The sequence below is a fragment of the Pinus tabuliformis genome, chromosome 7 (assembly GCF_031772625.1).
Source record: "Pinus tabuliformis cultivar Carrire ecotype Pingquan chromosome 7, CPIR1, whole genome shotgun sequence".
NCBI classification, from domain to species: domain Eukaryota; kingdom Viridiplantae; phylum Streptophyta; class Pinopsida; order Pinales; family Pinaceae; genus Pinus; species Pinus tabuliformis.
In genome coordinates, this window is record NC_142293.1 from 1,466,314,451 (window position 1) to 1,466,386,539 (window position 72,089).

Genomic DNA, 72,089 nt, shown 5'->3' on the forward strand with positions numbered 1-72,089 from the left:
TTCTTTTTCATAAAAGTAGTTTGATTTCATGCATTTCACATCATTAGAAGTAATGGCATCAGCTGTAGACATTTGCACTCTCACTATTGCACCATAGAGGTTAAACTAGTCAGATTAGGGTTTACTAGGGTTTCCATGCTTTGGTTGGCTTTCAGTTCATTTTTGCAAAGTAGATCAGTTTCCCTCGAGATAGCCTTCGTCCATCATTTAGAAAGCTTCTTCTAAGAGCATATAGAAGTTGGCTTGAGCCCTAGCGGACTTGTGCCAGCTGACCAAGTGACAGTTGCGACAAGAGCTAGTACTTGTGCATACAGCACCGTCGCTTCCAAGTTTGTACGAACTACCGGGTTGATAAAATTAGAGATAGGAAGCTCCAGGAGTTGTAGCATTATTGCTACAATACTGGAGCCCACCAGTAATGTCTTAAGAAATATACCCATCCCAAGAGAGAACTTGATGTCAAGCCTCGCTCAACCTTCTTCGTTGATGGAATTGCGCAATCTCATGTGAGAGTAGGCACTGTCTCAACAGATTGTTCGCCTCCTTCTCATTCAATAGTTCCACCATTGCCCTGTGATGTTGAGGATCATGTTCACACACCCGTTCAACCTTCACACCCTCCCAACATCACTCCACACAATTTTCTTATAGATTTGGTTGTGATTCATTCGAGTTCTCATATGCATTTTTTTTCAACCTCTGTCTTCGCACCTAGGTGTTCCTCTGTATGGTGCTGTCTTGTGTTCATCCATTCCAGACTCTTCACTTGTTGTGAATGAGGAACAACCCACTGACGGAGTTGGTGTTGTACAAGTAACATGCACTATCATTCATGAAGAGTATGAGTGGGAGCTTGAGCATCAACAATCGGCGAAGGATGACTTCCTTCCATCCGAGCCTCCTCCATTCTTTCCTAACATCATTGGTGAACCTGCCATTCATGATTTTTCATGTGTGTCTTCATCCCCGGATGCACCCATTGTTGATATTTCACTGGACACACCGTATGTTAGCCCATCATCCAACAACAGAGAAGACTAATCATTCATTGAAAATCCACTTGATCTTTCTGGAAAAATAGAGGGTGAACATCCTTCCTTCTCATCTACCCCTCTGTGTGATTCGTCAAATCATGAGGATGCCGATCAACATCCTGAATTTTCTGATCTTGGTTGTCGTGATATCTTCACCTCATCATCCAATCAAGATGTTGATTCACTCGTTGTTAATATATTTAAGCCACTGGTCTACGAATATCCATCTGTCAACAAATTCGAAACCCCACAGACCGTTGAGGAATTTCAGCCTGAGCTGATGGTTATGTCAAGCCCTTGCTATCCTGAGGTTGGTTTTGCTTCCAATCAGGAAATTGTTCAAACACTCAAGGCTCCTCATCACTCATCTATATGCATTGAAGATCCATCTCACTCATAAATCACACTTCCTCCACTTGAATTACATGATCCCATTGATCATGCATTGAAGGAGTCTTCGATTGCAAACACTTGTTCATGACGCAAGTTATATTTGTTTCTTTCATTTGCTTGCGTGTCTCAATCAAGAGTGTTCTTTTGCTTCAAAGTTGCACATAGTGTCACACAACACCACGATAAGTCGGACTGTCTGTCATGCACATGCATTCACTTATGTCCCATGGGCACTTTGAAACACGAAGTGTAGTTGTCTTCACTGTTATATCTTTCTTGTATGCTGGTTTGCAGGACTGGGTTACTGGCAGACCAAGCCTTCACCCACATGGGTCTACCAATGCGCGGTGGCTACATTGGAAGTATCACTTCACGTGATCAAGCCCATGCACCATTAGTGTAGGAGTAGGAGTAGTGTTTACTTTCAATTGTTTGCTTGCATGCTTGTTTGCTTACATGCTTTGTTTGCTTATTTATTTGCTTGCTTGTTTGTTTACTTGCTTCGATTTCATTTTTCTTCTTCTCTTGCTTTGGTTTGTTGATTTCTAGTTCGTTTGCTTGTTTCATTCATAGGTTAGTTTGCATGAAACCATGTGTGACTCATGAAACGAGCTGGGTAAATTACAAGAGGGTTTGTACAACTATCGCTACTTGGTTATCTGTCATCTTGCCTCTATATGATGAACTTGTTACACTTAGTCCATGATACGTTGAAGGAAAATATGTGTTGGGTTGTGTTATATTCTTTCCATGACTAACCTACATAGTGAACTAGGGGGTTAGAGGGGGGACGAAGCCCCCCCTTCGTTGTGTTGATTGCATAGCGGGGGGGTCACAGGGGGGTTTTAGGGGGGTGGGTAGCCCCCCTTTACGGGGTCTGAGGTAGCGCCCTGGGAATTTTTTTTTTGGACCCTATATTAGGTTGGGCGCACCTACCTATGGTTTTTTTTTTGGTCCATGGTTTTGGACGCAATGGTTTTCGGTCCATGGTTTCAGACGCGATGGTTTTCAGTCCATGGTTTTGGACGCGATGGTTTTCGGTCCATGGTATTGGATGTTTCGGCATGTATAAATATGTATTGTAACATTGAAAGGAACATAATGAAAAATCAAGCTAGTAGTCTCGGTTTTTGGATCCAGGGGAAAATCTTTGTGTATATGTGTTTTATGTGTTATGCTCTGGCATTGTTTATTTTCTGTGTTTTAGAATTCATATGCAGAGAATTTCTGTACGGGGTTAAAACCTACATTTGGTATCAGAGTTGTTTTGGTTTCAAGGGGATGCCTTTGTTGCTGAGGGGTTTTGCTTGGGTCTGTGGTAGACCCCGTTCAGTAGGAGATCTGCGGGATTGATTCTGGTGGTGAAAGAAGATGGCGAGCAGTGGAAAGATAGAGATTGAAAAATTTAATGGTCAGAGTTTTGAGTTGTGGAAACTCAAGATGGAGGATCTGTTGATGGATAAAGATAAGTGGATTGTGGTAGATCCAGGTACTAAACCAACGAGAGTGTCCGATGAAGAATGGAAGAAGTTGGATCGGAAGGCAAAGAGCACAATACGATTGTGTGTCTTAGATTTAGTATTGTTGAATGTATCAGGGGAAGCTATGGTGAAGGCTTTGTGGGACAAGTTAGGGACTTTGTACTAATACAAGTCTTTGGTGAATAAACTGTTCCTACGAAAAAAGCTGTATAACCTGAGGATGAAAGATGGAGACTCAGTGACAGAGCATCTGAATGCATTTAATATTGTGGTAAGTCAGTTATCATTTGTTGATATCAAAATTTCAGATGAAGATAAGTGCATTAGTTTGTTTTGCTCTCTACCAGTTCATGGGATACTCTGGTTATTGCAATAGGTAGCAATGCAACTGCCTTGCAGTTTGATGAAATAGTCTCATCCTTGCTGATGGAGGAGATGAGACGGAAAAATATGGAGACCCAGAATGGTGATGCCTTGTCTGTATGAGGACGGTCCCAGAACAGAAACAAAAATAAGTCATCGAGTGGGAGATCAAAATCTAAAGGGAGATCTAAATCTCCAAGAAAACCTGTAAAGGTGGTGTGCTGGAAATGCAGAAAGGAAGGGCACTACAAAAGGGATAGTAAATCTAAAGCTCCTGACAAAGGAAAGAGATCTAATGATGCTTATTCTACAGAGGTGAAAACCACCTCAGATGAAGGTGGGGATGTGTACTTGGCTTCTTCAAGTACACATGTAGATCATGAGGTGTGGTTGAATGACTCAAGTGCATCCTTTCACTTTAATCCCCATAGAGAGTGGTTCTGTGAGTATGATAAATACGATGGCGGTGATGTCTTCTTAGGGGATGATAGGAAGGCTAGAATCCTTGGTTGCGGAAAAGTAAAGTTGAAGTTGCAAGGTGGAAGGGTTAAAACACTTCCGGGTGTTCTGCATATTCCTGCATTAGCCAGAAATCTGATTTCTGTAAGCAAGTTGGATGATGTAGGTGTAAAAACAATGTTTGAGAAGGATACCTAAAATATTGTTTGAGGAGCATTGGTATTTATGCGGGGAGTTCGGACTGGAACTCTGTACAAGCTGCAAGGTAGCACTGTTGTTGATGGGTGCAACAGTTCTGTGGTTCCTGAATGTGGAGCAGAGAATCTAGTGGTCTTTAGAGAAAAGACTATGTTGTGGCATCAAAGGCTTGGACATATTGGAGAGAAGGGCCTTCGAATACTTCATGGTAAAGGTATGAGTAATATCTCTCTGGATTTTGATTTATGTGAAAATTGTGTATATGGGAAGCAAAATCAGGTGAGTTTCCCCTCTGGTGGTAATAAGGAGAAACAAATATTAGAGCTTGTGCACAATGATGTGTTTGGACCTGTGAAGGTTCCATCACTAGGTAAGTATGTGTACTATGTATCATTTATAGATGACTTCTCAAGGAATACATGGATATATTTCCTTAAGAAGAAATCTGAAGTCTTTGACAAGTTTAAAGAATTTAAGGCTCTGGTGGATAACCAGATAGAGAAGAAGATAAAGGTGCTGAGGAAAGATAACGGTGGAGAGTTTTGCAGTAAGGAATTTGAAGAATTTTGTATGAAGTGTGGTGTAGCACAACAGAAGACTACGCCATATACACCTGAGAAAAATGGAGTTGCAGAAAGAATGAACAAGACGTTGATGGAAAGGGCAAGAAGCATGCTCAGTGGTGCCGGGTTAGGACAAGAATTCCGGGCAGAGGCGGTGGAGACATCATGTTACCTGGTCAACAGATCACCTTCATCAGCGTTGGAGGATAAGACTCCACAAGAGGTATGGACTGGTAAGAAACCCTCTCTTTCACATCAGAGGGTATTTGGATGTGATGCATATGTACATGTTCCAAAGGAGAAACGAATCAAATTGGATAGTAAATCTGAAAAGTGCATCTTTATTGGGTATAAGGATGGTTTAAAGGGTTATAAGCTTTGGAACCCAGTAACAAGGAAGGTTGTGTACAACCGACATGTGGTGTTCAAATAGGTGAAAGATGTTATTAAACATGAAGTCCAACCAAAGGAACTTGAGAAGATGGAGTTTGAGCTAAAGGAGGAAGAATCAGAATCTATATGAGAGGAGGAATCAAAAGATGAAGAGCCACAAACTTTGGGTGTGAGAAGATCAGTTCGAGAAAGAAGGCAGCTAGAAAGGTATAGTCCATCTGTTTTCTGTTCAAATTTTGCTTTATCTATTACTGGTGATGATCCTAGAACTATGAAGGAAGCAGTGGATTCAGAGGATGGAAAACTCTGGAAAGAGGCCATGGTTGATGAAATGACATCTTTGCAAAAAAATGAGGCTTGGGATCTAGTGGAGTTGCTAGCTGGAAGGAAACCCATTGGCAGCAAATGGGTGTTCAAGAAGAAGACAAATGTAGAAGGAAAGGTGGAGATATACAAAGTTCAGTTGATAAAAAAAAGGTTATTCCCAGGTGCCGCAAATTGATTTTGGTGATATTTTTTCTCCTGTTGCCAATGTAGCTTCTATTAGATTGCTTTTATCTATTGCTACTGCTTTTGATTTTGAGGTAGAACAGTTGGATATGAAGACAAAATTTCTTCACGGGGATATGGAAGAGGATATCTACATGAAGCAACTTGAAGGCTTTGGAGTGAAGGGTAAGAAAGAACTGGTATGCAAGTTAAAGAAGTCCCTGTATGGATTAAAACAGTCACCAAGGACGTGGTATCCGAAATTTGATACATTTGTATGGGGACTTGGTTTCACCAGAAGCAAAGCAGATCACTGTGCGTATTTTAAATTAATTGGTGACCGTGTTATTTATCTGGTCTTGTATGTGGATGATATGTTGCTGGTTGGAAATGACAAAGAAATTATCCAGGATTTGAAGACCTAATTGTCCTCCAAATTCGACATGAAATATCTTGGTGCTGCAAACTATATTTTGGGCATGGAAATTAAAAGAGATCGGGCAAAGAGGAAGCTCTGGTTAAACCAGAGGAAGTATGTTGAGACAATATTGCAAGAGTTTAATATGCATGATAGTAAACTGGTGAAGGTTCCTATTCCTGTAGGTGTAAAGTTATCAGTTGAACAGTGTCCCAAGACACAAGAACAGGAAGAGGATATGTCCCGTGTTCCATATGCAAGTGCAGTCGATAGACTGATGTATGCGATGGTCTATACTAGACCAGACATTGCACATGCAGTGGGAGTATTGAGCAGGTTTATGTCAAAAGTAGGGAAGGAGCACTGGACAACAGTGAAGCAGGTTTTCAGGTATTTGCACAAAACTAGTGATTATGGTTTGTGCTACCAAGGAAGACTAGGATTGGAGAGAGTGTTGGATATTCATGGCTTTGTTGATGCAGATTGGGCTGGAGATCTGGATCAGAGAAGATCTAAAAGTGGGTATGTGTTTAACCTTTTTGTAGGTGCAATCAATTGGATGAGTAAGAAACAATCTATAGTGGCACTATCAACTACATAGGTAGAATACATGGCAGCTACTCATGTAAGAAAGGAAGTTGTTTGGTTGTAGAGATTGTGTTCAAGTATGGGGTTAGTACAGGGAGCTATAAGGGTAGATTGTGGCAGCCAATGTGCAATTTTCTTGGCAAAGAACCCTGCTTATCATTCAAAGACAAAGCACATTGATGTTCAGTATCACTTTGTGAGGGATATGATAGAAGACAAAAAGGTGTTGTTGGTAAAGATGGACACTCTGAAGAATACTGTAGATGCATTGACAAAATCTGTGAGCTCTGAGAAGTTCTCTTGGTGTAGAGAAACAATGGGCATTTCAGGGCTGGATAAATGACTAAGCTCTCCTGTGGCCCCTTGTGGAAAGAAAACAACAAGTGGGAGAATGTTGGGTTGTGTTATATTCTTTCCATGACTAGCCTATGTAGTGAACTGGGGGGTTAGAGGGGGGGCGGAGCCCCCCTTCGTTGCGCCGATTGCATAATGGGGGGTTTGAGGGGGGCAGGTAGCCCCCGTTTATAGGGTCCGGGGTAGCGCCCTGGGAAAAATTTTTTTGGACCCTATATTAGGTTGGGCACACCTACCTATGTTTTTTTTTCGGTCCATGGTTTTGGACCCAATGGTTTTTGGTCCATGGTTTTGGACACGATGGTTTTTAGTCCATGGTATTGGATGCTTCAACATGTATAAATATGTATTGTAACATTGAAAGGAACATAATGAAAAATCAAGTTGGTAGTCCCGGTTTTGGGATCCAGGGGAAAACATCTGTGTATATTTGTTTTATGTGTTATGCTTTCACATTGTTTATTTTCTATGTTTTAGAATTCGTATGCAGAGAATTTCTGTATGGGGTTAAAACCTACAATACGTACTCTTCGAAGTGAACCTTTGTGTAAGCACAACACTTGCATGCTAACTAGTTTCACCTTCTCTAGTCGATTGGTTTTGGGTTAGCCCTTGTCGGCTCAGTCAAGTAGAGTAAGGTGAGGGGGGAAACCTTAACAAGCACGTCTCAGATACAATAAACTACTTCTCTACTGGAACAACCTCTTCTTCTCTCAATAAGTTGGGATCCCTCTTCCGCCTCTGAAATGAATAAGTGCTATGCACAATGTAAATGAATAACGAAAAAAATGAAAAGTAAAAAAAAAGTCAAAATGAAAAATGAATAATGCAAAAGAAGAGAAAGGCTTCTTGCGTAGGGAGGTGATGCAAGTAACTTCGTCGAGGTACTAACCAGGCTCGCCGGCAGCGGAGCCATGCTTGTGTTCCTATGTGACTCCATTGGGGTACTGTCCAGCCTTGTTGGCAGTGGAGCAACACGAGAGATGAAAGTAAGACTATGATGACTATACTGCTTGTGCACCTATATACCCCTCAACCCCAATCGAAACAACTCTGTTGCCTTGGCTTGGAATGTGTATTAATCTACCAAGAGTCTGGCAGATGTTACATCTTACATCAAGTTAGTGTGAAGACAAGATGAGCTAAGAATTGAACAATAATTCTGAAGGTGTTAGACTTGCTTTTCACGAACAAGGTCCATTTAGAGAGCTAGAGTTCTACCAGTGTGTCGTCAAGTGTTATAGTGGATACAACCACCCTCCAAAATTTTGCCTTAGCTTGTTTTGGAGCCTCTCTACCAACCTTCACAATAAATTACCTTTCTTCGTCAAGTCCTCAAGCTTTAGTGTCTTTCTTGCTCAAAGGCAACCTGTCGATCACAGTTAATCCACTTCCCTCACAGGCTGCTCATCCGGACTTGGTCCAGCTGCAGGCTGAGCAAATTCCCAGTGAAATTTGTGCATTTCTGGAGGGCAACTAGCCTTCCCTGAGGGAATTGTGCAATTCCCTCTGACAGCCTGCTGGGCTCCAGGATTGTGCAATCCTACTAGCCAACCCTGCCAACAAGATTTACATAGTTTTTCCCATTAATAGGCAGTTCAGCCCAGGATTTGCACAAATTTGGGCAGCAGTCAGCTGTTGGGCCCAGAAATTGCACAATCCCCTTGGACAGTCATCCCATCTTATAGTCAAGACTGCACATTTTTCTCCAGCAGTTAAGCAGTCTCTTACATGTGTAGCTGAGTTGAGTGGTTCCCTTCGGGACTGAGCAAAACAGACTTGCATGCATGGGTTGTTTCTCCTAAGGCAACATGCAAAGGCATCCCTTGTTTTAGGTATCTGTGTTTAACAGTTGGAGGTTACATGCAAGGAACAATTTAGAAACCTCCCTCCAAGTGTCGCTTCCCCTAGATTTGTGGCATGCACATCACAACCTCAATGTTATCAAAGCTCATCAATCGGATGCTACAGAGCTCATTCCTCACGTAAACCTTGTAGCTCCGACATCCCACATCACATATAGGAGCAGAAAACACATTCATCTCAGCTGTTTTGGGGTAAGCTCGCTTCCCATCCCTTGTGCCACATTTCTGTCGCTTTTTGTGCATTCTCTTGTGTGAGTGTTGTTTGCTTGATTTATTTGAACACTTGTTGTCGTTTACATGTATTCTAGCTTGTCCTAGCTCTGTTTCAATTTTCATTTCTATCTCATTGTTGTTGCATGGATGAAACTATTTTGCATATACGTTCGCCCAACTAGTGAACTGCCTCACCCACATGCATGTTGATCTATTTGCTAAATATTTCATTCATGTTTTGCATGCATTGTTTATCACTTCTACTATCACTTAGTGTCGCAATGCATTTCATCGACTTACTTTCTTTTAGTTTCCCGTCGGCGAGTCAGGCCAACCTTGGCCTGGTCTTTGCCTTCACTAAGGCTGCATTCTGTAATTTGGAGAAGGAAGGCTCACCTTCCTCTCCAGATTTGCGCATTCTGGCCCAGCACTGGCCTCCTAGACTGAATTGCGCATTTCTAGAGGTCAGTGGTTGCTTGGCCCAAAAATTTGCGCAAATCTGTCCTTGGGCTAGCAGTCTTTCCCAACTGGAATCACAAATTTGCATGATCCTAGTAGCTAACTGCCTAACTGGATTGTTCATTTTGCAGTTCCAGGAGTCAGTTAGTCTCCCAGCATCTCGGACTTTGCCTTGTGCAGTCTTGGCAGTCGGTCTTCTGACCTCCTGACCGAAATTGTACAACCTTCAGGATCATTCACCCAGGTATGTCGCAAGTCAGTTCTCATGTTCATTTTGGTTTTCGACTGATAGATTACTTGCTATGAGTGTTTCCATGTCTCCAGGTATCACAGGTGTTCATCTGCCTCTCAGCAGTACAGGTACAATGGCTTCCAAGAGAGTAGAGACAAAGACACCGTTTAGAGCACGCTTGGGGATGGAGTCGATCAAGTGTCCACGGGCTTACCTACTCATGAAGATATCAAGTTTTTCGTGGAAAAAGACATCAAGCAGCAGGATCATAGTGAGCAGCATCATGAACAATAGCTGAAGGCATCATACTAAATGCAGTGAACACAACGAACACAACAAATGAAGTGAATGCAAGAGGAAGGTTTTTAACAACATAGACGCGGAGCAAAGTTACAAGATCAAGTAGATCCACTAATAATTAAAGCAACTTTGGAGACTCAGGCTATGAAGTGACAACGCGACATGAAGATCGCGCGAAGGTAGAAGATGGAAAAAAGAAGGAGTTGCATGTATTGAAGCAGCAACTCAGGAAGAACATGAAGCTACATAGACAGTCCAATGAGTTGCAGCAGGAACAAGAACAACAATGGGCGCAACATACACTCACGAATGAAACTGTGCTAATACAAGTTAAGTATCCATCCCAACAGCTGACATAGAGCGAACATGATGAGCAATGTTGCTGATCGCATGCAAAGGATCCAGCAACATGCATGTTGTTGAGCGCACGCATGCAATCCAACCCATTCAACGCACTCACCAAGGTGAAGACAAGAAGCAAGTCCAATTGGCGCTGAACATGCACTTCGGCAAGTTGATGCGCATGACCACCAACACACACTTGAAGACAAACACGGACACTATGCATCAGTGTGTTGCTGGTTCAACTGTACCCAAGAAGACCATGCGCATGTTAGCAGACAAGTTGGGTGAAGGGGGCGAACCAATGCACTGGTTGCAACAGAGGTAAGAGTTCACTTCAACAAGATGTCACCATGAGGTGCATGCACACCATCATAGATGACCAAGCTTGGAATCAGCTCACCAGCTTCACCATCAGAAGCATGTCAAAGAGTTGGTCTCACCACAACGGACCGAGTGTTAGTGATGTCTTGAAAGGCTTGCTCAAGCCATGTTGTCTCATATGAGTACATGTGCATTGTAATGTTGAGTCATGTCAAGTGAAAGTCGAGTGTCAACAGTTGGATGTAACAATCATAGAGTAGGTGAAGAGTCATGAGGGTAGTTGAACTATCACAAAGGGGAATGTCAAGGGTCACCCCACCCTTTGCTATAAATAGTCCCTCATAAATCATTGTATAGGCTTTTGGTCAGCCAAGCTTCTACTAAGACTATCTTGAAGAAGGCTTGGACAATATTGTAACACGCCTTGGCTTCTCCAGTGCATGGAGCTAGTACATCTCTTTGGAGGAGCAAGCGGATGTGGCTGTAACGTTCCACTAACAGGCATAGCAACTTTACATGGTGTATTGTATGATTGTGACTTACACTTATTTATATAATAAAAGCCAACACATTTTCATGCACATGTTGTTATTGTAGTTGGACTTCTTCGGTTGCCTTAATTATATATGTTGTTTAACTTACGTACTTGTATATGAATTGATTTGTATGCAATTATATGAATATTGTTGTTAATGTGTTTCATATGTTATTAATGTTGTCACTGTCTGTGTCGACTACTCTGGTGGACATCAGACAAACCTGTCTCTGAACCTTGTTATATCAACTATCACACTGGTCTCGAACTAATCCATGAGTTTTGTTTGTGTTATCTTACCTTGTATGTTGTGACTGTTGCATGTCTTTTATGTTGTGTGTTCCTAGCCAAGTTGGGACTGATCCCTTTAAACCTAGAACTCATCTTCACCTTCCTCTCCCCTAAAGTGTTGGAACCTCTTTTACTCATTCCTTGACTCACTGCATTAGTCACACCCTTGCTATTGATAGAGTTATCTTACTTGCCTCTATGCAACATCGCGATCAAGGCATTACCTTACAACCCATTGCTGGACTCCTACACCAAACGGTCTGAGGTCTAATTAGGACTTCTTACCTGGGAGATCCCCTTGAAATGTTGGCAGGTCTAGCATCATCAACACTATGTTAAGACTCCAGAGGAGGAATCTATTTATAGTCTAGTAAGAAAAGGAAACCCTTTATCTATCCTAAGCCTATATAGAGTCAAGGATGCAAAGGAATCGAGATACCAAGATCCCTAATGATATGTGCTAGAGGCAGGACAGACCTTTTGTAAAAATTCGATTCCCATGACACTCTCCATCCCTAGATTCCTTACCAAACCCCGTTAATACTAACAAAACACAATATAGGAAGAAGCCATCATAGGTTGCAAAGGCGTTGGGCCAAAGTCCCAAATGCCAATAGATACATTGAACCCCTTTTTGTAGCATTACCTCATAACAAAACCAGAATAGAAATTTAACTTTCCTGCAGATTAAGATGATTTCCGTTCACATGCTCTCATGCATGGTAGAGGTGTGCCACCCCACCTCTGCGTTAATTATCATTGGAGTCAGTGGGGTGTCAACGCCCTCCATGATACTCTCTTGTCATCGCTCATTATTGAGAATAACAAAATAAATTTAATATGAATTATAAATAAAATAAATTTTTTAAATATCAAACATATAATACAAAAAAACCAATTACAAATAAAAAATTTATTATAATTAAAATTTTTAATGGTATATAATTCAATAGGACTAAAATTCATAAACGATTTTCATAATCAACAAACACTTGCTATAAAATAAAACATTTCAATATATGTCTTTTAATATGAGAAAGGTATGTAATTTCATCCATATTAATTATGAATCTATTGTGCAATTAGAAAATTAAAATCCCTAAAATATAAAATTATAGAATTTAATAACAACAACAACAACCACAACAACAACTTTGTTTTCTCAACCAAACCTACAATCCTTAACCAATTCCATAACCAATTCCATGTTCTTCCTTCTATCACATGTAATTGAATTACAAAGTGTTAGAATAAAATTTCATTCCATTTGCTCTTTCAATACCCCACCAAACCAATTTTACATATACCTATATGGAAGAGTATCCAGTGAGACTAAGGGTGCTGCACCGGAAGATAAAAGTAAGAGATATGATATTAAAAATCGTTTGCAACAACTACACATTCTTTTTCTTTAAACTAAAGAGAAATTGGAGAATCTATCATTGAATGCTGACATTCAAGAGCCTTAATACAACATTATGAAAACCAGCCGATTTATAGAGAGAGAAATTGGAGAATTCTGGCATCTAAGAACCGATGGGAACCGGCCAAATTTATAAACAACTTGATACAAAATTAACAGATCCGGCAAAATTTTGAAACGACGTAAATAACTGAAGCCTAAATGCCTCTGCTTCATTAACAAATAAATTATCTAAATTCAAGGCCAAGAAACATTGTTGGATTCGAAGGCTGACGCAAAAATTCTGCAGAATGTGAAGCGCCTTATTAATCTTCGCTTTGGATTGCAGATTGTTATTTTCATATCCCAATCGAACATCACCGTCCATCCGCTGCTATTTGCTCCCACACTGTAAATGTTGGGGACTTCTGGCCTACAGATCGGATTCGGTTCACACCATTCCGGAGCACCTGGCCCTTCCTTTAATTTCCACATTCGAGTCCAGAGACAAGAATTACTATAAACTATTAACACCACTCGTCCATCACTTCCACTTAGATCCAACCGTCTTGGCAGTGAATCACATTGGCAAAACTGAGGCAATCCAATTTCTGCCCAACGTCTCTCTGCAATACTGAATGCTATCATGCTACCGATGCCATGCCTAGAAGTAATCCAATAAACCTTTCCTTTAGAATAGATACCCTTTCCACTAGGGCAAATGCGCAGCGGGACTTTCATGGCAACCATAGTCCATGCGTTGGATTCTGAGTCATAAATCTGCATCACCATATTATTGTCAGCTGCTTGTCCCCATCTATTATTGTTTTCACCTAGCAGAACAGTGCATCGCCTCCTAGTTGCATCAAAATCCATCGCAATGAAGCTCCACCAGATGAGAGGGCTAGGATTAGGCAGATGTCTAGAGGACCCAGTAGCAATATTGCCTATGGAAAGACCCAATCTATCTCCCCTTCTATGAGAACAGTAGATATTCCTGCAGGCATCCACAATGACGACATCAGAAGGCAAAGGAGCTTTGTAAATGTTCATGTCTGAACTATCACCTCCTAGGTATTCTATAACCCAAGTTTCCGCAATACGTTCACTGGTCCAGTCAATTTGAACCAAAAATCCTGGGAAGGAGTGCACTGAAAAATTTGAATAAATTCTTTGCAGGGCATCGGAAGATAGCAATTCTTTCCATTGCCTCGAAAGAGTTCTCATTTTGGCAAGAAGACGCATGGGCAACATGTAAAAAATCTTGAGCAGCAAATCCTGTGGGAGGGCTTGCCAAATTTTCGCTTCCATGAGGATGTCTGTCCCTAACTCCCACTGTTCAGGAAGGGATAGCCAAATCTCTGGCTCCATTCCCACGTCCGTGGTCTTTTCACTCTCTCATCGCAGAGATATATCGAATCCTTTCTTTATTTTAATCTACATATGTTAAATTTTGATTTCAAAATTGTTGATAAACGGTAACAAGATTTGTGTCTTAACGGGCTAGCACTTCGTAATGTGATGGATCACTCTGGTGTCTAGTGAGATGGTGGGGTAACCAGAGTGAGCAAGGGTAAACTACTGATTTAATTATCTTGATAGGTGTCTCTATGATTTAATTATCTTGATAGGTGTCTCTATGAAATATTAGCACGTGGGTGAGTTTTGTTTTTTGTTTTTTCTTTAAAATTTAAATACTTATTTATAACTATAAAATTAAAGATAATTTTAAACTACTGATTTAATTATCTTGATAGGTGTCTCTATGAAATATTAGAAGGTGGTTGAGTTTTGTTTTTTGTTTTTTTTCATAGAAAATTTTAGGGGCGAATGTTCGCTCTTTGGCGAAATTAAGGGGTTTTAAATTTTTAGTGGGCGAATATTTTGTATCATAGTACATTTTTACAAATCACCTCAAATAGCCCACCTTATTTTAAGGGAGAGGGTAAAAAAGGTAAATTTAGCCCTTGAAATTAGGAGTTACAACCTTCCATTCGCCCATTTTCTAGAATAGGTTTTATTTAAGTGAATCCATTCGCCCATTTTCAAGAATAGGTTTTATTTAAGTGAATCCTATGGGCCAAATACCATATTTATAAAAGGGGTATGGTAAATTAATAAAAATATAAATAAATGAGAAGTATGGTAAATAAATAAAACATTTTTTATATTTAATCCATAAGTCACCTTATATACATGCAAGGGTGTAAACAAATAAAAATATAAGTAAAGTGGAGGTATGGTAAGTAAATAAAACGTCTTTTTATACTTACTCAAAAAATATGGTAAATAAATAAAAATATAAATAAATTAGACGTATAGTAAATAAATAAAACCTCTTTTTATATTTAGTCCATAGGTCAAGAAAAAGGTTTTATTTAAGTGAATCCCATGGGCCAAATACCATATTTGTAAAAGAGGTATGGTAAATTAATAAAAATATAAATAAACGAGAGGTTTGGTAAACAAATAAAACATTTTTTTATATTTACTCGATAAGTCACCTTATATTTACTAACACTAAAAGAATGCGTTATATTTAGGTGACACCTATGGGAAAAATACTATGGGACAAATACCATGGACTAGATTGTTCTTAATACCATGCAAAAAAACATTATTAACCCTCATATTAGTATTAATAAAAATAAAAATGGCACATGTTATTGACCCATGGTATTCACCAAAATGGCACATGATATTGACCCATGGTATTCACCTGGAATGTAGCCTATTTAAATGGGGAATTAAACCAGCATAGATCCAAAATAGGGGGAATTAAACCAGCATAGATCCGTTTTACTCTGGATCTACTAACCCCCGAGAGGTATCAAGTATCGTGATATGCAAACTAGCATAGAGTGAAAAAATATTTGATCCCTCTAGCGCTTGGTGGATCAAGAGTAAAATTGGATGGAATGTAGCCTATTTAAATGGGGGAATTAAACCAGCATAGATCCAAAATAGGGGGAATTAAACCAGCATAGATCCGTTTTACTCTGGATCTACTAATCCTCGAGAGGTATCAAGGATCGTGATATGCAAACTAACATAGAGTGAAAAAATATTTGATCCGTCTAGGGCTTGGTGGATCAAGAGTAAAATTGGATGTTGTAATTTAATGTATGTTAAACATTTTAGCTTGGTTAAAATAAAAAATAACATAAAAATCAACTATTAATTTTATTAATTTTTATAAATTGGATGTTATAATTTAATGTATGTTAAACATTTTAGGTTGGTTAAAATAAAAAATAACATAAAAATCAACTATTAATTTTATTAATTTTTATAAATTACTAATAGTAATTTTTAAGCTCCAAGTTTATGTTAACCCATGGTAATACCAAGATCTTACAAGATTTTATAATTAAGTAAAATATTCGCCATGGCTGGTGAGAGATTCGCCAAAAAATTATATATACGTATTATATTATTGATCAAATCACCTTCCATTTTTCCTATATACCATGGAGATTCACCCATTTATTATACTTATAAATTTAGAGGGTTCTTAAAATTTTCCCTAGTTTTTTCTTTAAAATTTAAATACTTATTTATAACTATAAAATTAAAGATAATACTATTTGTTAATATGATTATGAAATAATATATGATAGTGATAATTTGTTAATGTAGTTATGTTAGTTTCAGTTATACCACTAAATTTAAAATTATAGTCTTTTTTCTAATTTTTAAGTTTTATGTATTGTTTATAGAATCTTTTATCTTATAAATAAAAAAAATTTATAAACTAATTTGGTATTTAGATTAAAAACTATGTATTGATTTAACCTTTTGACTTTTCTATTCCATAAAATCTTAGTTTCGTTATGTCTTTTCATCTTTTGGTTTATAACCATGGTATTATTTTTATTAATTAATACACATAAACAATTTTATTTGTTTATTTATGCGTATGAATTGAGATACTACATTACCCTTATTTATATACTTATTTGTTATTTATTTATACGGATGAATTGAGATACTACACTACCCCACCCTTATTTATATACTTATATACTTAAGTCTATATTATTTTCAATGCATCTATGTATAGAATTAAAGTTTTTCAAAATTTCTCATGTATATTTGTAAATTTTATTTTTAAAAATATTCAAAATTAACATAATAATCTTATAACTTATAAATAATTCAATATTTATACTAATCTTAACAAATCCATGTACAAGCTAGTAAAGAGTTATAAGTAAAAAAATCCTCTATAGACGAATAAATAATTAATAGATATAATCATTTTTAAAAACTCCTTTTTAGAAATCCGTTAATTGAATTTATAAAAAAAAAGGAAAAACTAATTTTAAAAACTTTTAGACTTTATCATTTCATTAATCACTTTATCTCCAAAATGGACGAGACATCCTTAAATTTATAGTTTAGACGTTTAGATCACTGAGAACTACATATATTTAACAATACACTTGCATTCTACGTCTCTTGCAAATTTAAAGGTTTCTTAATCTTTCTCTTACAAAGATGATAAAGAAATTACATATTGATACTCTTTAATAAACACTAACAACATTACTTTTCTTTAAGTAATACCATCAACAACATGCTAAAATGCTAACACCATTAAGTCACTCTTTATTTTCACGTGACTTTAAAATGTTGGACTATCAACACCTGTTAAATTTTTATCAGGAAATCTGTATTTTATTAATCAAATGTGATATTACATATATACAGGAAGTGTTGTCTCATGATAGGAAAATTACCTTGGACACACAATCAGCTGGTTGAGAGAATATCTCAACCACACACCAAACTAGGGGAACCACTCCTATAGAATAAGAATAGACTATTTACATAGAAAGTCACAACTGAGACAAGTGGAATTACATTTTCCAATAATCCCTCTTAATACTACTTGTCTCGATATCAATCTACAAGATCTACATCTGGTCCAGTCTTGTAATTACAACTTGTACCTTGTTCATGCAATTGTCGATGTCCATATAAAGGTACAACCATCTACTAGAATGCATGGTTTCCAAACTGCTGCAATCGCTAGTCTACTAGGAAGTCCTTCACATACATGGCCCATCCAACCTCTCGATGAACTCCCCTTAGCTATAAAATTTCACCTCATGGAGTCTAAAAGCAATACGACCCACCCAAGTGTATCCATCCCGCATGACACACTCTTCCAGGGCGTTAAAACTCTCTTACAGAGGGAACACATAACAAAGGGTATGCATGCCTCTTTGGGTCTTACAACAACTACATAAAACATTTCAAGACCACAACTAACCATTACCAAAGAGTATATGACATGTAGATTTGTTCTAATTACAATATGTGACTCATACTAGACCATGAATATGTTCCACAAACTCACACTAATTCGCACAAACTTGATTTCCCATCATCTTCCAATGCAGCTCCTCTAATGCCATCTTCACTGTCATGTCTTCATTATATTTGGTTGTTAAGCATTCTTGCAAATAAATTTGTCTATTGTTGGAATGGCCAATTCCAACATAGATTCAAACTTGTGACAATAGTTGGCCAGTCTAATTGTCACAAAACATCCAATTTTTAACCATATTTACAATATTTATGCCTTTACATCATCCACACCCAACATACACAAGAGATTAATGTAAATCAAAATAGTTTCACAAATCCAATAGCAAGTTTGTTCCTCCAAAGATAAAATGCACGAAGTTCCATAACACAACTCAACAATGTGTAGGTTGTTCTTTTCCTAGATGTTGAGATCTACGATCGTTGCCAGCCATCAAAATTGATCGCCAAACCTCGCTGCCTCGTAAAAATGCTTGGTCAAGCTCAACAAATCCTTGCTTATTTTTTTGCGGCCGATATCTTCATGAGAAGAATTCATAAATGCATAACCATTACCAAAGTGAATTAGATTTGGGCCTCCCAAAAGAGCGTAGAGGGAAAAACCACTAATCATAGGATCCGAACTAGAAACAATCAAACTTAAATGTTGACAAAAAACAACGATTTTCCACGACGTTCAACTCGATTGATGTTCACTACTCTGTAGCTGAACGTGCCTCAACAAATCAATTTTTCATCTAGGTCACCGTAGCAAGCTTTGCCCGCATGGAACGACTCTACTGCACACCGATTTCAATTGGAAAAAAATCTCCCACAACACTCTCACACGGGGTTGAATCTAAACCCATGGCAAGGAAAATCCAAGGATGCCCAATGAACAAAAAATCGCGGAATGCGTGATTTTCCGAAAGCCATTCACTGCACTGGTCGTCCCAGACAAAGATCTTGGGGCCGAAGTTGAATGACACGCTCAGATCTCGCTCCATCTCCGGTTCTTCCACTTCTTTCTCCATTGCCGGAGACTGAGTTGCCTTTGACTGCTTCAATAGTAGTGGCGACTGAGAATTCAAAAATGAGCTCAATATCCAAATGAGCCCCATCTATTGCATCGACTTCCACCATAGAACCAAGCCAAAGAAACTCGTTCTTGACGACAAGCTCAACCAACCACAGTTCGTCAATTTCTTCAATCGGTCATTGGATGATATTTTCCTTCGTCTTGTCATCAAACCAAACAACTTTGGGAACCATCTGCAAGGAAGCCCATCCTTTTCTTAGATCGTCTTGTTCACCCACATAATTCTTCTCTGCTTCAACGGATCATAGAAAGACTTGGAAGCATAATATAGACTGAGCCCAACGCCTAGAGCAGATCATTAGGGATAAACCTTTGTTTCTCAAGGTCGTAGGTTCCAATTGCACAAGATGGCTACCCTTCACCTTCTTTGCTAGCCATTCCTCATTCACAATACTATGATTGCAACAATCCACACTCTGCTCACACGCAAGAGACACACTCATAGCCTTTCCATGCTCCATGCTCACTACATCAGGCAGGATGCTCTACAACCAGCATAACCAACACCAAGTGACCCTTTGCAACATAAATGGATCTGAATTCTCTTTCAAGACAACTCATGCCTCCTTAGATCTGGAAGCAATTACAGGATTCATGCCTCTTCAAAGCCACAGATGACTGTTCTTAGTTCAAATGCCTACGCAGATCAGTAAGCTCACATCAACAAGCCATAACAGCCATGCTCCAACCACGATCCGATCTCTTACACTGCACCAGGTCAAATGCCCATGCAGATCATTAAGCTCACATCAACGAGCCATAATAGCCACGATCTGATCTCTTACACCGCACCAGGTCAAATGCCCATGCAGATCAGTAAGCTCACATCAATGAGCCATAATAGCCACGATTTGATCTCTTACACTGCACGAGTTCAAATGCCCACGTAGATTAGTAAGCTCACATCAACAAGCCATAACAACCACGCTCCATCCACGATTCAATCTCTTACATTGCACCGCACTCTTACTGCAATAATTAATTTAGAAATGGAGATCAGATCGATTCTCCTCCATCATCTATGTTGTTGCCTTCAGGATTTTCGCTCACCTTAATGCACATACAAAACCTCCATGACACGGATTCACCACACCGCCACTTCGCCACCATGAGAGTTGGTTACTAAGCCACCTCCGTGCTCTGATACCATGTTAAATTTCCATCAAGAAATCTGTATTTTATTAATCAAATATGATATTACATATATGCAGGAAGTGTTGTCTCAAGATAAGGAAACTATCTTGGACACACTTTCAATATTTCCATGATCAATCCATATTTCAAAAAAATATCATGATTGTCATTAACATAGTATTCATCCACCATATGGTGGGATATCCAACCATGCATGTGTTGATTTTTGAGTAGCTTGGAAGGTATTCCAAGCCCTGGGGAAAAGCATCACAAGAGTCACTTATAGGATCGAAACCCAAGCATGGGGTTTTTCATCCATCATGATTTGGGCCAAAACCATGGACACATGTCAGAATGTGATGGATGAGGATGATATCTCTTGTTGAGGTGAATCTGATGAAATGAAAATCATTTGATTCCGAGTTATAGAAATGTAGTTATGAATTTTGAAGATAAGAAATGGGTTTTCATGAGAAGAGTCTAGGTTGGCTTGATGTTAATGAGGCATGTGACAAATTTTAAAGCCCTAATTGGACATTTTGAGGAAGCCCTTATTATGGATATAAATAGCAGGTGAGGAGAGGGTTATTACACATATCCAAAGTGAGCAACACAACAAAAGAGGAGCTCGATGAACAAAGACTAATTTTGTCTTGGTCATAGGAAAGAAACCAACAAGGAAGAGGAAGGCTTTTAGGGATGTTTATGGTGACCAAATTGCAGAAAATGAGAAACGAGGTATACTGATCAAGGTCAGAGGTGTTTAAGTGATGATTTATGGGTGGACTGTCCCCAAAGAAGACTATCGAAAACTTGTGGGGGAGATATGGAACATGATGCAATGAATTGAAGAAGGGTCAAGGACTGTTTGAGGCCTAGAACAACCCAGAATTGCAGGAAACTAGCACAACCTCTCAAGGAGGGACAACTACAGCTCTCAGGAGCGAATATGGGAAACATTTATGGGCTAGAAATGAATAGGGTTTTTCCCTAACTAGGTCAATGTTGACAGTAGAGAAACATACCTTAAACAATGAGCTAAAGGTATGTGCTTTGGTACATTCTTCTAAGTGTTGTATTCATGTTATTGGATCAGTATTGGATAAGTTTTTCTAGAAGCCTGTGGGTGCCATTTGGAGGACTTTTTGTGATGGTTGAAATTCCATCCTAAGAGAAGATATTGTAGTGAATTTATTGGGAATCACTGGTTTTTTGAAGGGAAATGCGTTGATATCCCAAAGTATCCCTAAAGCAGCATATAAGAAAGACATTGATTTCTTCATGTTTGGGTCAATATTGGAGCTTATTTGTAGCTCTTTGATGGAGGAAAGAGGCTAATAGAAGGCATATTGGAGCTCACTTATTGGCCAACCTAGAAGGGAAGATCAGATCAATTCGTGTTCCTTATAGCAGAAGAAAATTGCAGCACTGATAGGTGGCAACCCTTCTGGAGACTCTATGTGTTTTCCTTTGATGGACTAAGGGGCAGCTAAAGAGAAGAACGAGAAGGAAGGACTGGCATGACAAGATACGACATAGAGTGTGCAACATGATTGTCATTTTATCTTGTATTCCATATAATGAAGATTGGGTTATACAGTATTGTACAATGTTTTCTTTTTAAATTGTCTATACTTGTGCATATATGATTTATTTCTTTATAATTTTTCGTTGTGTAAAGTAGTTATGTTGAGATTCTTGGTTTGGTGGCATCAGAGGTTCTATGATTATAACCTAGACCCAAGATCATGGAAATTCGACATGGTATCAAAGGGTGTTTGATCTAATTTAGAAGACAGTGAATCATCAGAGTGCACAACAAAGTACAACTTGAGAGGGAGTCGGACGCATTGTAGGTGACAATGTCGAAGTTATAGGATGGTCTTTACTATGAGGACAAGTTGGAGGCATTGTCCAACTATAGTTTATGGAAGGAAAGGATCAAGTTGGTCTTGCAGGTCAACATGATTTGGGAGTTCACCGAGAAAGCCATCAAAGAATCCAACTGACCCAAAGGAGTTGGAACATGGAAAATTCTAGGGGCTAATATTCGCAAGCGGGCTAATTTTCCATATTTTTTCTAAAAAAAAGATTCGCCAATTTCCATTTTTTATAAAAATGATTCACCTAAATTTTGCAATATAAAATTATTTTACATTAAATGTTGATAGCATTATATAGAGTATATATGAAATCATTATAAATTTGAATAATTTTACAACTACATCATTAAAATTTTTATAGTTTGCATATTATGGACTAGTGAGATTCATTAATGTTTTTAAACTGCAAATTAATTTTCAATCCTTAAAATTTTCCCCAAGCTGGAAGTGTACAAGGATTTGGATATGATGGCAAGAATGATCATCCTTGATGGTGTGAAGGATCCCATAATACCTCATTTGTCCAGGAAGAACACTACACATGATATGTGGATGGATCTTTATATTTTTTTCCAGAATAAGAACAAGAACTGGGTACTAGTTGTTAGGATATTCCGACACATAGGATATAGTTAAGTTCAACTTGGTCTAGTATAGAGTTAGGTTAGAGTTAGGTAAAGTGTGTTTCTTTACCGTTGTACATTTTGTAACTTACAATCCGACGGTCACAATATGTAGTGATCCGACGATTCACTCTCACCTCGGTATTACCGACACTTGATCCGTGGCTTGACACCCGATTGGTCCATGAGTTCTATTTAAAGCGCATGGAGGGTCATTGTTCGGGTAATCCGTGCATGAGAGAAGCTTATGTAAATTTTCATTCTTTGATTAATAAATTGCCTGTAGTACCCACGTTGGGACAGACCGTGGACTGTTTCCCTCCTTGCACTCTGAGGGTTTTAACCACGTCAAAAATACTGGTGTATTGATTTGAGATCTGGTTGTGAGCGGTGTCCTTTTGGTATTCTTTCTGTGGAACTTACCCTGTAAATTCCTACATGGTATCGGAGCTATTTGAGGGCCGCGTCCATTGGTGATCCAAATCTGAAGCCGGTAGAACTGCATGCGGCTGTCGTTTCCTAGATCTGCTGTTTCTGACTGCTTTCGGGCCGAGAGTACTGCTCTGTTGCGTTCGGAGCATCTGTTCCAGTGAGGAACCCCTTTCGTTTCACGCGAAAAGGTTTCCGGTAGCCCTAGCTGCGTCATTTTTCAGATCGGGAGGTATACAGTGTTTTTTTTTGCAGTTTACTGTTATTTTCTCTCTGCTTATTTCGGTCTCAGTTTATTTAGCCTTTTTTTTTACCGGATCTATACCTTTCATTTCTGTGTATGCTCTTTGCCCTGCGACTCTGTGCGATCTGGGCAAATCAGAAACAGAAAGGAAGGATTTTTCTCATGCGTATGCTCTTTTCCCTGCACCTTAGTGTGATCTCGGAAAATCAGAAACATTGAGAAAAATATTTAGTTTTTCGGCTAAAGCTAACTTTGAGATTTTTTTTAAAATTTCTAGTTTTTTGGCTAAAGCTAACTTCGAGCCGTAAGGTTCGTTTTTCTTTGCATATTCGTGTTGGGTTTTGTGTTTTGTGTTTTGTAGGGAAAAAGAGCTTTCTCAAGGCAAGCACGCAAACCAAGGCCCCCCCCCCTCTCTCTCTCTCTCTCTCTCTCTCTCTCTCTCAAATTTTTTGTATAGATCAATTGGTTCAAAGCTATTTTAAGAGAGTAGAGGTCTTGGGTTCAAGTCTCCATTTTGTGGGGGCGATTTTTTCATTCCCGCACATTCGCGCACTTTGCCGGCAACGTCAACAATTTTTTTTCAAAAAGCCATAACTTCTTCATCCGGAAGCCTTTTTCAGAGCCGTTTTTTTTAAAACCGCCTATTTTTTCGAGATCTATCCATTGGAACACTTACTTTCAGCATCTTCAGCTTCAGTTTTTTTTAAAATGGAAAGTCCATGCCAAGTCATTCTTGACAGCACTAACTACTTCCAATGGGTAGCCTACATGGGAGATTTACTTAGAAGTAAAGGTCTCTACAGACCAAGAGAAGAAACCAAAAGATGAAGACAAGGCGGCAAAATGGGAAAATAGACAAGATCAAGCACGTGGTTTGATAGGGATGTCTGTTTCTCCTGATCTTAGATTCCACATTGCAGAACTTGAGACTCCTCATGAAGCATTAGAAAAACTTGCTAAAGTTTTTGGGATTAAAAATGAAATTAGAGCCCATCAACTTGAAAATGAGCTGCTTACTTTGGATCCTAATAATTTTTCTTGCATTGAAGATTTCTTGTCCAAATTCAAGACCCTTAGATATCTCTTGGAAGGTGTTAAAGTTAAGAAAGAAGATGGTAACCTTATTTATTCCATCCTTACTAAGTTGGGACCAGCCTACTCTGTATTTGTTTCCACTTTCCATTCTACAAGGGAAGCTTTCATTTGTCAAGGACAAGACTACAAGGCCCCTTCCTTTGACTCCTTTTGTGATTCCTTAATAAGAGAACAAGAAAAACTCTTACACCTTGGTCTTCTTAATCTTGGAAACTCTTCCACGAAAGCGTTAGCCGCCCAGCAGCAACCAAATTCAAAGAATCCTAAGAAGTCATATCCTCAAAAGAATGGTCCTAAACCATCTCAGCCTCAAAATGAAAGATCATTTCAGCAAAATGATAAGACCAATAAAAACAAATGGAAGAAGACTGATAGACATTGTAACTTTTGTAATCGAGATGGCCACTTAGAATCTAAATGCTTTAAGAAGATGGAAGCCTTGGAAGCCGCAATGAAGAAACATAACATCCATGTGGAGCCTACTTCAACTTCAACTTCCGGAATGGCACTTTCTGCATGTCATTGTCAATCATCTCAGTCTGGTTATGCATTAAATGTATCTTCTTCTTCTTCTCATTCTCATGAGTGGCTCATTGATTCTGGAGCCTCTTGTCACATGGCCAAAAACCAAGCCATGTTTTCTTCTTTAAATGATTGTAACACCAAAAATATATATATTGGTGATGATAGATCTCTTAATGTTGTAGGGACTGGAACTGTTCATCTAGACAATGGTCAGTTTAATGATGTATTATGTGTTCCAACCTTATCCTGCAACCTTCTATCTGTCTATCAGATAACTCATTCAGGTGAAGGTAAAATTGTTGAATTTTCACCTCATGATGTTGTAATCAAGGATCTAAAAGATCCTAAACAGATTCTAGCTACTGGTCTTGCTGATGATTCCAAAAGGTTGTATAAGTTTCACAACTTTGGGTCATCCAATCTTCCCTCAGTATTTGTTGCTCATAATGATGAAGTGAGCAAACTTTGGCATGAGCGATTTGGTCACTTAAACTATCGCTCCCTTCAGCATCTATGTAAAGAAAATATGGTGACAGGTCTTCCTATGGTATCTTGCAGAGATGGTGTTTGTTCCGGATGTGTACTCGGAAAACATCATCGGGACAGTTTTGACAAACGTGCCTCTTGGCACGCCTCAGCCCCTTTACAGCTTGTGCACAGTGATTTATGTGGTCCTCTTCCTGTTGCTTCATTCTCTGGCTGCAAGTACTTCTTAACTTTCATTGATGATTTCTCCAGACGCACTTGGGTATACTTCTTAAAACTCAAGAGCGAAGTATTTAACACTTTTTTGGCCTTCAAAGCCTTTGTTGAAAAACAATCTGGACATCAAATTCTTAAGCTAAGAACTGATAATGGTGGAGAATATGTTAAAAACACATTCATCAACTTTTGCACCGAAAATGGAATTCAAATGCAACATACTGTTCCATACACTCCACAACAAAATGGTGTAGCTGAAAGGAAAAATCGCACCTTAAAGGAAATGGCTAATTGTATGCTGCAATCTAAAGGACTCAGTCTTAGTTTTTGGGCCGAAGCAATTAATTGTGCAAATTATATAATCAATCGCACTCCTACTAAGGTTCTAGAGAATATCACTCCAGAAGAAGCTTGGAGTTCCATTAAACCAGATGTAAGTCACTTTCGTGTGTTTGGAAGTGAAGCATGGGCCCATATTCCAGATGAAAAGCATAAAGCTTTAGAACCTAAGAGTGAGAAATGTACTTTTGTTGGATATTCTGAAGATGTAAAAGGTTATAGACTTATTCCATTTAAGTCCAAAAATGTTATCATTAGAAGAGATGTAAAATTTGATGAAAATAAATCGGCCTGCGAGCCTAGTCCGGCGGATGTGCCACCTCTTCCTATCTCTTCTACTTTTGAAAACATTTCTTCTTCAGATGATGAAAGCGAGGATGATAATCCTCCCCCACCTTCTCAGGATCCTCAACTTCCAAGATGGGTCCGTGCTACTCGGGATGCAGCAGGTGATCTTGCCGGTGATCCTACAGATCAGCGACGTACACGTTCTCAGTTTGAAAGAGCCTCTTCTTTACTGGCTCAAGCTCCAGTAAATCATGATCCTGACACTTTTGCAGAAGCTTCAGGCCATCCACATTGGGAAGCAGCTATGAATGAAGAATATCATTCATTGATGACAAATGATACATGGGATCTTGTTCCTCTACCAAAGGGACGCAAACTTGTTAGATGTAAATGGGTTTACAGAACCAAGTATGGACCAGATGGGAAAGTTGATAAACATAAAGCTCGTCTCGTTGCTAAGGGCTTTTCACAGGTTGAAGGCATTGACTACACTGAAACCTTCTCCCCTGTTGCCAAAATGAACTCTATCCGCCTTGTTCTTTCCCTTGCTGCCTCTTTAAAATGGGAAGTCCATCAGATGGATGTTAAATCTGCCTTCTTGCATGGGGACTTGCAGGAAGAAATCTATATGGAACAACCCATTGGCTTCATACAAACAGACTCCAGCCTTGTTTGTCGACTTAAGAAATCCCTTTATGGCCTCAAGCAAGCTCCTCGGGCTTGGTATGCCAAAATGGATAGCTTTCTTTTAGAATCTGGCTTTTCTAGGTGTCATTCTGACAATACTGTCTACACCAAGAAAGTGGGCAACTCTCTTATCATCCTTGTTCTTTATGTTGATGATCTTATTCTTACTGGTAGTGATCCCAACCTTATAAACCATGTGAAGTCCAGCCTTAAAAAGAAATTTGAAATGACAGACTTAGGACACTTACACTATTTTCTCGGTCTTCAAGTCTTGCAATCCCAAGAGGGTATTTTCCTTTCCCAGTCCAAGTATGCTTGTGATATTCTTCGTCATTTTCACATGGAAGACTGTAAGCCAGCCCCTTCTCCCTTTCAGTCTGGAGTCAAACTTTCAGTCTCTTGTACTTCTCCTGAAGTTGATGCTACCTTATACCGTCAACTTGTCGGAAAACTCTTGTATTTAACCCATACTCGTCCTGATCTTTCCTTTGCTGTTGGCCTTGTTGCTCGTTTTATGCAAAACCCCCGTGAAAGTCATTGGAAAGCAGCTAAAAGAATACTTCGTTATGTTCGAGGTACAGTACAGTTTGGGATTCATTACAGTGCCAAAGCAGCTCCTCTGTTAGTTGGTTTCACTGATTCTGATTGGGCTGGTGACCCTGATGATCGGAAGTCTACTGCCGGTTATGTCTTCACTCTTGGTTCAGGACCTATTACATGGGCTTGTAAGAAACAGGCTGCCATTTCTCTTTCGTCAGCAGAAGCAGAGTATCGTGGTGCCGTGGAAGCTAGTAAGGAAGCCTTGTGGCTTCGTCAGATCCTATCAGAGTTTGGCTTTGAGCAGCAGCATCCAACCACACTTTGGTGTGATAATCAAAGTGCCATTCAGCTATGCAAAGATCCAGTCCAGCATCAGCGCAGCAAACACATTGAACTACACATGCACTTCATCAGAAAGCTCATTCATGACCATGTTCTTGAAGTGCAATATTGTCCAACAGATGATCAGGTTGCAGACATCTTCACAAAGGCTCTCACAGAGGCGAAGTTCACTAAACTTCGATATATGCTTGGAGTTCAGGAAGTTGTCACTAAGGGGGGATAGGCTCTAGTGCCTCCTTCCTTCTCCTATTGTGTCATATTTGTAAATCCTTCAATCCTATCCCAAGTTGTTCTTAAGGGGGGATGTTAGGATATTCCGACACATAGGATATAGTTAAGTTCAACTTGGTCTAGTATAGAGTTAGGTAAAGTGTGTTTCTTTACCGTTGTACATTTTGTAACTTACAATCCGACGGTCACGATATGTAGTGATCCGACGGTTCACTCTCACCTCGGTATTACCGACACTTGATCCGTGGCTTGACACCCGATTGGTCCATGAGTTCTATTTAAAGCGCATGGAGGGTCATTGTTCGGGTAATCCGTGCATGAGAGAAGCTTATGTAAATTTTCATTCTTTGATTAATAAATTGCCTGTAGTACCCACGTTGGGACAGGCCGTGGACTGTTTCCCTCCTTGCACTCTGAGGGTTTTAACCACGTCAAAAATACTGGTGTATTGATTTGAGATCTGGTTGTGATCGGTGTCCTTTTGGTATTCTTTCTGTGGAACTTACCCTGTAAATTCCTACACTAGTGTTGGAGCATAAGTTGAAGTCCACCAAGATGATACATGGTGAAGGAGTGACTTCATATCTAATGAGATTGTAACATGTCAAAGATGAGATTGCTACCATCGGTGTGACTATTTTACATTCGAATATTGTGAGGATTTTTTTGAAAGGGTTCTCCAAGGAATGGAAGCCCTTCATTAAAGGGTTTATTTATAGAGAGAAAAATGTAGACTAGAGTAGGCTGTGAGATGACTTAATTTAGGAAGAGTTACAAGACAAGGATATCAATCCAAAGAAGAGGGCTTCATATGATGACATGTAAATTGGACTACAAATGAAGGGAAGCAGAAGAAGGACTTGAGTAAATTCAAGTGTTTCAACTGTGGCGAGATGGGTCATCTTTCGTTGAAATGTCAGATGAAGAAGAAGGGAGATGACGCGAAGAAGAAAGGGAAGTAGGTCATCGGTTTTACCACATTTGTTGAGATAGATGCTCTCACTAGGAGGTTAGAAGAGTACTTTTCCGTGATCTCTCATTTATCTGAAGGTACTATCGATGAGGATTGATAGTACGTGGATTGGTGCATCGAAACATATGACACAGTCACAAGAGGGTTTTGAGACTCTAGCTGAATTGGAATCGAAGTTGCACATGGTGTTGGGTGAGAAGAATTAGAACGAGATCTAAGGATTAGGAGTTGTGCAATTCAGGATGGGGACATGATGGGTGATGTGGTTCTAGGATGTACTATTTATACCATGACTCAGATATAGCGTGATATCTGTCTCGATGATTAATAAGAAGGGGTTTAAGGTCTTGTTCGAGGATGAGAAGGAAAGAATCATACTTAGAGGATCCAACTCCATAGGTATTGTGCTTAGGGTTAGATAACATGGTCTATATGGCCTGACATGAAAGCCTACGATCATGAGAAGAAGAGGTAGGTGGAGTAGATGCAGGTTCTAGAGAAGCATTTGCAGGTGTAGGCTTCATAGGGTTAGGTACAGGTTCCAGAAAACAAGTTCCAGTTTCTAGAGGCTTAAAGGGAATCAATCTCTAGTGGGAGCTTGCAGATTCAAAGGTAGGATTTATAGGCCAAGAAGAGCGTGTGGTTAGTGGGGAGAAAGGTTGCTTCCACATCTTCCAGTAAGGAATCATGGAGTGATTGGAAAGAAATATAGGAGAAGAATAAGAAGCAGGTGCTTCTAGTCACAGTGACACTTATGAGAGAGGCGTAGTTCATGCTACAAATATTGTTGCAGTTGTGAGCGCCAAGAGTTGGGTGAGTCTTGTGAGTAGTGATGATGATGATGAGTTACTTCCTAGTCTTGGAAGTACCTCCCTCATTAAGAGGGAGTGTTGATTTTTGAGTAGCTTGTGAGGTACTCCAAGCCCTAGGGTTCAGGGTTTAGAGGGCAATGTGTCACAAGAGTCAATTATGGGCTTGGAACCTAGGTTTAGGGTTTTTCACTCATACTGACTTGGGAAAAAACTATGGACACATTTCGATATGGGATGAATGAAGATAATCGCTCTCATCGAGTAGAATCCGACGCAACAAAAGTCATCCAATTCCAAGTTGTAGAAATGGAGTTATGAATTTTTAAGACAAGAAATGGATTTTCACAAGAAGAGTCTAGGTAAGATTGATGTTAATAAGCCATGTGAAAGCTTGTTAAGCCCTAGTTGGAAATTTTGAGGAATCCCTTCTTATGGATATAAATAGAAGGTGAGGAGAGTGTCATTACACACATCCAAAGTGAGCAACACATCACAAGAGGAGCTTGTTGAACAAAGACCAATTTTGTCTTGGCTACAAGAGGGGAACTAGGAAGGAAGAGGAAGGCTTTTAAGGTTGTTTTTGGTGACCAAATTGCATAGAAGGAGGGCCAAGGTATAGGGGTGAAGGTCTGAGGTGTTTAAGGGCTGATTTATGCGCAGAGTGTCCCTAAAGAAGGTTATCACAGACCGTTGGAGGAGATATGGAGCATGCCATAGTGAATTCAAGGAGGGATAAGGATTGTTTGAGGGCTAGAGAAACATAGACTTGCAACAATCTAGCATGAACTCTCAAGGAGGGATAGTTGCAGATTTGAGGAGAAAATATAGGAAGAATTTAAGGGCTCGAAATGATTGTGGTTTTTCCTTAACGAGACCGAGGTTGACAACAAGGAAACATACCTTAAACAATGAGCTAAAGGTATGTGCTTTGGTAGATTCTTGTAGGTGTTGGATCTGTTTTGGATTATTTCATCTAGAAGCCCATGGGAGCTATTTGGAGGACTTTTTGTGATGGTTGAAAGTCCCTCCTAGGAGAAAATCTTGCAATGAGTGTATTTGGTGTCATTGGTTTGTTGGAGGGTAACATGTTGATAGACCAAAGTAGCCCTAGAGTAGTATACAAGAGGGACATTGATTGTGCGTGAATGGGTGAATATTGGAGCTTAGGTGTAGCTCTTTGATGGAGGAAAGATACTACTAGAAGGCAGATTAGAGCTTAGGTATTGGCCAACCTATAAAAGCAAATTAGATTAACCCATGTTAATTATAGCATAAGTGACTTACAATAGTGATAGGTGGCATCCCTCCTGGAGACTCTATGTGTTGCTCTGTGATGGATTAAGGGGAAACTAGAGAGCAGAACGAGAGCGAGGGACTGACGTGAGAATATACGACATAGAGTTTGCAACATGATTGTCATTATATCTTGTATTTCATAGATTATTGTATTATTTAGATTGGCTTAATATAACAAAGATTGGGTTGTAAATTATTGTACAGTATTTTGTTAAATTCTCTATACTTGTGCATATATGACTTGCTATTTTATATTTTTTTGTTGTGTAAAGTAGTTATGTTGTGATTCTTGGTTTGGTAGTCTTAGAGATTCTAGGATTATAACCTAGACCCAAGATCATGGAAATTCAACAATATCGAGTTGGTAATATTGACTCAAAGACCCATCATGAAGCCTTTGATTTTTTTTTTTAAGTCAGATTATCCTCTTCTTGATCATCACCTGTTGTTAGATCACACCCTGCCTCATGAGCAGTTCCAACTACTTCATAAATTGTCACTGAAATGGTTACTTCAACCTTCAATTATTAACCAAACAAGGCACTTTCCATATTGCCATGGTCAATCCCTATTTCAAAAAATATATCACAATTATCATTAACATAATATTCATCCACCTTGTGGTGGGATATCCAACCATGCATGTGTTCATTAACAATTTTAACTTAACCAAATTCATGAGCTGCAACTGGATTCACCGATTCACATTTCACTTAACTATCATCATCCACGTGCCTCATCAAAGTGGGTTTCAACGTCATCTTCACCATTTATTTTATAGTGGATTTCTTTAGCATTTATATGCTCTTTCTCTGTTTCATACATAGATGTTTCAACTTCTCTCTCTACAATCTTTGTTACACCTTCTTCATCGATATGCATATATGCATAATGGGTTTCACTTTTGTAGTCTTCATGACCATCATCCATCTTTGAGTGGGATTCTCCAAGCTTTGTTGTCGTTCTAGAGTCTTGTTCATTTACTCTCAGATCTACAAGTAACTTATCTATTGATTCTTCAACAGATTGTGACATAACTTGTTGTTGCATGCTTCTTTCCTTTGTACCAAATTATGCTTCCAGGATCTTCTATGCTTCCTCGGAATATGTAGTTTTTGATGCCTTAGAAAAAAAATCTCATCCAATTCTTGTTTTATAAAGTCTAATACTAGCACATTACATGGTTCATCATATGGGTTAGCTTGTTACCTAATTAACTTATATTGAAGAGATGTTTCCATTTTGACAACCCAAAAATTAATTTTTTTACGAGTAAATTTTGGCAGTGTTACCAGATCCATCCCGATCCATGCATCCTTGACATGTGTTGCTCCGTCCTGTTGTCATTTAGATTCCTCGGTTGCGGCAAGAACCTTTATGAGCTCTTTGAAATACTCTAGCTCCTCCTTTCAATTTATTTTTTGCTCCTTCAATCTCACATTGTGACCCATGACTATTGTCTTTCTTCTGTCTTATCACCGCCTCCCTTATCACATGAGGTTTCTATCCATATCGCCAGAGAAAAAAATGATTTTCAATACGTGCCTCGGTAAGGAATAATCTTAACCAGATTCATGTACTCTTATCACACAAAGGGATTTTTTTGAAGCCAAAACATTGTCATGCTTGAAAAACATAAAAAAGTTGGCAGCCAAATGGACCCTTTACGAAGCCCTATACCACGGGGACTTCATTGGGGGACCAATACAATACCACGCGGTTCATATTAAGGGATATATATTGAAGAAAAAATGACATTATATATTGAGCATATAATGTGAGCAAACATATTTTATATTGACAAATATAAAGAATGGAGCTCAAAGATAATGAAAAGATATAAAAGGGTATAAAAGATGTTAATGAAAAATATATACCTACAATATATAGTAAAAGTAAGGGTCTTTTAAATTCGAAAGGTATATTGGATTCTTATTGGTAGAGCCTTAAATAATATAATTTTAGAAGTATTTTCCAATATATAGTCAAGTTAAAGATATTATTTAATATACCGCAAATACACTAATATCTTAAAAATTCATTGAATAAAACTTAATACCCTATATTTTTTTTCAAATAATACTCTTTTATTTTATTTTTTTTGCTTTAATAAAACAATTCCCTTATATATGTCTGAGGGAAAAAAAAAAAAAAAACTTATATATTCTAGACTTTTTTTTGCAATATACACCGCCCAAAAAACAAAACCAAAACCTTTAATATCTCTCATCCTTTAGACCCTTAATAATCCTTTTAATAAACCTTTTAATTAACCCTCTCGAAAAAACCTTTTTTAAAAGCTTTTACAGTTTATGTCTAAGTATGCTTTTTTAAAGAATCTTTTAAAAAAAATGATAACGCGTTAACACATTGAGACTTTTCAACCTTCTTGGAATTTGTTTCCAACGAATAAATTAACCCACTCAACTTTTCTTGACATGTCCAGTGCCTTTAAAAAATTTGGGCAGGCAACGGTACTCTGTATGTGTACCTCCCACGTTAGTCAATAATGCAGTTTTTGCTGCAGTTGCACTGTTATCTAACAGCGATTTCTCAGATTACGGCACTCGCACACATATCAAACAATTCCAAAAAACCAACCCGCTGATCACAACTCCGGCGTCCAGAAATTATGGCGTTTGCATTTTGTTTTAATAGTGAAAATGAAACCATTGAAACGTCCAAAACCATTGAAACGCTCAAAATCCTAATACACAACCGTAACCTAAATTAAAAAAAAATTCTACACGATTTTTTCAGGAATTTCCATTACTTTCCAAAAAAAAATAATTAAACTTACCATTTAAATTTGAGAGTCTCTATCCAGCATAGCGATAGCATTACCATAAATAACAAGGAAGAGCGAAGAAACAATAACATTCCATGTAGTGAAGTACAACACATGCCTACCCTTATTTGTGAACTACTACATATTCCTATTCTTGTATAGTTTTGTATAGTTTGGTTGAGATATTTTATAGTTTGGTAGAGATATTTTATTTTTGAATTGCATTTTTTACATTAATATATGTGTAATGCCCCGGGATAAAATGTAAATATTTGATTTACTGTGTTAAAAATAAACTGAACCTGTTGTTATTATTTGTTTAGAATTTAATTATAATTTGTTTTCATGAGGAGATGTGAAGGGTGTTTCCTTATAATTTGATTGAAGCTATGTGATTCATTTCACTGGTTTCAATCCCACTTCTTCACCCCTATGAGCATCACCTGATGCAATGAGTGCTAAGTGGACTATTCAAAAATCATGAGAAATTAGTCAGTTATGACTACCTCTCATGGAAATGGTCATAGATGAATGACTTACTTAATGCAGTTGAATCCCAACAAATGATATCTAATATAATGCACTGCGAAACCCCCAATACTTAATTCAAAAGAGTGAAGGGAACTCTACTTGAATGGTTAATGAGGTACAATACTTGCTAAGGTTTTGCAAATGGGGTAGCAAGCTAAGTGGGCTTGACTATTAGGAAAACTCCATAGTTAAGCGCGCTTGAGCTAGAGGCGACCTGGGATGGGTGACCTCCTGGGAAGTCCTGGTTACGGGGTGCAAGCCCCAGAGTGATGATTGGCGCTATGTGATTCATTTCACTAGTTTCAATCCCACTTCTTCACCCCTGTGAGCATCACTTGATGTAATGAGTGCTAAGTGGACTTTCAAAAATCATGAGAAATTAGTCAGTTACAACTACCTCTCATGGAAATGGTCATAGATGAAATTAACATAAACCATCACCATGAAGGATTACAAAAGTCAAGTAATTGAGGGCCATAGTAAAATTTCCAAATAATACTTTTTTAAAGGGAGGTAAGTTGTGATGAACTACCATAATAACTTATGATAGGAAGGAGACTAGTCTCGCGAATAGTAAAGTGGGCAACTTAATTGAGATTTTTAGGTTGAATGTGACATGATAATAATATCTTGGTTACTCCAAAACACTAAGTAAACATGAAGGCACTTTGGAATAGTGTTGCTGATACTCAGAAAGACACCAAATTCAGTAAATATAAGGAGAAATATTAAATTCAATTTCAAGAATATGGAAATTTAGTAGGAAGGAATGTAGATAGATTTTGAATTTCCTGTGCCTGATGGATGTAGGGATTCAATATTGTTGTGAGTTACATACTCGTAACACAGAATCATAGAATGATTCACTAATTGGTCTATTTTATAACCGCCTCGCAGTTGGAAAGGTTAAGTTTGATTGGAAACAAGGTGACAATAAAAAGATAAGTTGGGGTAAAGAGAATGCTGGTAGCATATTGGCACAACGATACTTATACCTATTGTCGTGTGATGTGCTAAGTGTAGTGAGCCACTAGTCAGTGTTACCCCAGATAAGTACCTTAAAGAACTTCAATATAACTTTTATAGACACAAATGAAGTTTCGTCAAACAAATGATTAAAATGAACATATGCTTAAAAAGTCAATATGTCAAGATAACCACACTAATACAAAGTGTTGAGGCAACTGATGGGCATGGAAGATACAAGGGGGAAAAGACCCCATGTAATCTCCAGACATATTAATCAATAATTTTTAGAAGGGAACGGATGCAAATCCTAAGAAGAGAGTTGAGAGAAGCTTATAGGTGAGGCATGTCAGAGAAGTATATTATAAGATTTGGTGATGTAATTTTCAGGTTATCTTTTGCTAAATTTAAGCATGCCTATACTACTCTAGATTATGCCTTGAATTATCTTAGTGGTTATTTTAATAATACCATATGCCTTTATTCTCAATGAATTACTGGGAAAACAAATTGAATTATAAAACCTTAATCAAGGCTTCAGTATGAAACGATCGACGGATAATCATCATAGGCATGACTGAGTCCACTAGAACAAAAGACAGATAATATCTACCGTGAAAGTGGTAAGTTGAAGTAATTGTCCTAGAATTTCGATAATGTTGTGTTGTGGCATATTTTGATATCATGAAATTATGATGGGGCCTAAAGAGTAGATCATTGGTTGTGAGCCATCATTAGGACAAGGCAAGGAAACCTTTCTTATGACAGTATCAAGTACGATTACTGTGTGAGGGTATAATAAGATAACTAATTATTATCGAGATGGAATAGAATTATTGTCTATTAATATCCCATTGAGCTTTACATGTCAAGTGTATTAGATAATTTGTTGATTGAATCAAGTGTATAATAGGATGCGCAACGATATATAAGAAAATAACTATATTATAGTAACATGGTGAGTGTGAGACAATCAATTTGCATAAGAGCACAAGAGGGAGAAACCCCATGACTGTAAACAAAAGCAAATTTGGGTAGAACTTTCATTAACAACTTGTAATACAAGATGAAAAAAGGGCTAAAATTGAAGGAATGCCACAAAGTGGACACTTGGTCCAATTCTGAAAAGAAAATAGCAAAGCATCCCAAGATGGGCATAACTAAGTTTACTTGGAAAAATAGACAATAATAGAGCCCCCTAGAATGTGGCAGAAAAAGGGAAATTATCCTAAACTTTACTTATACACGACTATTGCATATGTAACATTTGAATTCATATGAAAGCATAGTAGTGCTACGTAGTATGATAATGCACTAGTTGAAACCAATAATAAAAAACAAGAATAGTAAATGGTTTCTGAAATATTATTATTACTATCTGAGTAGTGCAAATGGAATTGGTACTTTGTTGGTATGAAATTTATAATAAAGCCACATGATGGGATCCTTTCCAATTGACATGGCCATTGGGTAAGTAAAAATATTTATCGTTATTGTGATAAGTTTACGATGATACTGCAAACTCATATTAAGTGCAAATTGCTAAACTTTGATGGGTTGTGGTACATGTTAACGAATTTTATCGGGTACATAAATAACAATTGATAGTGTTTGTAATAAAGTTTAAAATGATATATATATATATATATATATATATATATATATATATATCTATATATATATATATATATGTTCTTAAATAATGATTAATGAAAATGAGAATGTAGCTCGAACCAAACAGAATACTCATGGTTGAACCTCTACATAATCTTGATCAAAGAGAAATTATGATACAAAAGAAAGAAATCACCTAGGTTACAGTGTGGTTGAAGTACTTCAGCTTGGACGACACCACCTTGAGAATGAGGATTTTATGTGCGAGGTGTATTCTGACCTATTTTGAGAGCCATAAAACACCAAGGACGATGTTTCGCTTGAGGGGGGAAGATTTAACACCCGTCATTAAAGTTATAAATATTTTATTTGAATGCAAATGACTTGGTCAAAGTATGGGCCATGTGAAAGGTTGCTATGGATGGTTAAAAAAATAAATGTTTATTTTATTTTATCTAAAAATAATATTAATTATGGTTAGCCATAAAATTACAGGAAAGAGAATTAAATGAGAGTTTCACTTACCCGACAGTTAGAAGATAGTTATTCCTCTCCCTAGAGATAAATAATCTCAAATGGGAAAAGGGAACCAAGAGGGTCAAAGGGAAGAAAACCTGAGGCAACCTTGAATACTCAGTACCTAGTTGGAGGAGGTCCAAGAGAGGAAATCAAACTGTGATCTTTGAAACTCATACATGACATTGTTGAGGTAGGAAGGACACTGTCAATAAAGGATTCTTGAGCTAGTTGGCTAGTGGAATACTAAACTGAAGTTTGGTACTTAGTTGAAAGTCAAAATAAATCCTGGTTAGGATCAAGAGAGGTTTTGAAAGAACCTGTAAAGGTTAATGATAAGATAATTGTTTTGGAAGTGAGTACTAGTGGCACTAATCACCGTACTCACTGGTTGGGCAGAGCACTCTCTTTCCTGGGTAATTTTATGGTTGGTTCAAACATTTAAGAAATACAAATAATTATTTTATGTGTTTTAGTTGTATGTCATTCCTTCCATATGTGTAAAATTATTTTCTGGTTGTGCTAAGCTATATTTCTCTGCAATAAAGATGAATTTTGTAGAATGGATGCAAATTGTAGTTTGTGGAAGACTCGAATGGAAAAAAAAATAAAAGTTAATTCTGTCTATTTGCATATTATTATGCACTATTGAAACTTAATTTTCTTGTTGATATGTGAAGATTAACCTACTACTAGAATAGATTAATTTTCAAGCCAGAACAAACATTAGTCCATTAGCTTGACACAATCCCAATCCTAGTTTATATATATCTCTGTGTGTGTACAACAATTTTGAGAAAACAAAACCGTTGGATCACAAAATTAATAGGTATCAATACTCTAAAAGTATCTCAATATTTCCTATGGAAAGATCTAGGTTTTGAAAATCTGGAAACAAGTATTGTTACTACAACAAGAAATATAAAATGCAGTAAAGTTGTATAATAGTTGATATATTAATTGGAAATACTTAGAGCTGAAGACTTGAGGAAAATTTAATACCAAAAATTGTGCATGCAGTGAATGCGGAATTGGAGAACACAATTAACAGAATAATTTCTTTTATAGAAACAAATAGAGGAGATAACTATGGAACCAAATTCCTCCGCAAGGAAAATAAGTCTCTATAGACGCTTAGGGTTAGTATGTCAAACCATGAGCATGTATCGAATATCTGAACTATTAATTAAAAAATTATGCATTTATCAAATATCAAAACTATTAATTAACAATTTATGCATAGACCAGTGTAAAGATGATGGAAAATATAATATGTCGAGAACCATTTACATACAACATTAACAAGGCTTTAGGCCAAAAGGTATTCAACAATAAATAAAGAAATGATAAAGACTAACTGCACATTATAGGGTAGGAACCCATCATAATTCCAAATCCAATATATTGGTATGAAGCTATAGACTTACATGTAGTGAACTATAATTGTTAATTACAAATACAAAAACTACATCGAAGCACTAGATGATTAATTTCATTACAAGACTTATATTATAAACAATAAATGAATAAAAAAAAAATCTACATCGAAGCACTAGATGATTAATTTCATTACAAGACTTATATTATAAACAGTAAATGAATAAAAAAATAAAAAAATTTGTTGTGTGACGATCCCAATTTATTCCAATAAGTTAATTTGTACTGCTACTTTAGGAACAATATCACAAGAATTAAATTGTAACTATCCCAAATGGAAGAAACATTCTATATCTGTTGCTAAAAAAAATATGAGAGAACACATTCAAATGATGTCCATTCATTGTGGAAAATGAAACAATAATTTTTTTTATAAACTATTATAAGAAGAGCGGGTAAGCAGTAATGAAAATTTTCATTCAACTGTAAATATGTACATTAAAAGAATTGCATCCAGATGTGCGGACAATATAGATTAAAATAAATCTAGAAGTCTGGAAAAAAAATATAAGAGACAAACCTTAGGGTTCGAAGACTTGACATGATGACCAAAGAGAATAAGATGGTGGTAGATCCAAATAACTCTTAACATGAGTATTGGCTGAGGACCTTACTAAGCGAGTACTAAAAAGAATATATATAAACCCTATAACCCAAAAAGCTAAAAACATACATATCTAAACCCTAGATAGAGGGAAACGATTATAAAACCATAGCTACAAAGTCTTCGACACCTGTAAATTGTAAGGGGTAAGGTTCGTTAGATAAGGAACCCCTAGTATTAAGCATTGAAATATGCGTGAATCGCTGAAGGCCGCAAGTTAGTGGACCTCACTTGTAGCAAGAGTTGAAAATAATTAATATTATTTTGTATTAATGGAGAAATGGTTACATAAGTTGTAACGTATCTCCTTAGTTTAGGATTTGTTCCTAGAGTTTAGGAGTTTGTTTGCAACTACCTGATTTCTAGTGATGTACTTAATAATGTAATCATTCATTTGATGAATAGTAGAGTGAACAGAGAGAGTCTCTTTGTTTGAGTGCAGTCTCTAGGTGCAGTACTCACCTGTGAGCTGCAACTCCTTCTTTTTAATTCAAGTCTGATTTTTATCTTGGTATCAGAGCACAGAGTAGGGATAGCCTTAATTTTTTTTTTTAGGATGCATCATTGATTACAGAACTGTAGTGGCGGTGGAGTAAATAGAAGCATTTGTAGAATCAGGTGGACTGCAGTAACACCTGAAGCATAGGTCTCAGATGACTGATCATCTCTAAGCGCAAGAAAGGGTTGGTACAGAATCTTCGCGAACAGTTGCGCCATTTTTGAGTAGAAGCAGCAGCTGACACGGTTTATTAAGGAACAGACGTGCCACTTGGCGCCGTTTTGAGGGTGATAAGAGTGCCAGCGCACCAGAAAGTGCTATTGGTGCGGAAAATCAAGCATTAATCGTGCCAATTTTGTAAGACGTGTCGATTTTGTTTATGGCACGGATCCTTAGCCGTCGAGAAGCGCCAACCTCTTTCTCTTTGAAAAATCTGCAATTTTTTGCAGATCGGTCTTGCCCGGTGGTGGCGCATTGGAGTTCTTTGATTTGCTCGGTGGCAGCAGATCGGACTTGCCCGGTGGTGGCGCATTGGAGTTCTTTGATCTGCTCGGTGGCAGCAGATCCAACTTTCCCGGTGGTGGCACATTAGAGTTTTTTGATCTGCTCGGTGGCAGTAGATCAGACTTGCCTGGTGGTGGCGCATTAGAGTTTTTTGATTTGTTCGGTGGCCGCAGATCAGATTTTCCTGGTGGTGGCGCATTGGAGTTTTTTTTATCTGTTCGGTGGCAGCAGATCGGATTTGCCCGGTGGTGGCGCATTGGAGTTCCTGATCTGTTCGGTGGCAGCAGATCGGACTTGCCCGGTGGTGGCTCATTGAAGTGTTCAGTTGGATAGACTTATTCATCAGAGGATCAGAAATTTTATTAGTCCAATATGAATAATAGTATAGAATCATATCTCCACGAGTCTGGCAAAATCGATGGATCGAATTTCTCCAACTAAAAATTCAAGATGCGGACTTTGCTTGAAAGTGCAAATGTGTGGTCGATCATTACAGGAAATGAGCTGAGATCAGGAAAAGCTACACAAGAACAAGATTGGGATAAAAGGGAGACAAAAGCAAAGGTTATATTGAAGATTTCCATCAAGGACAGTGTTATCCCACATATTAGAGACTGTAAATTGGCTGCTGATATTTGGACGACGACCAAAAACCTATACGAGACGCAGAATACAAACCGTGTCTTGTCACTCAAAGAAAAGCTATTTGCATTAAAGATGGAGGAGAATGAGTCCGTTGCTGGATTCATTACTAGAGTCAAAGACCTGAGTGACAGATTGGGAGCTATCGAAGAGAAAGTTTTCGATTCAGATCTGGTCACACTCACGTTGAACAGAATGACTGATGAATACCAAACGCTCATCACAGGGCTGTCAGCAAGAGAGAAAGTCCCTGCATTTGAAGAGCTGACAGGGATTCTGCTACAGGAAGAAAAGCGATGACAAAATTTGAAAACTCAGAGCAATGATCTTGCTCTGATGGCAAAAAGGAGACAATATAGAGGGAAGCAGCACCAGCAACCACAGCAGCAGCAGCAGAAAGGAGCCAACACATTTCAGAAGAGACCGTTTAAAGGTATGACTGATAATAATTTTAAGAAATTTTTTTACTGTGGAAAACCTGGTCATCAGATTAAAGATTGTTATAAGAGGCAGGCAAACAAAGGAAGAATCAAACAGAGAAAACAGAAGGGTTACTTTGTTGGGGAAGAAGAGGACCACAGCCACGAACTTCGACTATTTACATTCGATTGTTCTCTTTCAACTTCAAAGGGAGATGAGGATGACATATGGTATGTCGACTCTGGCGCATCCTCACATATGACGGGTAAGAAGGACTGGTTTGAATTTCTTGAAGAAACTTCATGTGGGTCGAAAATCTATTTAGGAGATGATAGTGGATATGAGATCAAAGGACATGGTGACATTCCTGTAAAGTTACCTAGCGGTGACATTAGACGCCTTAAAAATGTATTGTATGTTCCAAGAATTAAGAAAAATTTGGTCTCTGTTGTTCCCTTTGTAGGCATGGTAATCTATCCTTTATGTGCCACTGATTTCTTTGGAGGTCATTCATGAAGGAAATGACTATAGTTATGTCATCATGCCTATTCCTACTAAGTTGCTCCAAGAGAATTTTGATATTTTTGAGTTGAATAACAAGTTTTTCCTTTCCAAGATTAGATTCATGAGGGCTAGATGGGTTGGGATCTACATCCTCACCTTTGTCAAAAGCCTCATGATGATGTCAATGATTTCCCTCTCTCACCAACCCCCCTTCTCACTCCGCCTTGTTGACATGGCATTATAATCTTCTCCAAAGTGCAATAAACTCTGAACATTAGGTAACTATAGGCAAGTCGAAGGGGAAGAACCATCCACATAGACCACAATCTTAAACTACTCCATAAATACTGCATACCTCAAACATGCCAATAGAGTAGGAAAAGGTATCATATGGAGAGGGACGATTGAGAAATCTCAAAGAAGAGGAAATGAAATACAAAACTCTCCCAAAGATAAACCAGATGAAGAAGGTGGTTTAAAAAAATACCAGCATGTATCTTCCTTCTTAGGATGCACCTCCCCAACAAAAAAAATATGTCTAAGATCCAAAAGATACAGATTATACATTGTGCTCCACAACGTTGAGTAACATAAGCATCAATGCTACCAGAGGATGGCCATAAATCCTAATAAACCATCTAGATGTAGTGAGAATTGGAAATTGAGAACAAACTAAAAAAAATACCACATTACATTATGCCTATGTGTTGTAGCGGCTACAACCACCCTCCAAAATTTTTCCTTACCCTGTTTTGGAGCCTCCCTACCCACCTTCACATCAGCTTGCCTTGCTTCGTCAAGTCCTCAAGCTTCAGTGTCTTTCTTGCTCAAAGGCAGCCTATTGATCACAGTCGATCCACTTCCCTCACAGGTTGCTCATCCGGACTTGGTCCAGCTGCAGGCTCAGCAGATTCCTAGTGAAATTTACACATTTCTGGAGGGCAACCAGCCTTCCCTCCAGGCATTGCACAATTCCCTATAACAACCTGCTGGGCTCCAAGATTGCGCAATCTTGTCAGCCAACCCTCATGGCAGGATTTGCACATTTTTTCCCATCAACAAGAAGTTCAATGCAGGATTTGCGCAAATATGGGTAGTAGTCAGCTGCTAGGCCCAAAAATTGTGCAATCCCCTTGGGTAGTCAGCCTAGCTTACAGTCAGGAATGCACATTTTTCTCCAGCAGTCAAGTAGTCCCTTGCATGTGCAGCTGAGTTGACCTGTTCCCTCCAGGACTGAGAAAAATAGACTTGCATGCATGGGCTATTTCTCCCAAGGCATCATGAAAAGGAATCCCTTGTTTTAGGGATCTATGTTTAGCAGTTGGAGGTTACATGCAAGGAACAATTCAGAAACCTCCCTCCAAGTGTCGCTTCCCCTAGATTTGTGGCATGCGTGTCACAACCTCGATGTTATCAAAGCTCATCAACTGGACACTGCAGAGCTCATTCCTCACATCAATCTTGTAGCTCTGACATCCCACATCACATCTAGGAGTAGTCGGCACATTCAACTTAGCTGTTTTGGGGTAAGCTCGCTTCCCATGGCTTGTGCTGCATTTATGTCACTTTTTGTGTATTCGCTTGTGTGAGTGTTGTTTGCTTGATTTATTTGAACACTTGCTATCATTTACATGTATTATAGCTTGTCCTAGCTATGTTTCAATTTTCGTTGCTATCTCATTGCTGTCACATGCATGAAACTATTTTGCACAAACATTTGCCCAGCCGACGAACTGCCTCACCCACATGCATGTTGATCTACTTGCTGAATATTTCATTCATGTTTTGCATGCACTGTTTATCACTTCTGCTATCACTTAGTGTCGCCATGCATTTCATATACTTACCTACTTTTAGTTGCCCGACGGCGAGTCAAGCTAACCTTGGCCCGGTCTCTGCCTTCACCAAGGCTGCATTGCGCAATCTGGGGAAGGAAGGCTCACCTTCCTCTCCACATTTGCACATTATGGCCCAACACTGGCCTCCTAGACTGAATTGTGCATTTCTGGAGGTCAGTGGCTGCTTGGCTCAAAACATTGCACAAATCTGTCCCTGTGCCAGTAGTCTTTCAGAGCTGGAATCGCGCATTGTGCGATCCCAATAGCCAAATGCACAACTGGATTGCATGTTTTGTAGTTCCAATAGTCATTCAGTCTCCTAGCAGCCCAGACTATGCCTTGTGCAGTCTTGGTAGTTGGTCTCCCGACCTCCCGGCCGAAATTGCGCAACCTTCATGATCATTCACCCAGGTACGTTGCAAGTCAGTTCTCATGTTGATTTTGGTTTTCGGCTGATAGATTGCTTGCTATGAATGTTCATAGGTGTTCATCTGCCTCTCAACAATACAGGTACAATAGTTTCCAAGAGAGTAGAAACAAAGACACCGTTCAAAGTATGCTTGGGGATACAGTCGATCAAGTGTCCATGGGCTTACCTAATCATGAAGACATCAAGTTTTTCATGGACAAGGACATCAAGTAGCAGCATCACAATGAGTAGCATCATGAACAACAGTTGAAGGCAGCATACCGAATGCAGCGAGCACAACAAATGAATTGAATGCAAGAGGAAGGTTGTTAACAACATAGAGGCAGTGCAAAGTTGCAAGATCAAGCAGATCCACTCATAATGAAAGCAACTTTGGAGACTTAAGCTATGAAGTGACGATGTAACATGAAGATCGCGCGAAGGAAAAAGATGGAAAAAAGAAGGAGTTGCATGTGTTGAAACAACAACTCACGAAGAACATGAAGCTGCATAGACAGTCCAATGAGTTACAGTAGGAACAGGAACAACAGTGGGTGCAACATGCACTCACGGATGAAATTGCGCTAGTACAAGTTAAGGATCCATCCTAGCCGCTGACGTAGAGCAAACATGGTGAGCAGTGTTGTTGATTGCATGCAAAGGATCCAACAACATGCATGTCGTTGAGCGCACACATGTAATCCAACCCATTCAACACACTCACCAAGGCGAAGACAAGAATCAAGTCCAACTAGAGCTGAACATGCACTTTGGCAAGTTGATGCGCATGACCACCAACACATACTTGAAGATCAGCACAGACACTATGGATTAGTGTGTTGCCGGTTCAATCGTACCCAATAAGACCATGCGCATGTTAGCAGACGAGTTGGATGAAGGGGTCGAACCAATGCATCAGTTGCAATGGAGGCAAGAGTTCGCTTCAGCAAGATGTCACCATGAGGTGCATGCACACCATCACGGACGACCAAGCTTGGAATCAGCTCACCAGCTTCACTATCACAAGCATGTCAAAGAGTTGGTCTCACCACAAAGGACCGAGTGTTAGTGATGTCTTGCAAGGCTTGCTCAAGCCATGTTGTCTCAAATGAGTACATGTGCATTGTAATGTTGAGTCATGTCAAGTGTAAGTTGAGTGTCAATAGTTGGATGTAACAATCATAGAGTAGGTGAAGAGTCACGAGGGTAGTTGAACTGTCACAAAGGGGAATGTCAAGGGTCACCCCACCCTTTGCTATAAATAGTCCCTCATAACTCATTGTATAGGCTTTTGGTTAGCCAAGCTTCTACTAAGACTATCTTGAAGAAGGCTTGGACAGTATTGTAACGCGCCTTGGCTTCTCCACTGCATGGAGCTAGTACATCTCTTTGGAGGAGCAGGCGGATGTGGTTGTAACGTTCCACTGATGGGGCTAGCAGGTTTACATGGTGTATTGTATGATTGTGACTTACACTTATTTATATAATAAAAGCCAACACATTTTCATGCATATGTTGTTATTGTAGTTGGACTACTCCAGTTGCCTTAATGATATATGTTGTTTAACTTACATACTTGTATATGAATTGATTTATATGCAATTATATGAATCTTGTTGTTAATGTGTTGCATATGTTGTTAATGTTGTCACCGTCCATGTCGACTGCTCTGGTGGACATCAAACAAACCTTTCTCTAAACCTTGTTATATCGACTGTCACACTCGTCTTAGACTAATCGAGTGTTGTTCGTGTTATCTTATCTTGTATGTTGTGACTGCTGCATCCGTGTCGACAACTCTGCTAGAAGCTATGCATGTCCTTTGTGTTGTGTGTTCCTAGCCGAGTTGGGACTGATCCCTTTCAACCTGGAACTCACCTTCACCTTTCTCTCCCTTGAAGTGTTGGAACCTCTCTTACTCATTCCTTGACTCATTGCATCAGTCACACCCTTGCTATTGACAGAGTTATCTTACTTGCTTTTGTGTGACATTGCGGTCAAGGCATTATCTTATGACCCACTACTAGGAATCCTACACCAAACGGTCTAAGGTCTAATTGGGACTTCTTACTGGGGAGATCCCCTTGAAATGTTGGCAGGTCCAGCACCGTCAACATTATGTTAAGACTCCAGAGGAGGAATCTCTTTACAGTCCAATAAGAAAAGGAAACCCTCCAAGATTATCTATCCTAAGCCGATATAGAGTCAAGGATGCAAAGGAATCCAGATACCAAGATCCCAAATGATATGTGCTAGAGGCATTCCCATGACACTCTCCATCCCTAGATTCCTTACCAAACCCCGTTAATGCTAACAAAACATAATATAGGAAGAAGCCATCATAGGTTCAAAGGTGTTGGGCCCAATTCCCAAATGCCAATAGATACATTGAACCCCTCTTTGTAGCATTACTTCATACCAAAACCAAAATAGAAATTTAACTTTCCTGCAGATTAAGATGATTTCTGTTCACATGCTCTCATGCATGGTAGAAGTGTGCCACCCCACCTCTGCATTAATTATCATTGGAGTAAGTAAGGTTTCAACACCCTCCATTATACTCTCTTGTCCTCCCTCATCCATTTTTATTGAGAATAACAAAATAAGTTTAATATGAATTATAAATAAAATGATTTTTTTGAATATCAAATATATAATATAAAAAAAAAAACCAATTACAAATAAAATTTTTATTTTAATTAAAATTTTTAATGGTATATAATTCAATATCACTAAAATTCATAAATGTTTTCATGATCAACAAGCACTTGCTATAGAATAAAACATTATGTCATATTAAGGTATTAATTTCATCCATATAAACTATTATATTGTGTAATTAGAAAATTAAAATCCCTTAAAATATAAAATTTAGAATTTCAAAATTAAAATAAATTTAAATCAAATATTAATAATAATAATAATTATTATTATTATTATTATTATTATTATTATTATTATTTTTACCATTATATTGTTTTCTCAACCAAACCTAAAATCCTTCACCAATTTCCTGAACCAATTTTACATATGCCTATATGGAAGAGCATCCAGTGAGACTAAGGGTGCTGCTCGGGAAGATAAGAGTAAGAGATATGATATTAAAAATCATTTGCAACAGCTACACATTCTCATTCTTTAAAGTAAAGAGAAATCGGAGAATCTGTCATTGAATCCTGACATTCAAGAGCCTTAATACAACATGATGAAAACCGGCCGATTTATAGAAAGGGAAATTGGAGAATTTATAAACAACTTCATACAAAATTAACAGAGCCGGCAAAATTTTGAAACGACGTAAATAACTGAAGCCTAAATGCCTCTGCTTCATTAACAATTAAATTATCTAAATTCAAGGCCAAGAAACATTGTTGGATTCGAAGGCTGACGCAAAAATTCTGCAGAAAAATGTGAAGCGTCTGAAGGGCAATGTGAAGCGCCTTATTAATCTTCGCTTTGGATTGCAGATTGTTATTTTCATATCCCAATCGAACATCACCGTCCATCCGCTGCTATTTGCTCCCACAGTATAAATGTTAGGGACTTCTGGCCTCCAGATCGGATTCGGTTCACACCATTCCGGAGCACCTGGCCCTTCCTTCAATTTCCACATTCGAGTCCAGAGACAAGAATTACTATAAACTATTAACACCACTCGCCCATCACTTCCACCTAGATCCAACCGTCTTGGCAGTGAATCACATTGGCAAAACTGAGGCAATCCAATTTCTGCCCAACGCCTCTCTGCAATACTGAATGCTATCATGCGACCGATGCCATGCCTAGAAGTAATCCTATAAACCTTTCCTTTAGAACAGATACCCTTTCCTAGAAGTAATGCAGCGGGACTTTCATGGCAACCATAGTCCATGCCATGCCTAGAAGTAATGCAGCGGGACTTTCATGGCAACCATAGTCCATGCGTTGGATTCTGAGTCATAAATCTGCATCACCATATTATTGTCAGCTGCTTGTCCCCATCTATTATTGTTTTCACCTAGCAGAACAGTGCATCGCCTCCTAGTTGCATCAAAATCCATCGCAATGAAGCTCCACCAAGTGAGAGGGCTAGGATTAGGCAGACGTCTAGAGGACCCAGTAGCAATATTGCCTATGGAAAGACCCAATCTATCTCCCCTTCTATGAGAACAGTAGATATTCTTGCAGGCATCCACAATGACGACATCAGAAGGCAAAGGAGCTTTGTAAATGTTCATGTCTGAACTATCGCCTCCTAGGTATTCTATAACCCAAGATTCCGCAATACCTTCCCTGGTCCAGTCAAGCTGAACCAAAAATCCTGGGAAGGAGTGCACTGAAAAATTTGAATAAATTCTTTGCAGGGCATTGGAAGATAGCAATTCTTTCCACTGTCTCGAAAGTGTTCTCATTTTGGCAAGAAGACGCATGGGCAACATGTAAAAAATCTTGAGCAGCAAATCCTGTGGGAGGGCTTGCCAAATCTTCGCTTCCATGAGCATGTCTGTCCCTGACTCCCACTGTTCCGGAAGGGATCGCCAAATCTCTGGCTCCATTCCCACGTCCGTGGTCTTTTCACTCTCTCGTCGCAGAGATATATCGAATCGTTTCTTTATTTTAATCTACATATGTTAAATTTTGATCTCAAAATTGTTGATAAACGGTAACAAGATTTGTCTCTTAACGGGCTAGCACTTCGTAATGTGATGGATCACTCTGGTGTCTAGTGAGATGGTGGGGTAACCAGAGTGAGCAAGGGTAAACTACTGATTTAATTATCTTGATAGGTGTCTCTGTGGAATATTAGCACGTGGGTGGGTTTTGTTTTTTGTTTTTTCCTTAAAATTTAAATACTTATAACTATAAAATTAAAGATAATTTTAAACTACTGATTTAATTATCTTGATAGGTGTCTCTATGAAATATTACAAGGTGGTTGAGTTTTGTTTTGTTTGTTTTGTTTTTTTTTTAAATTTAAATACTTATTTATAACTATAAAATTAAAGATAATAATAGATGATTATATTGATGATGACTATTTGTTAATATGGTTACGAAATAATAAATGATAGTGATCATTTGTTAATGTAGTTATGTTACTTTCCGTTATACCACTAAGTTTAAATATTATAGTTTTTTTTCTAATTTTTAATATATTGTTTATAAAATCTTTTATCTTATAAATAATTTTTTTTTATAAACTAATTTGGTATTTAGATTAAAAACTATGTATTGATTTAACCTTTTAACTTTTCTATTCCATAAAATCTTAGTTTCGTTATGTCTTTTCATCTTTTGGTTTATAACCATGGTATTATTTTTATTAATTAATACACATAAACAATTTTATTTGTTTATTTATGCCGATCAATTGAGATACTACATTACCCTTATTTATATACTTATTTGTTATTTATTTATACGGATGAATTGAGATACTACACTACCCCACCCTTATTTATATACTTATATACTTAAGTCTATATTATTTTCAATGCATCTATGTATAGAATTAAAGTTTTTCAAAAATTCTGATGTATATTGTCAATTTTATTTTTAAAAATATTCAAAATTAACATAATAATCTTATAAATAATTCAATATTTATACTAATCTTAACAAATCCATGTACAAGCTAGTAAAGAGTTATAAGTAAGTAAAAAATCTTCTATAGAGGAATAAATAATTAATAGATATAATCATTTTTAAAAACTCCTTTTTAGAAATCCGTTAATTGAATTTATAAAAAAATGAAAAACTAATTTTAAAAACTTTTAGACTTTATCATTTCATTAATCACTTTATCTCCAAAATGGATGAGACTTCCTTAAATTTATAATTTAGACGTTTAGATTACTGAGAACTACATATATTTAACATTACACTTGCATTCTACGTCTCTTGCAAATCTAAAGGTTTCTTAATCTTTCTCTTACAAAGATGATAAAGAAATTACATATTGATACTCTTTAATAGACACTAACAACATTACTTTTCTTTAAGTAATACCATCAACAACATGCTAAAATGCTAACACCATTAAGTTACTGTTTATTTTCACGTGCTTTTAAAATGTTGGAATATCAACACCTGTTAAATTTTCATCAGGAAATCTGTATTTTATTAATCAAATATGATATTACATATATACAGGAAGTGTTGTCTCAAGATAGGAAAATTATCTTGGACACACAATCAGCTGGTTGAGAGAATATCTCAACCACACACCAAACTAGGGGAACCACTCCTATAGAATAAGAATAGACTATTTACATAGAAAGTCACAACTGAGACAAGTGGAATTACATTTTCCAATAATCCCTCTTAATACTACTTGTCTCGATATCAATCTACAAGATCTACATCTGGTCCAGTCTTGTAATTACAACTTGTACCTTGTTCATGCAATTGTCGATGTCCATATAAAGGTACAACCATCTACTAGAATGCATGGTTTCCGAACTGCTGCAATCGCTAGTCTACTAGGAAGTCCTTCACATACATTGCCCATCCAGCCTCTCGATGAACTCCCCTTAGCTATAAAATTTCACCTCATGGAGTCTAAAAGCAATACGACCCACCCAAGTGTATCCATCCCGCATGACACACTCTTCCAGGGCGTTAAAACTCTCTTATAGAGGGAACACATAACAAAGGGTATGCATGCCTCTTTGGGTCTTACAACAACTACATAAAACATTTCAAAACCACAATAACCATTACCAAAGAGTATATGTAGATTTGTTCTAATTACAATATGTGACTCATACTAGACCATGAATTTGTTCCACAAACTCACACTAATTCGCACAAACTTGATTGCCCATCATCTTCCAATGCAGCTCCTCTAATGCCATCTTCACTGTCATGTCTTCATTATATTTGGTTGTTAAGCATTCTTGCAAATAAATTTGTCTATTGTTGGAATGGCCAATTCCAACATAGATTCAAACTTGTGACAATAGTTGGCCAGTCTAATTGTCACAAAACATCCAATTTTTAACCATATTTACAATATTTATGCCTTTACATCATCCACACCCAACATACACAAGAGATTAATGTAAATCAAAATAGTTTCACAAATCCAATAGCAAGTTTGTTCCTCCAAAGATAAAATGCACAAAGTTCCATAACACAACTCAACAATGTGTAGGTTGCTCTTTTCCTAGATCTTGAGATCTACCATCGTTGCCAGCCATCAAAATTGATCGCCAAATCTCGCTGCCTCGTAAAACTGCTTGGTCAAGCTCAACAAATCCTTGCTTATTTTTTTGCGGTTGATAGCTTCATGAGAAGAATTCATAAATGCATGACCATTACCAGAGTGAATCAGATTTGGGCCTCCCAAAAGAGCGTAGAGGGAAAAACCACTAATCATAGGATCCGAACTAGAAACAATCAAACTTAAATGTTGACAACAAACAACGATTTTCCATGACGTTCAACTCGATTGATGTTCACTACTCTGTAGTTGAACGTGCCTCACCAAATCAATTTTTCATCTAGGTCACCGTAGCATGCTTTGCCCTCATGGAACGACTCTACTGCACACCTATTTCAATTGGAAAAAAATCTCCCACAACACTCTCACACGGGGTCAAAGCTAAACCCATGGCAAGGAAAATCCAAGGATGCCCAATGAACAAAAAATCGCGGAATGCATGATTTTTCGAAAGCCATTCACTGCACTGGTCGTCCCAGACAAAGATCTTGGGGCCGAAGCTGAATGACACGCTCAGATCTCGCTCCATCTCCGGTTCTTCAACTTCTTTTTCCATTGCCGGAGACTAAGTCGCCTTTGACTGCTTCAATAGTAGTGGCGACCGAGAATTCAAAAATGAGCTCAATATCCAACTGAGCCCCATCTATTGCATCGACTTCCACCATAGAACCAAGCCAAAGAAACTCGTTCTTGACGACAAGCTCAACCAACCACAGTTTGTCAATTTCTTCAATCGGTCATTGGATGATATTTTCCTTCGTCTTGTCATCAAACCAAACAACTTTGGGAACCATCTGCAAGGAAGCCCATCCATTTCTTAGATCGTCTTGTTCACCCACATAATTCTTCTCTGCTTCAACGGATCATAGAAAGACTTGGAAGCATAATATAGACTGAGCCCAACGTCTAGAGCAGATCATCAGGGATAAACCTCTGTTTCTCAAGGTCATAGGTTCCAATTGCACAAGACGGCTACCCTTCACCTTCTTTTCCAGCCATTCCTCATTCACAATACTATGATTGCAACAATCCACACTCTGCTCACATGCAAGAGACACACGCATAGCCTTTCCATGCTCCATGCTCACTGCATCAGGCAAGACGCTCTACAACCAGAATAACCAACACCAAGTGACCCTTTGCAACATAAATGGATCTGAATTCTTTTTCAAGACAACTCATGCCTCCTCAAATCTGGAAGCAATTACAGGATTCACGCCTCTTCAAAGCCACAGATGACTGTTCTTAGGTCAAATTCCTACGCAGATCAGTAAGCTCACATCAACAAGCCATAACAGCCATGCTCCAACCACAATTCGATCTCTTACACTGCACTAGGTCAAATGCCCATGCAGATCAGTAAGCCCACATCAACGAGCCATAATGGCCATGATCTGATCTCTTACACTGCACCAGGTCAAATGCCCATGCAGATCAATAAGCTCACATCAACGAGCCATAATAGCCACGATCTGATCTCTTACACTGCACCAGGTCAAATGCCCATGTAGATTAGTAAGCTCACATCAACGAGCCATAATAACCACGCTCCATCCATGATTCAATCTCTTACATGGCACCACACTCCTACTGCAATAATTAATTTAGCAATGGAGATCAGATCGATTCTCCTCCATCGTCTATGTTTTTGCCTTCAAGATTTTCGCTCACCTTAATGCACATACAAAACCTCCATGACACGGATTCACCACACCGCCACTTCGCCACCATGAGAGTCGGTTACTAATGCCACCTCCGCGCTCTGATACCATGTTAAATTTCCATCAAGAAATTTGTATTTTATTAATCAAATATGATATTACATATATGCAGAAAGTGTTGTCTCAAGATAAGGAAACTATCTTGGACACACTTTCAATATTTCCATGATCAATTCATATTTCAAAAAAATATCACAATTGTCATTAACATAATATTCATCCACCATATGGTGGGATATCCAACCATGCATGTGTTCATTAACAATTTTAAATTAACCATGCATGTGTTGATTTTTGAGTAGCTTGGAAGGTATTCCAAGCCCTAGGGAAAAGCATCACAAGAGTCACTTATGGGATCGAAACCCAAGCATGGGGTTTTTCATCCATCATGATTTGGGCCAAAACCATGGACACATGTCAGAATGTGATGGATGAGGATGATATCTCTTGTTGAGGTGAATCTGATGAAATGAAAATCATTTGATTCCGAGTTATAGAAATGTAGTTATGAATTTTGAAGATAAGAAATGGGTTTTCATGAGAAGAGTCTAGGTTGGCTTGATGTTAATGAGGCATGTGACAAATTTTAAAGCCCTAATTGGACATTTTGAGGAAGCCCTTATTATGGATATAAATAGCAAGTGAGGAGAGGGTCATTGCACATATCCAAAGTGAGCAACACAACAAAAGAGGAGCTCGATGAACAAAGACTAATTTTGTCTTGGTCATAGGAAGGAAACCAACAAGGAAGAGGAAGGCTTTTAGGGATGTTTATGGTGACCAAATTGCAGAAAATCAGAAACGAGGTATACTGATCAAGGTCAGAGGTGTTTATGTGATGATTTATGGGTGGACTGTCCCCAAAGAATGCTATCGAAAACTTGTGGGAGAGATATGGAGCATGATGCAATGAATTGAAGAAGGGTCAAGGACTGTTTGAGGCCTAGAACAACCCAGAATTGCAGGAAACTAGCACAACCTCTCAAGGAGGGACAACTACAACTCTCAGGAGTGAATATGGGAAACATTTATGGGCTAGAAATGAATAGGGTTTTTCCCTAACTAGGTCAATGTTGACAGTAGAGAAACATACCTTAAACAATGAGCTAAAGGTATGTGCTTTGGTACATTCTTGTAAGTGTTGTATTCATGTTATTGGATCAGTTTTGGATAAGTTTTTCTAGAAGCCTGTGGGTGCCATTTGGATGACTTTTTGTGATGGTTGAAATTCCATCCTAAGAGATATTGTAGTGAATTTATTGGGAATCACTGGTTTTTTGAAGGGAAATGTGTTGATAGCCCAAAGTATCCCTAGAGCAACATATAAGAAAGACATTGATTTCTTCATGTTTGGGTCAATATTGGAGCCTATTTGTAGCTCTTTGATGGAGGAAAGAGGCTAATAGAAGGCATATTGGAGCTCACTTATTGGCCAACCTAGAAGGGAAGATCGGATCAATCCGTGTTCATTATGGCAGAAGAAAATTGCAGCAGTGATAGGTGGCAACCCTTCTGGAGACTCTATGTGTTTTCCTTTGATGGACTAAGGGGCAGCTAAAGAGAAGAACGAGAAGGAAGGACCAGCATGACAAGATACAACATAGAGTGTGCAACATGATTGTCATTTTATCTTGTATTCCATATAATGAAGATTGGGTTATACAATATTGTACAATGTTTTCTTTTTAAATTGTCTATACTTGTGCATATATGATTTATTTCTTTATAATTTTTTCGTTGTGTAAAGTAGTTCTATTGAGATTCTTGCTTTGGTGGCATCAGAGGTTCTACGATTATAACCTAGACCCAAGATCATGGAAATTCAACATGGTATCAAAGGGTGTTTGATCTAATTTAGATGACAGTAAATCATCAGAGTGCACAACAAAGTACAACTTGAGAGGGAGTCAGACGCATTGTAGGTGACAATGTCGAAGTTATAGGATGGTCTTTAGTATGAGGACAAGTTGGAGGCATTGTCCAACTATAGTTTATGGAAGGAAAGGATCAAGTTGGTCTTGCAGGTCAACATGATCTGGGAGTTCGCCAAGAAAGCCATCAAAGAATCCAACTGACCCAAAGGAGTTGGAACATGGAAAATTTTAGGGGTTAATATTTGCAAGTGGGCTAATTTTCCATATTTTTTCTAAAAAAAAGATTCGCCAATTTCCTTTTTTTATAAAAATGTTTCACCAAAATTTTGCAATATAAAATTATTTTACATTAAATGTTGATAGCATTATATAGAGTATATATGAAATCATTATAAAATTTGAATAATTTTACAACTACATCATTAAATTTTTTATAGTTTGCATATTATGGACTAGTGAGATTCGTTAATGTTTTTAAACCGCAAATTAATTTTCAATCCTTAAAATTTTCCCTGTCATGCAGAAAGAGTCGATAATGCGGACAAAACCGACCTCCCTAGAAGTAAAGGATTTCTAGTGACAAACAAGACAAATAAACGCTACCTTTCTCTAAACATGCATTGAGAATACAAGTAATCAGGTGATTTTAACATACCTTTAGTCCAACGCTTTGTGGTAGTCCAGCCTCGCCGATCCGGATGAGCTCCTCCTTCTCTTCGAAACCTGCATTCACTAACAAGCCAAAAGATTAAATAGCACCTGATAAACTCATAAAACAATACATATCCATCATACAGACCAAGGAGTATATGAAACAAATCATGAATAACAATCTGTTGAGAAAAATGAGTTCATTTGTATTAAGTGGAAACAAAAGAAACCATTACAACCTGAGCCTTGGTGTTGTGCAGGTCCCTCCTAGGGTCCAGCAAGAGTTTTCCTTTACTTTGATCAGCTCACCCACTCTCAAATAAGGCTAGGAAAGGATGGGAATCTCTCCTCTCAAGCTTTACAAGGGAGTCCTAATTCCAACAACATCTACCCTTAGGAATGTTCAACTTTCAACCTCCTCTCCCTCTGGCCCAATGCCTGTATTTATAGTGCTCTAGAGGAAGTTATTCAGGTCCACCATCAATGGGATAAGCCCCTCTTTGGATGGGATAGCTCCCCTCTTGATGGGATAAGTTCCTCTTTGATAGGGATACATGAACCATCTGGAGGCGCTCCATACACGTCAAACAAGCTTCTAGAATGCTCTAGAAATGACCACAAGTAACTTTTTTGGAGTGAAACTTGCGCCTTTTGACCTTTACAGGAGTATGTACCCTCCCCTTTACAGACAGAGCGTACAAGTACGCAGGTATTGTGAACTTGGGGTGCGTACACGTAGGTAAGGCTAAGAGAAACTGCGTACCCAAAGACATATAGATTTTTAATGACTTTCTCTCTTTCTTGGAGTTTGACATGGAGAGCAGAGGTATGAGGCTTGCCAAGGAGGATAGTATGACAGTTGATGGAGCCATACTAACTGCAAATAGTCATGGTGACAAATTTTAGTGTAACAGATTGCCCCCTAAAGTGCGAAGCCTGTAGTAGATAAGGGTTTCATATCATCTAGGAAGGGTGAAGTAATTTATCATTTCAAGGATTATCTTGTGGAGAGCCCAGTCGGAACCTGCAAGTATTCAACACAAAATACATATATAAGATCATATCATCGCTGAGGTAGGTATTCCCATACTCAGATTGAAAACTTTAACTAATTGACTATCTACTGCTCTGATACAGGAATGATTTTGCAGTACATCATAATCATAGACTTTTTGTAGACACAGTATGGATGCAGCTATCTGTTTATAGTTGGTCTACTATATAATGAATACAAAACTCCTCGTAGCCTGGATGGTGGAAACTAGATCCAGGGTCTTCATTTATACTTCCCGAACAGGTACGATTCTATCCATGCGAATAAATGAGTTGATGTCGAACATGGTAGAAACCACTTGATTACGAGTCAGTGATGTAAACTGTTAACAAGTGTGAGAGAGACCACCAGTGATGTCAATGGTTCTCAAAGTACCCAGTACAATCCATGAGATGTGAATGAATGAGTTGATGTCGAACATTTCAAGGAATCCTTCGATCGAAATTCAATGATGTAAACCGTCGTCAAAGGCGAGAAACCTGCCATTGATGCATGCAGACTTCAAGGTACTGACGATTCCTAGGTCATCTTTCTAGATAATGTGTTGATGTTGATGGAAAGCGACCCGTTGCAGGCAAGCCCACAACACGAAATCATAGATCAAGTTGAAGAAATGTAACTGTAAGGACTGACTCAGGGATGGTGAAGATGGATGACGGGTGTTTTGCAGATGAATGGTTTATATGCAGAGACCTCTTGAACACATAACGACACGACAGATGGCTTGGTGACATTTGACCCAAAGTTAATACCCGACTGAAAACTTTCAATGTGGTTTGATCAACTGTGAGGCAAAGGATTTCCCAACCCAGGTGAATGCAAAGTGTCGTGTTCAAGAGTGGTAATAAGGCTTCTTCTGAGACAAAGGATAACAAATAGGCTCATTTTTCTCTCTTTTCCCCCACCATTTCTGGCAAGTACCTCTTTATTTTTTACAAGCTTGAGGAGGATAACATATGCTTGATTATAAGCTCATCCTTCGGATGAGTCCAACTTAGTTTTGATTCGAACCCTAAGAAGGAGTGGTCCGTTCCTGTTTGTAATCGAACAAGTCCTTTATTGTGAAATTTTAACGAGTCCAGTATAGGAGAAACTCAGCGTTTTTCATTTTTAGAGAGTCTGAAAAAACTTAAGAAGACTCCAGGTTGAACTTTTTCGTAAAGTTGTGTCTCCCAAGCCCGAAAAAGTATAAAATAATACTTGAGAGAACCGCTTGATCTTGCGACCAATGAGTACTTTCATAATTAGTGTCTTTGACCTGAAAAGTAAAAAGCGATCAACGACACGTCGTTTTATTTCCAGTATCGAATTTGAAACGACAAAAATCCGGCAATCTTTTCCTGTTTTTACGGTCAGAAAAAGGGCTATAAGGGGACCGTCTTTTAATTCCATTTTAACGAGTGTAAAAGAAACGCTCGGCAATATTTTCATGTTTTAGGAGTCAGAAAAGGGCTTAAAAGATGACTCTGATGTTTTTGTATGTGAAAAATGACAATTTTCCCTGAAAATCCTTTTATCCTGCACAAAAACCAACACATTACTCATACCTGTTTAATATAGATAAAAATACTTTGAAAAATACCTTTTCATGGTGGAAAATAAACAAATTTAACATTCATTTACTCAAAAAACCTATAAAAAGGGCTTTTACCATTTCTTTTTTACCATTTCAATGTTGAGGAGAGAAAAAGGGCTTTTGGCAAGAAACTTCCCGTGGTCGTTGCGGAGAATCCGACTCTCGAAATCGAACGCCGCCTCATCAGGTATTCTACAACATCCTCCCTTGCATTTCCATCCGTTTAGAATTCATTTTTAGGCTTTATATTTATTTTTTGTAGACCTTGGGGGTTTCAAGGTCCGCTTTTTGGGGTACGCAGGTGCCCCATGGGTGACCTGCGTACCCCGACATTTTCTCCATTGGGAAAATGCCAGGTGTACGCAGCTTGCCTTAAGAGAAGGTGCGTACATACGCCTTGTCCCTAAAGGGCTGGCTGCGTACATCGCGGAGTGGATTTTGAAACTCCAAATTCTCCAAAATGAACCAAAAATTTTCATTTTTATGGACTCTAACAGATGTTTTATGGTGTGTAGATTGCCCACCATGCTGGATTGGCACGAGAGGGAGCACGAAGATGTTGATTTGACCGCGATTAATCATCAACCTTCTATTGATGCTTTGAAGGCATGCGGTCTTTACAAATACTGGGCCATACCTGGCATGAGGGCCCAGGTGCGCTTTCTATAGTGGCTGGTCGAGAGGTGGAACTTTCAGGATCAGTGCTTTTACATTGGAGGGCACCAGCTCGAGATAGAGCCCTCTGATATTTACTTCCTCACTGGTTTGCCCAAGAGGGGTGAACAATTGACTCTGTCCGGGACTAGGTCGGGTGGTCAGCCCATTGCTAGCCTCCGGCTAGAGTGGTGTAACAACCAAAACCTGGATAAGGGGATAGAAATCAAAAAGATAACCCTGCTTGAACTTATGGTAATTGCCTTTACAGTTACCAGACTCTGCGGCGCTACCGCTTTGCACATTGCCACCGGGTCCCAAATGCGGATGGCGATTGACTGCTATCGGGGCACCATTTTCAACTGGTGCGATGCTGTGTTGGCCAACTTAAAGGGCCAACTGACTAGGACTAAAAACAGACAGCTGAAGACTTTTAGTTATGGGCCTTTAGTTGTGAGTTTTGCCCTAGAGAGGGTTCCGATGCTGATCCCACAGCATCTCACTGTTGAGGTTGGGCCTCCCCGAGAGCCTAAGTTGATGCGATGGGTTGCGGTGATGGCCCGTCATCCTGACGAGGGCACGGAGGTTGTCTGATTTAGATTGGAGTATTTTCACTGGTTAGAGAACCAGGTCTTCTCGATTCAGGATTTTCCGTATGCCGGAGTTGATTTTCGCGGAGATCCGGACATGGTTCTTCCAGCGGGAGAACAGTGGGACGACACAGGTACTTCATTTTCCACAAGTTTTTAAATTATTTACTTTATTTTTTTTTTTGTTTTTATATCGTCTCAAAACTCACAGTGACAATTTTCAAAATGCAGATGTAGGTCCACAGCGTCCGGCCAATCTCCGGCCTTTCGAGAGAAGAGTACCAGTTGCACCAGCACCGACCCCACAGGATGTGGCCGCAGAGACCTTAGCCGAGTTGGAACAAGACCTAGAGCGTCTTACGACAGACATACCAAAGACGACTATAGATGATATCCCTATCAGACTTCAGCGCTATGTGGTCGCAGTCCTAGGACCTTTTAGGAGGTTCTTGTGTAGGGTAGCGCATGCAGTGGTGTCGTATAGAGAGCACCACCAATGATTGGCTAGTCACTTTTTGTAGACACATGTGACATTTTGGTTTTTTGTACTTATCATTTTTGCCAATCATAAGGTGTTTTTCAACCTATGATTGAAGACGATGTATATTTTGACACACTCCTATCTATATATATCATTATTACCAGCTTATCCTGTTAAACATGTGTGATGAAATGTTTTTAAATTTACATGTATGATTATCACAAATGTCTGTCTAACATTCGAGAAGCAATTGCATCTGCTAATGTATTTAATGACCTTGGAATATGCTGATATTCAATGTAATCAAATTCACGTTCCAAGAGGCGCACTCTCAAAAATAACCTTAATAACACTGGATTTCTAATGGCATAAACTCTATTAAGCTGTAATACAACGAGTTCAGAATCTAACCTCACTATCAAACTCCGAATCCCAAACGAAATAGATTCAAATAATAACTCAATCACTGCATTGTATTCTGCAATGTTGTTTGTTGTTTGACCGAGGCTCACCCCATGCATAGAAACTAACTCGTCAGAGGGCGAATAGATAACCCAAGCTGCGGAAAATATATTCCGTGTACTATGACAAGCACCACCAGCAAATCCAATGTACGTTTGGAGAGACATCAACATCTGAAATATCAAGAGTAAAACCAAGATAAGCCAGAATAACTACGAAAAACACACTCTCTAAGCTAAGCACACTGTCTATACTAACAAACACACCAGCTAGAAAGAAAAAACTAACCTAAATAAATCTCCATACCCATCATTTAAGCATAATACCTCCTTAGGTAAAGTCCATTTCTGGGCTTACCCAAAGAGTCCCCATCAAAATCTACCAGCTCATAGGTCCCTTTTGCTAGCTTTCGCTTGACAATGTAGGGCTCATGCCACATAGGAACGAATTTTCCAGCACCTAATTTATCGTTAGCTTGATCATATAATAGCACTAGGTCTCCTTCCGAAAAATTACGAGGGGTCACGTTGCGATCATACTGAGCTTTCATCCGTTTTGCGTGAGTCTCGATTGCCAATGCAGCGTCACGTCGAGTCTCATCTAATTGAGTAAGTATAATAGACGCTTCTCCTCTTCGAAAGTAGCTGGAAGTAATTCGACAGCCATTTGAAGTGACAGGATTTCACATTCAATGGGCAGCACTGCTTCCAAACCATAAACTAGTTGGAAAGGAGTGAACCCTGTTGATGTTTTCACTGAGGTTCGGTACGCCCAAAGCGCGGAAAATAACATGTTGTGCCAATTCGATCGATGAATACCAATGATTCATCGGATCATGATAACTAAAACTTTGTTGATAGACTCAACCAGGCCATTGGCTTGTGGATAATAAGGAGTTGAGCTATCGTGACGCAAACCAAGCTGGCCTGTAAGTTCTGTCATCATAATGTTTCGAAAATGGCGCCCATGGTCAGTGATTATCGCTTGTGGGACCCCAAACCTAGCAATAATGTGATTGAATATGAAAATCGCAGCTGTCTTGCCGTCTGCCTCGAATGTAGGCATCGCCTCGGCCCACTTAGTAAAATAATCAACCGCAAGGATGATATACGCATGCCCCCCGGCCGAGTGAGGGTTACATGTAATAAAATTGATACCCCATTTAGCAAAAGGACCAACGGCAATTATAGGGTGGAGAGGAGCAGGTGGTGCGCGCATCTTGCGATCAAACACTTGACAGTTGTGGCATTTCCGGACCGCAATAATACAGTCTTTAAACAAAGACGGCCAGAAGTAGCCAGCGCGCAATATCTTTTGGGCTGTGGCATACCCAGACATATGACCGCCATACGCTCCAGAGTGACAGTCATTCAAAACCCTTTCAGCTTCCTCATGAGTTAAGCAACGACGAAAAACCAAGTCCGTCCCACGACGATAAAGAGTATCTCCAATAATTTTGTATTGTTGGGACTGGAATCGAATTTTTCGACGTTTCGTCTTTGAAAGTTTGGGCCAAAAGGATTGGGTTTGGAGATAGACAATTATATCCCCATACCACGGATCTAAAGTGCTGATGAGAAACAAAGATTCATTCGCAATGGGTTCCTCTGCCACAGTTTCTGTGTCAGCACGTGGGAAATCACACATCAATTCCGCAAAAACTAAAGATTTCTTAGACTTAGACTTTTCAAATTCCAAGTCGAACTCCTGCAGGATAACGATCCATTTAGAGTACTTGCCCCCTAGCAATTGTTTAGTCAAAATGTAGATCATAGGGTTGCAATCTGAAATGACTGTAGTTTTACGGAGAAGAATGTAGTGACGAAAACGTTGGACAGCTTGAACAGCTGCCAAGGCCAATTTCTCCACATGTGAATATTTGAGCTCAGTGGGATTTAACGTCCGACTAAGGTAATAGATCACATGTTCCGTTCCGAATTCATCTTCCTGTACTAAGACCATTCCAATGGTGGAATGAGTGGCGGCGAGGTACAAAAAGTAATCCTGGTTGTAGTTGGGAGGATGCAGCAACGGTGCATGGGTCAACGCGTGCTTTAGCGCATCAAAAGATTTCTGAGCTATCTCATCCCAAGAGAATTGAGCATTTTGTTTCAACAACCGGGTAAAACCCTTGGTAATCTCGGCGTAGTTAGGAATGAATCGGCGTAAAAAGTTTGCTTTCCCCTGCAAACTTTGGAGTTGGCGCAGACTCGAAGGAGGAGGCAATTTGATGATAGCCTCTACCTTCGAGGGATCGACGCGAATGCTGGCTTTTGAAACTACAAATCCCAACAATCATCCCACTTCTATGCAGAAGACACATTTGTGTGGGTTCAACCGTATACGATAATGCCTACACCTCATAAAAATTGCTCGTAAATGGACAAGGTGATCAGCTCGATGTAAGGAGTGAGCGGGCAAATCATCGAGATACGGTTGCACAATGTGCTTGATGTCATGAAATGCATAAGACATCGCCCTTTGAAAAGTGGCTCTGGCATTCTTAAGCCCAAAAGGTAATTTTCAATAAGCAAATGTCCCCCATGGACAAATGAAAGCCGTTTTTGGTTGATCGGCAGGTAGAATATTGATTTGGTTGTAACTGGAAAAACCGTCCATAAAGGAAAATATTTCACTGCCGGCACAATCATCAATTATTTGATCGATATAGGGTGTTGGATAGTTGTCCTTGGGACAAGCACGATTGATATCCCTATAGTCGATACATATTCTTATTGTTCCCTATTTTTTGTTAATCAGAACAATATTCGATACCCAATCTGTTAACGGGATCGGATAAATGAAACCTGCTTTCAATAGCTTCTCAACTTCTGCTTTAATCGCAGCCGCTTTTCGTGGGTGAATCTGACGCAAACGTTGCCGGACGGGTTTAGCATCCGGGTAAGTTTTGATTTCATGGACAACAATGGCGGGATCAATTCCTGGCATTTCCTCGTAAGACCAGGCAAACACGTCGCGAAATTCTTGAAATAGGGCCTTGTATGTTTGAATTTCGTCATCTGAACACGAGGCACCTATATGAATGTGTTCAAAAATTCCGGGCTTCACTGAAATGTCAATGGGAATAGTACGAGAAATGTTTCCCAAATTCAGCTCTGAATCGGGATGTTTCATTGGACTCTGAGCGTCTTTGACATATTCAGCTGTAAAGATTGATGAGAAACTGTTTTCAAAACGATCATCCTCAGGTAAAAACAAAGATCTATGATGGAGATCTTCCCATGGTAAATCGTCTACACACAGGACTTCACAAAGTTGTTCGTCAGATGACACAACTTCGGGAAACGTTATTAACTCCGAGGTTGACGCGAAAAGAGATTTCTCACGGACCACATTCATTTGGTCGAATTTGGTTGAACTTGGGTCGGTAAAAGACTGCACTGCTTCATAAGCTATTTCATATGGACTCAAAGGCATTGCATCACCAAATGAGTCTATCTCAGATTCAGAAGGAACGATCCAAGGATCGTCATAAATAATAGTGTCTGAAGTAATCATATGAATAGATGCAAACGAAGACACAGCGTTGATTGGAGGAAAAGGAAAAGTTCCCAGTAAACTGACATCTTTAACTAATCCTACGCCAACATCCTTGTAAGGGATAGTTGTTTTACCGACATGCTGGATACTCTCTGAAGAGGCTGGGTTGGATGAGAAATAAGCCAGCTGGTCTATGGTTATGATCTTGCCATTGTGTGGAAATTTTATTACTCTGAAGACCGATGAAATGACCGCTGTCATAGCGTAAGACCAACTTCGACCCAAAAGAAGGTTGTAGTCTAGAGGGGCATCAACCACCTCCACATCTAGACTAACGGTTTTTCCTTCAACCCCTATAGGCAAATCCTGTAGAATGCCAAACGGATGGAACCCACGGCCATCAAAGGCCTTAAGAATTGTCGGGGATTGGTTTAGTGAAGGAGAACCAAGCGATCTCCAACACTGTATCGACATAATACACATGGAAGCTCCCTCATCAATTACAGTCCGATGAATAGGCCTGTTTTTTACTATCACTGGGATCTGGAAAGCCATCTGATGAGGTAAACGCGGTGTACTATTTTCTAGATCAAAGATTATGAGGTTCGGGTCCTGAACATCAAAAGCTCCTATAACCGACAAAAGTAATTTTTGCTGTGCTGGGCATGATTGCAGCACTTCTAAAGCCGACATTGCTGAGGGTGAAACAACTAAATCCTCAACAATGTTGTAATTCTGGGCCGCTCTCGCATGTGGATTGAAAGCAGACCTTCGAAGTACACCCTTGACGGGTGGTTTTATTACTAAGTCAGGGTTAGGTTTCTCGATTTGCAGTGGATCGGAACCGGGAGCTGAGGTTGATGGATTTGAATGAGAAGATTATGCTTCTTTCGATCCATCAACAGGACTTTTACTACCATAATCTTGCAATCGAGTCGCAATCCTTACATGAGACATCATCAATATGGGTTCTTCAGTGGCACCCGAGGAAGAACCTATCATCTTACTCTCCTGCTTTGGAAATGGATCTTTCAAAACAGCAGGAGTTGAGGAACCTTTGACGATTTTCACATCCTCGGCCCGATGGGGGCAATCTCTTGTAAAATGATCTTCTTCACAAATAAGACAAGGATATCGAGGTTTGCGCTTTTCGTCATTGGTTTCCGACTTTTCTGTTTTCTCCTTTGGAGTCTTGTCTACTTTACCCTTCTTCTTACCTTTCTTCTTCCCACCGTTTTTTGATTTAGCCGTAGATGACTCTACAACGTGAATATCAGCGGAAATTTCAGGAGAAGACTCTCCTGTCGGGGAATCTGGTAAGGTTATAATGGGCGAAGAATTCTTTGAAGATTTCTTCTTGCTTCTAGTATTTACCGTACCAATCATGCCATCAGCAGCATGAGATCCCGAAGGAGCAACATCGATTTGATTTGACTTTGGAAGATCTGGGATCTTTTCGTGTAACGTACCTGACTGAGTGTAAACTAAGTCAAGGTACTGCGCTTGAGCAATTACTTGCTCCTCAGTAACTACTTCGGCCTTAGCTACATCTTCAGTAATCTTCGGTAATAATGATTTAACAAACCATTCAGCTAAGATTTGGTCCGGGATAAAAACTTTCACTAATCGTCGTCGACGTCTCCATTCATGTATATGATCGGAAATATAAGTGGACGTCGACTGTTTTAGTGAAGTTAGTAGCTCCGTGCCATTATCATATCTGACCGGCAACTGAAAATGAGTTAGGAACGAGGTAGCTAACTGACTAAAATTGTAAAAAGAGGCCCGTGGTAACTCAATGTACCACTTGGCCGCGAGACCAATGAGCGTACGCTGGAAAAGACGTAAGCGGATCGAATCATCCGAGATAGAATTTGAAGCACACCAGAGGTGGTAAGTCATCACATGATTTGACGGATCCTCTCCAGACTTACCTTCGAACTTGGGTATATCACTGGGCAACTTATTTGGCATTGGCGGCCAGAACGAAAGATAATTTATTGGATCGTTTGTTAGGCGCGACAAGTCTGGTAAATCCAAAGTTGCGATAAACGGTAATTGCCGATTAGGATCCCTAAAACTATGGGTCACAAGACCAGTCCTAGGAGGAGGATATCCAGGATAACTTGGAATAGGTATCGCATTCGGGATATTATATCCTCCTGGAAAACCAGGATTAACCGGACCGTACTGGGGTTGCTGAGGTTGTTGATAAGTGTACCCAGGATACAGTTGATACTGGTAAACTGGCTGTTGGACAGCAGGCCCGTATTGGTACTGTCCCTGGTACGGTTGATAAGTGAATTGTGGTTTACTAGTGACAACCGTACTTAAACCAGGTTGTCCTACAGGCATCTGAACCATAGTTTGAATCGTAGATCCAGATAATGGTAAAGATGTCTGAGGAGTAGTTGCAGAGACAGTAGAAACCAGAGCTGTCGATACTCCAGAAGCAAGTGTGGTGGAAGGAACAGATGTTGCGGTAGTTGCAGCAGTCGTTTGAGATGGAGTACTAGGTGCAATTGGCGACTGAGTAACTACCGAAGGTACAGAAGTTTGAACATTAGACTGGACTGGTTGCTGGGATGGACCAGCAACTAAGGATTTTCCAGCTTGAGATGACAACTGTACGCTTGGCGGCAATATCTGTTGAACTTGCGATGTATCCCACACTATGTTCATTCCGGGGTATTGACCCATGACAGGTTGACGATATTGAGATCCATAACCGGATTGAGGGTAGGATTGATAATTGAAAGGTACATTTCCCGTACCTTGAACATAAGATTGACCTTGAGGTGGTTGATAACCTTGACTCGAGTATTGACCTTGAGGTAAATACTGATACTGGGGTTGACCTTGAGCTATAAATTGATACTGAGGTTGACCTTGGGGTACATATTGAGGCTGGGGTTGACCTTGAGGAATGTATTGTACTATGGGTACATACTGTCCTTGAGGTTGCCCCCCAGACACAATTTGTGTACCTTGAGGTTGCCACCCAGGCGTTAATTGAGGCTGCCCCCCAGGTGGTAATTGGCCACCTTGAGGTTGAGAACCGGGAACTGAATCTGACATCATGTAAATGTCCCCTACACCCAACGGTTTGTTACCATTGTTTCCAGCTAATAACCCATGTTCAATGGGTTGAGGAGATGCTCCCGCAAAAGTACCAGAAAGTGACTGGTACCCGGAGGGAATAGAAGGACCGCCGTACAAGAAAGATTCAGGAGATTGAGTAAACACGGACGACTGACCAGAAATATTTACAGGAGTATAAATACCTCCAGGTGGAAAAGGAGTACGAGGTGGAGAAAAACTTATCCCTGAGTTGTCTAAATAATTGGTTAACGAAAGGTACCAAGTAGTACTTCTAGGAGGACTGTAAAAGATGGATTCACGCTCCCTTAGATCAATAGTAGGTTGATCTTCAAGGACAGATACGCCAAATTCTTCCTCTGGAGCAAGTTCTTCAATAGCTATCAAACCAGCAGGAAGATTTTCGGTGAGGACTCTTTCTACCCTAGGTGAATCAGGTGCACTAGAAGTTGGAGTAACAGGTTCAGATATTTTAGGTTCTTCGCCTATATCACTAGTAGATGAAAAACTACCAGCAAGCTCAGAAACTGCAACAGCTTCAGGATTATAACCTATTTCTAGACCTTGGTAATCTGGATGGACTACCAACGACGATTCTCCTTCTTCAGGTGAACCTACTTTACTGCCACTAGGAGTTACAAGGACTTTCAAACCTTCGTAATGACCCGGAACCTCTTCAGGAGGTTCGCCCCGAAGTCTACGGGACTTCCTCAACAAATCGGCCACGGTAACAATCTTAGGAGACTTGCCCCGAAGTCTACGAGACTGTCTCGGTAATTCAGCCACAGTTAAAAACTTTTAACTACTGCACACACAAACAAAGTAAAATCTCAAAGCAAACCACCTAAAGTCTCTAAAGAACCAAACAAATTTGAATCACACGCCTAAAGAATCTAGGGCGTCAAACCATACACAAACAGTAGCCTTCCGGACCGAAAACACTAGTTGGAGATGAAACCCAACATCGCCGAATTCAGTACAGAAGTGGTGGGCGGAACAGTTACCCCGACAACCTGCTTAATGAATAGACCGGCACAAGTTCCTCCACTTTAACCGTCTCGAGTGAAGTGAACCCCCCGGAAAATCCAAGTGAGTCTAGCCGACGTCTGCTCCAGGTACAGTGGGATCTTCCCTCCACCGTCACCTCGGTAGAATCCTAAAGATAATGGTCACTAAGGTTACCAACATCAAAAAATATACCTGGGGGAACAGTCTACGACCCGATAGCATGCAAGGGCAGAGTAATAAGCTCAATCCCCTTGCCGACTCCTTGACAATAATCCAAGGTTTACCGACAAGTGACCCCAGGCTCCTCGACAATAATCCGAGGTTTACCATTTGTAGTACGTGCGTATCTGGCGTCTTTCCCAATGAAGGAGGATTGATCCCCTCACTGGTTCGGACACGGTCTCGTGCTTCTCCTTTAAGAGGAGCTTTCCCAGAGTACAAATGAAACAATTGGATTTATCCTACCACAAGATGAGCTACTTGTTTGGTTTTTTCTGTCTTGGAGAGTTAATTACTCTCCTACTCCAAGACACTAGCCTAATCTATATTGGTGTTTCAAAGCCCTAGTAAATAAAAAGTTACTAAGTTGATTTTACTTTAAGCGTTAATTTTATGGCTTTTCTTTTAAGACAAAAGGTAGTGGAGATGAAACTGATGGTGTGTAGACTCGACCGAAATCCACTAAAAAGATGCACTTAGGATGATTGATACTAATTTTCTTTTTCAATGAATTCCCTAGCTAAGAGAGTTGGAGAATGCAAAATTGATATAAAGACAACTTTCTTGACAATGAAAATCAAAGAAACAAACTCTTTATCTTTTCCAAAGCATACAACACATGACCACTAATTACTTCATGAAAATTCATTTTCCTTTCAAAGACTCAAATGCTACCAAAGCAAACTTTCCTTCAAAAGATATTTTTGTATTTTTTCCTAATTAATAAAGCATGTAAAACTTACTTTAACAGAAATCAAAGTTAAAAAAAAACTATGGCAATCAAATCAACTCAATTTCACTCAAAAGCAAATCTAAGAGAAATGCACCTAAAGACTAAATCTAACGAGGCAAAAGCCTACTAAAGATGATTCCCAGATGTTTTACTCAGTCAAAATGTAACTAAGGACTAGTTAATGCAGAACCAAAAACCAGTCAAAAACAAAAATCAAAATCTTTTGTTCTTTTTCTCAAGAATAAAATTCAAAGTTCAATCAACAAACTTTTTCGAGATTCGCAAAGAGAGGACACAAAGGAAGGTTTCTCACAAGGGTGGATTCTATGAAAGGCCTGACTCCTAAGAGGACTGAACAAAACCAGGGAGATCCAAAGTTTGACAACCTCTAACGCCAAAGTCACTACAGGACCAGTGCAAAAATCAAACCCTAGGGCAAAATCTCTATGAATTTCACTAAAACTCTCGACACTGACGAAACAAGCTTAGGTGAAGATTGATGGCAGATAACCAGTGGATCTGGGCAGAAAAAACAAATTAAAACCAAAATCTAAAAGGCAAAAAGAAGAAAATTGAAATTTTCTTAATTTTGACAGGGTACGCAGGCGACCTGTTTGCACAGGTGCGTGTACGCTCTGTGCACAAAGCTGCAGTGCGTACAGGTATGCACTGTGCTCAACACAGAGGCTGCGTACTTCTAGCAAAACAAAGAAAAACTAAAATCTAATTTAACCCTAAGCTAGCCCACCCAAAAACACAGTCAGACAGCCAAAAACCAGAAAACAAACGACTTTTCTCAGATCAAAATTTCATACAAAGGAAAAAACATTCACATCAATGGATTCCCCAGTGGAGTCGCCATTTTTTCATGCGGAAAGAGTCGATAATGCGGACAAAACTGACCTCCTTAGAAGCAAAGGCTTTCTAGTGACAAACAAGACAAATAAACACTACCTTTCTCTAAACATGCATCGAGAATACAAGTAATCAGGTGATTTTAACATACCTTTAGTCCAACACTTTGTGGTAGTCCAGCCTCGCCGATCCGGATGAGCTCCTCCTTCTCTTTGAAACCTGCATTCACTAACAAGCCAAAAGATTAAATAGCACCTGATAAACTCATAAAACAATACATATCCATCATACAGACCAAGGAGTATATGAAACAAATCATGAATAACAATCTGTTGAGAAAAATGAGTTCATTTGTATTAAGTGGAAACAAAAGAAACCATTACAACCTGAGCCTTGGTGTTGTGCAGGTCCCTCCTAGGGTCCAGCAAGAGTTTTCCTTTACTTTGATCAGCTCACCCACTCTCAAATAAGGCCAGGAAAGGATGGGAATCTCTCCTCTCAAGCTTTACAAGGGAGTCCTAATTCCAACAACATCTACCCTTAGGAATGTTCAGCTTTCAACCTCCTCTCCCTCTGGCCCAATTCCTGTATTTATAGTGCTCTAGAGGAAGCTATTCAGGTCCACCATCAATGGGATAAGCCCCTCTTTGGATGGGATAGCTCCCCTCTTGATGGGATAAGTTCCTATTTGATAGGGATACATGATCCATCTGGAGGCGCTCCATACACATCAAACAAGCTTCTAGAATGCTCTAGAAATGACCACAAGTAACTTTTTTGGAGTGAAACTTGCGCCTTTTGACCTTTACAGGAGTACGCACCCTCCCCTTTACAGACAGAGCGTACAAGTACGCAGGTATTGTGAACTTGGGGTGCGTACACACAGGTAAGGCTAAGAGAAACTGCGTACCCAGAGATATATAGATTTTTAATGACTTTCTCTCTTTCTTGGAGTTTGACATGGAGAGCAGAGGTATGAGGCTTGCCAAGGAGGATAGTATGACAGTTGATGGAGCCATACTAACTGCAAATAGTCAGGGTGACAAATTTTAGTGTAACATTCCCCAAGCTGGAAGTGTACAAGGATTTGGATATGATGGCAAGAATGATCATCCTTGATGGTGTGAAGGATCCCATAATACCTCATTTGTCTAGGAAGAACACTACACATGATATGTGGATGGATCTTTATATTTTTTTCCAGAATAAGAACAAGAACTGGGTACTAGTGTTGGAGCATAAGTTGAAGTCCACCAAGATGATACAAGGTGAAGGAGTGACTTCATATCTAATGAGATTGTAACATGTCAAAGACGAGATTTCTACCATCGGTGTGACTATTTTACATTCGAATATTGTGAGGATTTTTTTGAAAGGGTTCTCTAAGGAATGGAAGCCCTTCATTAAAGGGATTATTTCCAGAGAGAAAAATCTAGACTAGAATAGGCTGTGAGATGACTTAATTTAGGAAGAATCACAAGACAAGGATATCAATCCAAAGAAGAGGGCTTCATATAATGACATGTAAATTGGAGTACAAATGAAGGGAAGTAGAAGAAGGACTTGAGTAAATTCAAGTGTTTCAATTGTGGCAAGATGGGTCATCTTTCGTCGAAATGTCAGATGAAGAAGAAGGGAGATGACACGAAGAAGAAAGGGAAGTAGGTCACCGGTTTTACCACATTTTTTGAGATAGATGCTCTCACTAGCAGGTTAGAAGAGTAATTTTCTGTGATCTCTCATTTATCTGAAGGTACTATCGATGAGGATTGATAGTACGTGGATTGGTGCATCGAAACATATGACACGGTCACAAGAGGGTTTTGAGACTCTAGAGCTGAATTGGAATCGAAGTTGCACATGGTGTTGGGCGAGAAGAGTTAG

At 39.0% G+C, this 72,089-nt stretch overlaps 2 protein-coding genes across 2 annotated transcripts; one reads left to right on the forward strand and one right to left on the reverse strand.

Annotated features, from left to right (window-relative positions):
- Positions 1-12,954: 12,954 nt before the first annotated feature.
- On the reverse strand, positions 12,955-14,067 carry LOC149253318 (F-box protein At5g49610-like). The gene has a single exon (XM_089454436.1). The coding sequence runs from the start codon at positions 14,065-14,067 to the stop codon at positions 12,955-12,957; it is 1,113 nt and encodes a 370-aa protein (XP_089310562.1).
- Positions 14,068-41,160: 27,093 nt separating this feature from the next.
- Positions 41,161-41,652, forward strand: LOC149253319 (uncharacterized). The gene has a single exon (XM_089454437.1). The coding sequence runs from the start codon at positions 41,161-41,163 to the stop codon at positions 41,650-41,652; it is 492 nt and encodes a 163-aa protein (XP_089310563.1).
- The last annotated feature ends 30,437 nt before the right edge of the window (positions 41,653-72,089 follow it).

What these genes read in the sequence shown, in the direction of transcription:
- LOC149253318 (XM_089454436.1), bottom strand. Translation starts at nt 14,067, where the DNA reads ATGGAGCCAGAGATTTGGCTATCCCTTCCTGAACAGTGGGAGTTAGGG.
- LOC149253319 (XM_089454437.1), top strand. Translation starts at nt 41,161, where the DNA reads ATGCGGACTTTGCTTGAAAGTGCAAATGTGTGGTCGATCATTACAGGA.